The following is a 72089-nucleotide window of genomic DNA, read 5'->3' on the forward strand; positions in this document are numbered from 1 at the left end:
TATATTTTTTCATTTTTCTCTTTTTTTTTGTATCCCCTTATTTAATTACTTAATATATTACTTTCTTCAAAAATTGATGGGACACAGAAGTTGGTGAATTAAAAATTATTAAAATAGTTACGTAGCAAGTATAGTTCTTAACTCACCAAAAATCTGCCTATCAATTTAGAAATATGTCACAGAGAGTTTAAATTAAAAATTACTGGGAGTTGGAGTCCCAGGTCGTCTCCCAACGAGTTGCAGAAAAGTTTGCTATTTTATTAATCAGATGTTCCAAAAGGTTGAGTTAAGTAGATGGAAAATTAAATTGAGAAAATTTAAATAATATGAATAAAAGCCTTGACTGGGAGTTGATTAGTTGGAATCTCTATTATTGATGGGATAATTTCAAGATTAATTTATAATTAATGGTTATTCTGTTTAGTTATCCTTTACTAGGTAAAGGAAAGTCAAACAAGTTGGAATGCTAGATCTATTCATGAGTTGCAACGCACTTAGTTCAAAGGGATTGGTGTTAGTGACTGGATAGCAATCCAACAGTTAACCCAATTACAAATTCTCTTTCAATCCTTCCAACTCAAGAGTTCCTTTCAATCAACTCCCCATCAAGTGAAGAAACTACTCGCTCATTGTAAATAATAAATCCATAACATATGAAAGAGAATTAAAAGAAGACATGATTATTGGAATGGAAAATAAATTAAAATGGAAGAATTAATCCTTGTATTAAATAATCATGAAAGTATTCAAATGACAAAATTGAACAAAGCAAAGAACATGGAAGAATAAAACCAAGTTAAGAGAACGAACTAGAATGACGAAGTCTTGATGAGGAAATAACTCTTCTCAATGTTCCAATGTTAAGACCAATTAAAAATTAAAATTCTAAAACCTAGAGAGAAAAACCTAAAGGAGTAAAACTAGATCTAAAACTGAAAACTGTGTAGAATGAATGTTGTGTTTTGTTTCTGCATATTCTCTGGCTCTAGTCTGCTGTTCTGGGCCAAAAACTGGGTCGAAATAAGGTCCAAAATTGCCCCAAGCGAATTCTGCAGATTATGCAGATTGCACATGTCACGCGATCGCGTCATCCATGCGGACGCGTCATTCGCGCTTTTCCTTACCATGCGTTCGCGTTGTCCACGTTACCGCGTCGCTTGAGCTTTTCCAATCCGCGCGGCCGCGTGAGCCTTGCGGTCGCATCACTGCGATTTGCTCTCCTTTGCGCGGTCGCGTGAGCCATGCGACCGCGTCACTTCTTGTTGGTTATCTCCTCAAATTCTTGTGTTCCTTCCATTTTTGCTAGCTTCGTTTCCAATCTCCAACTCATTCCTACCCTATAAAGTCTGAAACACTCAACACACAGATCACGGCATCGAATAGAATAAAGGAGAATTAAAAATACATAATTAAAGTCTCTAGGAAGCAGTTTTCAAACATGTTATAAGTTCAGGAAGGAATTATAATTTCATGCTAATTTAATGAATAAGTGGGTAAGGATCATGATAAAACCACACAATTAAACACAATATAAACCATAAAATAGTGGTTTATCAACCTCCCCACACTTAAACATTAGCATGTCCTCATGCTTAATTGAAGGAGATAAGGAAATAAGTATAAACATGTAGAAACTCATGAAATGCAATGCAAGCCTATATATATATAAATAAATGCAACTATATGATTCTTGCCCACTTGATCAAAAGTAAATAAGCTCTTCAAAACAATTACAAATCAAATTCCACTAATTCTATCATTATACAATAAAACAGATAAAAGTGCAAGAAGATAACTCATGAAAGCAGGGAACATGAAAATTCAAGCATTGAACCCTTACTGATAATGTATGTACGCTCTAATCTCTAGTGTATAGGGTAATCACTCTATCCTTATCTAATCATGCTTTCTAACTTTTGTTCTTCTCCTAACCAATCAACAACAGTTAATATACCAATGCAAACATCATGAGGTCTTTTCAAGGTTGTAATGGGGCTAAGGTACAGGTAGGGTTATACATTTGGTCAAGTGAGCTAATAAATTGAATCTTTAATTAACCCAAGCTCCAACCCAACTTGTATATTTTTAATCTAATCTTAAAGTTCATACCTAGCTACCCAGAATTCCCTTTTTCAATCCATACTCATGTATCAACTTTGTATTTGATTCTATCATATGTGCAATGATCTTTGAATTTTGAATTTAACATTGGGGTAATTTTGTCCCCTTATTTATTATATATATATATATATATATATTTAAAATAAATATAGCTTATCAATGCACATAGATTTTTAATTCTTATAGTTTCACATGAGTAGGTATCCAAATTTCCATTAAATTCTCATGACACATTCCCTTAACAACTTTTGTTCCCACAATTTCCCATACTTAACTAGCACACACAATTCTATCTTAAGCTAACCAAAGATTCAATTTGGGATATACAATTGTTTTTCAGCTTAAGGTTAGTAATGTGGTAAAATATAGAACAAATAGGATTTAAAGGCTCAAAGTGGTTAACAAAGGTAATTGAAAAGGGTAGGCTTAATTTGGATAAGTGAGTTTAAAGAAATAATGGCCTCAATCATGTGCAAGCATGCAAATATAATAAATATTGGACATATAAGATAAAACAAAATATAGATTACAATCATAGAGAAGTAAACACACAAGAATGAAATAATTATGGTTAAATAATGTAACCATACATAAAGGCTCAAATCTTAAGGTTGTGTGTTCTTTAGCTCAAATGTCATGTTCCAAATACAACTCAAGCAAATTTATCATAAAAATTTTGAAAAATTAGTGAAATTTTGTTCCAAAGATAGAGTCTTAAAAGAAACTTATTGTCTTTTCAATCAAGTAGAACATGCATGCAACTATCCTAACCTATGCAATTTATTCTATTCTATAAAAGAAAGAAAATTTAACTAAAATATCCTAATTATTAGTGCTAGAGAAGAGAAATTACCTCCGGAAGTCAGGTACTGACCGACCTCCCCACACTTAAGGTTTTGCACCGTCCTCGGTACCGTCTGTCAGGAACAGGGGTGGGCTGGTAGCAGTATCTCCACAATCGGGACCATCATGGCTCCCTGTGCTAGTAAAAGAAGTGGATTCTGGGGTGTCTGAGTCTTTGCAATCTCCTCTAAGTAGCTCCCTGAGGTGTTTGAATCTTCGGTTGTTACGGCGCTCTCTCAACTTAGCTTTGTGTTCTTGCGGATCCAACCTCTTGATTATCTACTGGAGTAATTCATCAGTTGTAGGTGCTTGTGGTGTTGAAGAAGGATTATCTTTAACTGGAGTAGTAGGAAGGCTTGTAGTGGCTGTTGAGAGTCTGAGGTATTTTCCGTTAGGGACATACTGATCATCCCGTGGAAGCACGGCTTTGGTGTCCCCAGCTCTGTAGGAGACTCCGGCGGTTGAGACAAGATCTGAGACCAAGGCGGGAAAAGGTAAATTACCCGCAATTTGTATGTGTCCCAGAGCATTCCGGATATGTCGCGAGAGATTCAGAGGTTGGTCTGTAAGGATGCACCATAGTAGAACAGCCATGTCCGCAGTGAAGGAGGACTCACGAGTGCTCGGAAAGACGTAACGGGACATGATCTGTGCCCATACGTGAGCCTCCAAGGTAAGTGCTGAAGCCAAGATTCTTTTAGGGCGGGTACGGTGGTATCCGTAGATCCAACGGCTGCCAGGTAATGCGATAACTCCGAGAACAGAGTCCCAGTCAAATTGGTACCTCTGGCGCTTAAGTGCGGCTTCTTGGAAGGCATCCATTCCTTCTGAAATAGGGGGAAGACTCAGAGCTTGCTGAATGGCCATTTCTGTAATGGGGACTTGCTTCTGCCGGACATAAACAGACTGTAGGGTTGGCATGTAGAAGTTAGAGTAGAACTCAACTACCCAAGAAAGATTAACCTGCCTTGGCTGTCTCCGTAGGAAACACCATTGTCTTCGTTCAATTTGCGGCTCAACAAAGGTAGCAATATTGGACGGGAGGATAAGAAGGTATTCATTGTTATAGTTCCTTTCTGACAGGATAGGGAACATCTGCTCACAGTAGCGATTGGGAAATCGCGCAGTTTTCTTTGCTGGAAAGGCTTTCTCTTTGTCATCAACCTTTATTATCCTCTTAACTCTTTTTGTTGAGGGATTGACTGCGGTTGAAGATGGCTCTGCCACTGATGCTCTTTTAGTGCCTCTTCTTGCGGGGGGGTTTAGGAGTTGCTTTCTCCTTTCCTTTCTTGGTGGCCATCCTAAAAAGAGAGGAGAAAGTAAATTAAATTCAAATAGATATATAGCAAGGAAGAGAACGGAAGAGTGGTGATGGATGCACATTAGGATGTAGTTGACATTAACACATGCTCTCGAGTACATGTGAAAAGCCAACAATGAAAAATAGTCAGTGCATCGAAAGATAAGTGGATGCAAGGTGTTTATTGGCATGCCGGAAAAGGGCATGAGTAGCATAGACCAAGCATCAGTTGTAACAAGCCAAAATGTTTGTATTGACAATTAAATTCAATGAAAACAATAGTAAAGAGAATTTGTGAAAAGCAAGCATTGAATAGTAGAGTAAAGTAATGTAGAAAAGTGCATAATGCTATATGGGCTTTTTCACAAACACATGGCAGGCATGGTAAATAAGATATAGAAAGTATGAAGGTGAACATGCAAGCAATCCCTTAAAAATAATAATTGTCAAACAAATTGCAACAATCCACGAGCACATAATGAGGAATAATGACTCAAATAAATTTCTAACACCCTGTAAAAAGGAAAAGAAGAAGGAAAATATGAATAATGAAAAGAAAAAGAAAAGAAAAAGAAAATAACATATAAAATAATAATAATGATAGAAAAGAGAAAAAGGAAGAAGAAAATAGAACCTTGGTAATGGAGGTGAGAGAGAGAGAGAGAGAGTGATAGGTGAGATAGAAGGAAGAAGGGAGAAGAAAGAAATAAGGAGGGAAAAGAGAAATTAGGATTTGGAGGAGAGAAAGATAAGATATGTGGCAATTTTAGGTTGAGCTGTGCGGCACATGCGACACGGCCGCGTGGGGCATCCATTCGCGTGGATGCGCTTCAAGTACGGTGACGCAATCGCGTCGGTCACGCGGTCGCGTGACCCATGTTATGCTTCTGGCGCGAGTGCAGCCTCGCACCAGCACAAATCTCTGTTCAAATTAATTTATTTGCCAAAACTGGGGTGGCGCGATCGCGTGAGTGTGCGTCAGAAAATGGATGAGGCGGTCGCGTCGGCGATGCGGTCGCGTGATAAGGATTGTGCTTCCAGCACCAATCCAGCATCACTCTCGCACAATATTTCATTGTGCACCCTTTTACGTCGAAAACTCAGGGCACGCGGTCGCGTGGGAGGCCATGATTCCCATGCGACGCAAACGCGTCAGTGACGCGGTCGCGTGGGTTGATTTGTGCCATTGGCACGCCTCTAGCCACGCTCCAGCGTGACTTTCTGTTCATCTTTATTTTTCTTCACTCTCCTTACGACTCGGACGCGTCGCTGATGCGATCGCGTCGCGTAGCGGAATTTTTTTTTTTTGAAAATAAAAACATGTAAATACAGATGCACGAAAGTACTAAGAAAGAGAAGAGTTATTGAGAAGGAAAAACTAAAAATAAAGAAAAGAACGATCATACCATGGTGGGTTGTCTCCCACCTAGCACTTTACTTTAACGTCCGTAAGTTGGACGCTCCACTAGCTCAATCTTCTGCTATGTGGGGATCTTCCAAGAGGAAGATCTCAAGCTCCTTGTTTCTCTGCAGCTTCTCGCCATGGTATAGCTTCAGGTGTTGTCCATTAACTTTAATGAGTTTAGAGCTTGAGGGATGGCTTAGGTGACAAACTCCGTATGGTTCGGCCTTCTCTACTCTGTATGGACCTTCCCATCTTGATCTCAACTTACCTGGCATGAGCCTTAGTCGAGATTTGTAAAAGAGGACTAAATCCCCAGGTTGGAACTCTTTCTTCTTGATGTTTTGATCATGTACAGCCTTCATCTTTTCCTTGTATATTCTGGAGTTTTCATAAGCTTCTAGGCGAAGGCTCTCCAGTTCCTGCAGTTGCAACTTCCTTTCAGCTCCGGCTTTCTCAATTCCCATGTTGCACTCCTTAACTGCCCAAAAAGCTCTGTGTTCTACTTCAACTGGGAGATGACAAGCTTTTCCATAAACCAAGCGGAAAGGACTCATCCCAATGGGTGTCTTGTATGCTGTTTTATATGCCCAGAGTGCATCTTGTAGCCTGGTGCTCCAGTCTTTTCTATGAGGCTTTACTATCTTTTGCAAGATACGCTTAATTTCTCTGTTTGACACCTCGGCTTGCCCATTAGTTTGGGGATGGTAAGCTGTGCAACTTTATGAATTATCCCATGCTTCTTCATTAATCCTGTCAGTCTCCTGTTACAAAAATGGGTGCCTTGATCGCTCACGAATGCTCGTGGTGATCCGAAGCGACATATAATATGGTTTCTCATAAAGGAAACAACAGTGTTAGCATCATCAGTGCGGGTAGGAATTGCTTTTACCCATTTGGAAACATAATCCACAACTAACAATATATAAAAATATCCATTAGAATTTGAAAATGGACCCATGAAGTCAATGCCTCAAACACCAAAAATTTCACAGAAAAGCATAATTTGTTGAGGCATCTCATCTCTCCTGGATATATTGCCAAATTTCTGGCATGGGAGACAAGATTTACAAAACTTAGCAGCGTCTCTAAAATGAGTAGGCCACCAGAATCCACAGTCTAAGATCTTTCTAGCTGTCTTTGAGGGCCAAAATGTCCTCCACTCTCAGATGAGTGACAGGCCTCTAAAATGGACTGGAATTCTGATTGAGGCCAAGGTTTAGAGCTCGTCACAGTCATCCCATCTCGAATCCTACTCGGAATACCACAGACAAGGTTTAGACTTTCCGAATCTCAAGCATGCTGCCAATTGATTCCAGCTTATACCACGAAGACTCTGATCTCACAAATTTGAATGCTCTGTTGTCAGGAGAGGCAATCAAACTCGTGAATTAGGAACCAAAGAGATACACATTCAATCTAAGATAAAACGGAAGTGGTTGTTAGGCACGCGTTCATAGGTTGAGAATGGTGATGAGTGTCACGGATCATCACATTCTTCAGGTTTAAGTGCGAGTGAATATCTTAGAATAGAAACAAGCGTGATTGAATGGAAAACAGTAGTAATTGCATTAATCCATCGAGACACAGTAGAGCTCCTCACCCCCAACCATGGAGTTTAGAGACTCATGCCATCAAAGATACAATATAAAACGTGTAAAATGTCATCTGGTACAAAATAAATCTCTAAAAGTAGTTTTTATACTAAACTAATAACCTAGGTTTACAGAAAATGGGTAAACTAAGATCGATAGTGCAGAAATCCACTTCCGGGACCCACTTGGTGTGTGCTTGGGCTGAGCATTGAAGCTTTCATGTGTAGAGTCTTTTGTTGGAGTTAAACGCCAGGTTGCTTCCTGTTTCTGGCATTTAATTCCAGTTTTTATGCCAGTTCTGGCGTTTAACGCCAGAATAGGGTAGAAAGTTAGCGTTAAACGCCAGTTTGCGTAATCTCAACTAAGACAAAGTATGAACTATTATATATTGCTGGAAAGCTCAAGATGTCTAATTTTCAACGCCATTAAGAGCGCGCAAATTGGGATTCTGTAGCTCCAGAAAATTCATTTCGAGTGCAGGGAGGTCAGAATCTAACAGCATCTGCAGTCCTTTTTCAGCCTCTGAATCAGATTTTTGCTCAGGTCCCTCAATTCTAGCCAGAAAATACCTAAAATCACAGAAAAAACACACAAACTCATAGTAAAGTCCAGAAATGTGAATTTTGAATAAAAACTAATAAAAATATAATAAAAAGTGAATAAAATATACTAAAAACTACCTAAAAACAATGCCAAAAAGCGTATAAATTATCCGCTCATCACAACACCAAACTTAAATTGTTGCTTGTCCCCAAGCAACTGAAAACAAAATAGGATAAAAAGAAGAGAATATACTATAAATCCCACAATATCAATGAAGCTTAGTTCTAATTAGATGAGCGGGGCTTGTAGCTTTTTGCTTTTGAATAGTTTTGGCATCTGACTTTTTCCTTTGAAGTTCAGAATGATTGGCATCTGTAGGAACTCAGAATTTAAATAGTGTTATTGATTCTCTTAGTTTAGTATGTTGATTCTTGAACACAGCTACTTTATGAGTCTTGGCCGTGGCCCTAAGCACTTTGTTTTCCAGTATTACCTCCGGATACATAAATGCCACAGACACATAACTGGGTGAACCTTTTCAGATTGTGACTTAGCTTTGCTGAAGTCCCTAGTTAGAGGTGTCCAGAGTTCTTAAGCACACTCTTTTTGCTTTGGATCACAACTTTAACCACTCAGTCTCAAGCTTCTCACTTATACCTTCATGCCACAAGCACATGGTTAGGGACAGCTTGATTTAGCCGCTTAGGCCTGGATTTTATTTCCTTGGGCCCTCCTATCGATTAATTCTCAAAGCCTTGGATCCTTTTTACCCTTGCCTCTTGGTTTTAAGGGCTATTTGCTTTTTCTGCTTGCTTTTTTTTTTGCACGCTTTGTTATTCACTGCTTTTTCTTGCTTCAAGAATCAATTTTATGATTTTTCAGATTATCAATAACATTTATCATTTTCATCATTCTTTCAAGATCCGACAAATTTAACATTCATAAACTCCACTATAAAAAATATGCACTGTTCAAGCATTCATTTAGAAAATAAAAAGTATTGCCACCACATCAATATAATTAAACTAATTTCAAGATAAAAATTGAAATTCATGTACTTCTTGTTCTTTTGTAATTAGGAACATTTTTCATTTAAGAAAGGTGAAGGATTTATGGACATTCATAACTTTAAGGCATAGACACTAGACACTAATGATCATGTAGTAAAGACATAAAACATAGTCAAACATAAAGCTCAAAACCGAAAACAGAAAAACAAATAGACAAGGAGAATAAGGAACGGGTCCACCTTAGTGAGGGTGGCGTCTTCTTCCTCTTGAAGAACCAATGGTGCTCTTGAGCTCCTCTAGGTCTCTTCCTTGCTTTTTTTGCTCCTCTCTCATGGCTCTTTGATCTGTAGTCAAATGCTCTACCACTGAACTATGGACCCTTGAGATGAACTTCTCCATCTCTCATGACTCGGGGGTGGAAGCAACTGCCTTTCTTTTCCTCTTTCTAGAGGTTTCTCCGGCCTTAGGTGCCATAAATGGTTATGGAAAAACAAAAAGCAACGCTTTTTTCCACACCAAACTTAAATGGTTTGCTCGTCCTTGAGCAAAAGAAGAAAGAAGGGAGTAGAAGGAGAAGTGGAGGAGATGGAGGTATATAAATGGGTGGGTTTGGGAGGGGAATGGTTTAAATTTGAATGGTGAGGTAGGTAGGGATCCTGTGGGGTCCACAGATCCTGAGGGGTCAAGGACTTCTCATCCCTGCTCCATTTAGGCGTGCAAAATGCCCTTAGAGTATAATTCTAGTGTTAAACGCCAGTTTGCTGCCTGTTTCTGGCGTTTAATGCCAACTTTTCTTCCCTTTCTGGCATTTAACGCCAACTTGGTGCTCTGTTCTGGCGTTAAACTCCAGCTTGTTGCTTCTTTCTGGCATTAAACGCCAGAATTGTGCCAGACTGGGCGTTTAACGCCCATTCTGCTACTCTTACTGGCGTTTAAATGCCAGTAAGTCTGTCCTCCAGGGTGTGCTATTTTTGATGCTGTTTTTGATTCTGCTTTAATTCTGCAGCTCTTTTTATGATTCCACATGATCATCAACCTAAAGAAAACAAAAAATAACAATGGAAAATAATATGAAAAAGTAATTAACATAGATAAATAAGATTGGGTTGCCTCCAAATAAGCGCTTCTTTGCTGTCAATAGCTTGACATTACTGAGCTTTTAATCTAGTCTCAGCCTTGAGCTTTCTTGCTCAACATTGCCTTCAAGATAATGCTTGACTCTCTGTCCATTAACAATGAACCTCTTATTAGAATCAGTATCTTGAAGCTCCACATAGCCATATGGTGACACACTTGTAATCACATATGGTCCCCTCCACCGGGATTTTAATTTTCCAGGGAATAATCTGAGTCTAGAGTTAAATAGCAGAACCTTCTGTCCTGGTTCAAAGATTCTAGATGACAACTTTCTGTCATGCCACCTTTTTGCTTTCTCTTTGTAAATCTTAGCATTTTTGAAAGCATTGAGTCTGAATTCCTCTAGCTCATTCAGCTGGAGCAATCTTTTCTCTCCAGCTAATTTGGCATCAAGGTTTAGGAATCTGGTTACCCAGTAGGCCTTATGCTCCAGTTCTACAGGCAGATGACAGGCCTTACCATACACAAGCTGGTATAGAGAGGTCCCTATAGGAGTCTTAAATGCTGTTCTGTATGCCCACAGAACATCATCCAAGCTTCTTGCCCAATCCCTTCTACGGGTACTTACAGTCCATTCCAGGATTCTTTTTAATTCTCTATTAGAGACTTCAGCCTGCCCATTTGTCTGTGGATGATATGGAGTTGCTACCTTGTGGCTAATTTCATATCGGACCATAGCAGAGTAAAGCTGTTTATTGCATAAATGAGTGCCCCCATCACTGATTAGTACTCTAGGGACACCAAACCTGCTGAAGATATGTTTTTAGAGGAACTTCAGCACTGTCTTAGTATCATTAGTGGGTGTTGCAATGGCCTCTACCCATTTAGATACATAGTTGACTGCCACTAGAATATAAGTGTTTGAGTATGATGGTGTGAAAGGCCCCATGAAGTCAATACCCCATACGTCAAACAACTCAATCTCTAAGATCCCTTGCTGAGGCATGGCGTAACCATGAGGCAGATTACCAGTTCTCTGGAAACTGTCACAGTTACGTACAAACTCTCGAGAGTCTTTATAGAGAGTAGGCCAGTAGAAGCCTGGTGCACGAAATCACAATCAAACTTTTGCAATTCCGCACAACTAACCAGCAAGTGCACTGGGTCGTCCAAGTAATACCTTACGTGAGTAAGGGTCGATCCCACGGAGATTGCCGGCTTGAAGCAATCTATGGTTATCTTGTAACTCTTAGTCAGGATATCAATAATTCTCAGATTTAATTGTAAAAAGTAAAAGAACATGAAATAAATACTTGTTATGCAGTAACGGAGAACAGGTTGAGGTTTTGGAGATGCTCTGTCTTCTGAATTTCTACTTTCCTACGGTCTTCTTCTTCACACACGCAAGGCTCCTTCCATGGCAAGCTGTATGTTGGTGGATCACCATTGTCAATGGCTACCATCCATCCTCTCAGTGAAAATGGTCCAAATGCGCTGTCACCGCATGGCTAATCATATGTCGGTTCTCACTCATGTTGGAATAGGATCCATTGATCCTTTTGCGTCTGTCACTACGCCCAGCACTCGTGAGTTTGAAGCTCGTCACAGTCATCCCTTCCCAGATCCTACTTGGAATACCACAGACAAGGTTTAGACTTTCCGGATCTCAGGAATGGCCGCCAATAATTCTATCCTATACCACGAAGGTTCTAATCTTAGACTAGAAACCCAAGAGATATGCACTCAAGCTATTGCAGATAGAACAGAGGTGGTTGTCAGGCACGCGTTCATAGGTGAGAATAATGATGAGTGTCACGGATCATCACATTCATCAAGTTGAAGTGCGAGTGAATATCTTAGAACAGAAACAAGCGTAATAGAATGAAAAACAGTAGTAATTGCATTAATTCATTGAGACACAGCAGAGCTCCTCACCCCCAACCATGGAGTTTAGAGACTCATGCCGTAGAGAATACAATATGAAACGTGTAAAATGTCATGAGGTGTGTAAATACAATAGCAAAAGGTCCCATTTATAGAAAACTAGTAGCCTAGGGTTTACAGAAATGAGTAAATGATGCAGAATCCACTTTTGGGCCCACTTGGTGTGTGCTTGGGCTGAGCATTGAAGCTTTCACGTTTGGTGGCTTCTCTTGGAGTTAAACGCCAGCTTTTGTGCCAGTTTGGGCGTTTAACTCCAGCTTTTATGCCAGTTCTGGCGTTTTGACGCCAGAAATTTTATGCTGACTTGGAACGCCGGTTTGGTCCATCAAATCTCGAGCAAAGTATGGACAATTATATATCTCTGGGAAGCCCAGGATGTCTACATTCCAACGAAATTGAGAGCGCGCCAATTGGGCTGCTGTAGCTCCAGAAAATCCACTTCGAGTGCAGGGAGGTCAGATTAACAGCATTTGCAGTCCTTTTTAAGCCTCTGAATCAGATTTTTGCTCAGGTCCCTCAATTTCAGCCAGAAAATAGATGAAATCATAGAAAAACACAAAAACTCATAGTAAAGTCTAGAAATGTGATTTTTATTTAAAAACTAATAAAAATATAATAAAAACTAACTAAAACATACTAAAACTACCTAAAAACAATGCCAAAAAGCATATAAATTATCCGCTCATCACAACACCAAACTTAAATTGTTGCTTGTCCCCAAGCAACTAAAAATAAAGTAGGATAAAAAGAATAGAATATACAATGAATTCCAAAAACATCTATGAAGATCAATCTTAATTAGATGAGTGGGGCTATTAGCTTTTTGCTTCTGAACAGTTTTGGCATCTCACTTTATCCTTTGAAGTTCAGAATGATCGGCATCTATAGGAACTCAGAATTCAGATAGTGTTATTTATTCTCCTAGTTCAGCATGTTGATTCTTGAACACAGCTACTTTATGAGTCTTGTCCGTGACCCTAAGCACTTTGTTTTCCAGTATTACCACCGGATACATAAATGCCACAGACACATAACTGGGTGAACCTTTTCAGATTGTGACTCAGCTTTGCTAGAGTTCCCAATTAGAGGTGTCCAGAGCTCTTAAGCACACTCTTTTTGCTTTGGACCATGACTTTAACCGCTCAGTCTCAAGCTTCTCACTTGACACCTTCACGCCACAAGCACATGGTTAGGGACAGCTTGGTTTAGCCGCTTAGGCCATGATTTTAGTCCTGTAGGGCCTCCTATCCACTGATGCTCAAAGCCTTAGATCCTTTTTATTTTACCCTTGCCTTTTGGTTTAAAGGGCTATTGGCTTTTTCTACTTACTTTTTCTTTTTCTTTTTTCTTTTTTTTCATATTTTTTTCGCAAGCTTTGCATTCACTACTTTTTCTTGCTTCAAGAATCATTTTTATGATTTTTCAGATTATCAAATAACATTTCTCCTTTTCCATTATTCTTTCAAGAGCCAACAATTTTAACATTCATAAACAAAAAATTCAAAATATGCACTGTTCAAGCATTCATTCAGAAAGACAAAAAGCATTGCCACCACATCAAAATAATTAAACTGTTTTAAAATTTGAAATTTACGTACTTCTTTTTCTTTTTCAGAAAACATTTTTCATTTTAAGAAAGGTGATGGATTCATAGGACATTCATAGCTTTAAGTCATAGACACTAAGACACTAATGATCATGTGATAAAGACACAAACATAGATAGAACATAAAGCATAATTTTCAAAAAACAGAAAAATAGGAGCAAGGAGATTAAAGAACGGGTCCACCTTAGTGATGGCGGCTTGTTCTTCCTCTTGAAGATCATATGAAGTGCTTTAGCTCTTCTATGTCTCTTCCTTGCCTTTGTTGCTCCTCTCTCATGGCCTTTTGGTCCTCTCTAATTTCATGGAGGATAGTGGAATGCTCTTGTTGAGGTCCATGTGTGAGCTCTCTTGTTCGCTCCATCCTTTTCTTAGTGATGGGATTTTGAGATGAATCTCTCGATTTCCCATGACTCGGAGATGGAAGCCTTTGCCTTCCTTTTCCTCTTTCTAGAGGTTTCTCCAGCCTTAGGTGCCATAAATGGTTATGGAAACACAAAAAGCAATGATTTTTCCACACCAAACTTAGAAGGTTTGCTCGTCCTCGAGCAAAAGAAGAAAGGAGGGAGGAGAAGAAGAAGAAAATGGAGGAGATGGAGAGGTGTGAGTGGTTAAGAACTGATGGGGAAGAGTATTTGGGGAAGGGTGTTATTGGAATGTGTGAAGAAGAGAGAGATTGAGTTGAGGTATGTGGGGATCTTGTGGGGTCCACAGATCCTGAGGTGCCAAGGATTTCTCATCCCTGCACCATTTTGGCGTGTAAATGCCTCTTTGAGTGCCAATCCTGGCGTTAAACGCTAGGTTGCTGCCCATTTCTGGCGTTTAATGCCAGCTTTTCTTTCCTTTCTGGCGTTTAACGCCAGCTTGGTGCCCTTTTCTGGCATTAAACGCCAGTCTCGTGCCCATTTCTGGTGTTAAACGCCCAGAATGGTGCTAGACTGGGCGTTTAACACCCATTCTGCTACCCTTACTGGTGTTTAAATGCCAGTAAGCTCATTCTCCAGGGTGTGCTGTTTTTAATGCTGTTTTTGTGACTCCACATGATCATCAACCTAAAGAAGACATAAAATAACAATGGAAAATGGAAAATTAACATAGATTAATGAAAATTGTGTTGCCTCCCAATAAGCGCTTCTTTAATGTCAATAGCTTGACTTTTTACTGAGCTTTAGTCTAGTCTCAGTTTTGAGCATTCTTGCTCAACATCGCTTTCAAGATAATGTTTGATTCTCTGTCCATTAATAATGAACTTTTTGTCAGAGTCAATATCCTGAAGCTCTACATATCCATATGGTGACACGCTTGTAATCACATATGGTCCCCTCCACCGGGATTTTAATTTCCCAGGGAACAATCTAAGCCTAGAGTTAAATAGCAGAACTGAATTCCTCTAGCTCATTCAACTGGAGCAATTTTTTCTCTCCAGCTAATTTAGCATCAAGGTTTAGGAATCTGGTTGTCCAGTAGGCCTTGTGTTCTAGTTCCACGGGCAGGTGACAGGCTTTTCCATACACAAGCTGGTATGGAGAGGTCCCTATAGGGGTCTTGAATGCTGTTCTGTATGCCCACAGAGCATCATCCAAGCTTTTTTCCCAATCTTTTCTACGGGCAATTACACTCCATTCCATGATTCTTTTTAGTTCTCTATTAGAGACTTCAGCCTGCCCATTTGTCTGTGGGTGATATGGAGTTGCTACTTTGTGGCTAATTCCATATCGGACCATAGTAGAATATATCTGTTTACTGCAAAAATGAGTGCCCCCATCACTGATTAGTACTCTGGGGACGCTAAATCTGCTGAAGATATATTTTTGGAGGAACTTCAGCACGGTCTTAGTATCATTAGTGGGTGTGACAATTGGTTCTACCCATTTAGATATGTAGTCTACTGCCACCAGAATGTAAGTGTTTGAGTATGATGGTGGGAAAGGAACCATGAAGTCAATACCCCATACATCAAACAACTTAATCTCTAAGATCCCTTGTTGAGGCATGGCATAACCATGAGGCAAGTTGCCAGCTCTTTGGCAACTGTCACAGTTATGCACAAACTCTCAGGGATCTCTATGGAGAGTAGGCCAGTAGAACCCATATTGGAGGACCTTAGTGGCTGTTCGCTCACCTCCGAAATGTCCTCATACTGTGATCCATGGCAATGCCATAGGATCTTCTGTGCCTCTTCTCTAGGCACGCATCTGCGGATCATTCCGTCTGCACATCTCTTAAAGAGATATGGTTCATCCCAAAAGTAGTACTTTGCATCAGAAATTAGTTTTTTTTGTTTGTACCCTGCTGTACTCCTTGGGTATGAACCTCACAGCTTTATAATTTACAATGTCTGCAAACCATGGTGCTTCCTGAATGGCGAAGAGTTGCTCATCCAGAAAGGTTTCAGAGATCTCAGTAGGAGGAAGGGACGCCCCTACTACTGGTTCTATCTGGGATAGGTGATCAGCTACTTGGTTCTCTGTCCCTTTTCTGTCTCTTATTTCTATATCAAACTCTTGCAGAAGCAACACCCATCTTATGAGCATGGGTTTTGAATCCTGCTTTCTGAGTAGATATTTAAGAGTAGCATGGTCAGTATACACAATCACTTTTGAATCTACTAAATAGGATCTAAACTTGTCAATGGCATAAACCACTGCAAGCAACTCTTTTTTTGTGGTTGTGTAGTTTTTCTGTGCGTCATTTAGAACACGGATGGCATAGTAAATGACGTGCAGAAGTTTGTTATGCCTCTGTCCTAATACTGCACTAATGACATGGTCACTGGCATCACACATTAGTTCAAATGGTAATGTCCAGCCTGGTGCAGAAATCACTGGTTCTGTGACCAGCTTAGCTTTCAGAGTTTCAAACGCCTACAGACACTCTGTGTTAAACACAAATGGTGTGTCAGCACCTAGCAGATTGCTCAGAGGTTTTGCAATTTTTGAAAAATTCTTTATAAACCTCCTATAGAATCCTGCATGCCCCAGAAAGCTTTTAATTGCCTTAACATTGACAGGTGGTGGTAATTTTTCAATTACTTCCACTTTAGCTTGATCCACCTCTATTCAATTGTTTGAAATTTTATGCCCAAGGACAATTCCTTCAGTCACCATAAAGTGACATTTTTCCCAGTTTAAAACTAGGTTGGTCTTTTGGCATCTTTTTAGAACAAGTGCTAAATGGTCAAGACAGGAGCTGAATGAGTCTCCAAATACTAAAAAGTCATCCATGAAGACTTCTAGAAATTTTTCTACCATATCAGAGAAGATAGAGAGCATGCACCTCTGAAAGGTTGCGGGTGCATTGCATAGACCAAAGGGCATCCTTCTGTAGGCAAATACTCCAGAAGGACATGTGAATGCTATTTTCTCTTGGTCCTGAGGATCTACTGCAATTTGGTTGTAACCTGAATAGCTGGTGTGCGAAATCGTGATCTTTACTTCCTTGGTAACGGCGCTAAAAACTTCATACGCACGGTCATATTCTTAATTTTGTTTCACAACTTCGTACAATTAACCAGCAAGTGCACTGGGTCGTCCAAGTAATAAACCTTACGTGAGTAAGGGTCGATCCCATGGAGATTGTTGGTATGAAGCAAGCTATGGTCACCTTGTAAATCTCAGTCAGGCGGATTCAACTGATTTTATGAATTGATAAGTAAAAGATAAATAAAACATAAAATAGGATAGTGGTACTTATGTAATTCATTGGTGAGAATTTCAGATAAGCGTATAGAGATGCTTTCGTTCCTCTGAACCTCTGCTTTCCTGCTGTCTTCATCCAATCAATCCTACTCCTTTCCATGGTAAGCTTTGTGTAGGGCATCACCGTTGTCAATGGCTACTTCCCATCCTCTCTGTGAAAATGGTCTGATGCACTGTCACTGCATGGCTAATCATCTGGAGGTTCTCGATCATACTGGAATAGGATTCACCATCGTTTTGCGTCTGTCACTACGCCCAGCACTCGCGAGTTTGAAGCTCGTCACAGCCATCCCTTCCCAGATCCTACTCGGAATACCACAGACAAGGTTTAGACTTTCTGGATCTCAAGAATGGCTATCCATGGGTTCTAACTTATACCACAAAGATTCTGATTAAGAAATCCAAGAGATACTCATTCAATTGAAGGTAGAACGAAAGTGGTTGTCAGGCACACGTTCATAGGGAATGATGATGAGTGTCACGATCATCACATTCATGTTGAAGTGCGAATGAATATCTTAGAAGCGGAATAAGTTGAATTGAATATTAAAACAGTAGTACTTTGTATTAATTCGTGAGGAACAGCAGAGCTCCACACCTTAATCTATGGTGTGTAGAAACTCTACCATTTGAAAATACATAAGTGATGAGGTTCAGGCATGGCCGAATGGCCAGCCCCCAAACATGATCTAAAGATGAAACTAAAGATAATCCAAAGATTCGAAGATGTCAAATACAATAGTAAAAAGTGCTATTTATACTAGACTAGCTACTAGGATTTACAAAAGTAAGTAATTGATGCAGAAATCCACTTCCGGGGCCCACTTGGTGTGTGCTTGGGCTGAGCATGAAGCTTTCACGTGGAGAGGTCAATTTTGGAGTTGAACGCCAGTTTGTAACGTGTTTCTGGCGTTGAACTCCACTTTGCAACTTGTTTCTGGCGCTGAACGCCAGACTGCAACATGGAACTGGCGTTGTTTGCGTCATCTAAACTCGGGAAAAGTATGGACTATTATATATTTCTGGAAAGCCCTGGATGTCTACTTTCCAACACAATTAGAAGCGCGCCATTTGGAGTTCAGTAGCTCCAGAAAATCCACTTTGAGTGTAGGAAGGTCAGAATCCAACAGCATCTACAGTCCTTCTTCAACCTCTGAATCTGATTTTTGCTCAGGTCCCTCAATTTCAGCCAGAAAATATCTGAAATCACAGAAAAACACACAAACTCATATTAAAGTCCAGAAATGTGAATTTTAATTAAAAACTAACAAAAATACACTAAAAACTAACTAAATCATACTGAAAATTATGTAAAAACAATGCCAAAAAGCGTATAAATTATCCGCTCATCACAACACCAAACTTAAATTGTTGCTTGTCCCCAAGCAACTGAAAATCAAATAGGATAAAAAGAAGAGAATATACTATAAATTCCAAACTATCAATGAAACTTAGCTCCAATCAGATAAGAGGGACTTGTAGCTTTTTGCCTCTTGAATAGTTTTGGCATCTCACTTTATCCATTGAAGTTCAGAATGATTGGCATCTATAGGAACTCAGAGTTCAGATAGTGTTATTGATTCTCCTAGTTCAATATGTTGATTCTTGAACACAGCTACTTTATGAGTCTTGGCCGTGGCCCTAAGCACTTTGTTTTCCAGTATTACCACCGGATACATAAATGCCACAGACACATAACTGGGTGAACCTTTTCAGATTGTGACTCAGCTTTGCTAAAGTCCCCAATTAGAGGTGTCCAGGGTTCTTAAGCACACTCTGTTTTTGCTTTGGACCTTGACTTTAACCGCTCAGTCTCAAGTTTTCACTTGACACCTTCACGCCACAAGCACATGGTTAGGGACAGCTTGGTTTAGCCGCTTAGGCCAGGATTTTATTCCTTTAGGCCCTCCTATCCACTGATGCTCAAAGCCTTGGATCCTTTTTATTTATCCTTGCCTTTTGGTTTTAAAGGCTATTGACTTTTTGCTCTTGCCTTTTGGTTTAAAGAGCTTTTGGCTTTTTCTGCTTGCTTGTTCTTTTTCTCTTTTTTTTTTGCAAGCTTTGTATTCACTGCTTTTTCTTGCTTCAAGAATCATTTTTATGATTTTATCAAATAACATGTCTCCTTGTCATCATTCTTTCAAGATCCATCATATTTAACATTCTTAAACATCAAATTCAAAAGACATATGCACTGTTCAAGCATTCATTCTGAAAACAAAAAGTATTGTCACCACATCAAAATAATTAAACTAGTTTCAAGGATGAATTTGAAACCATGTACTTCTTGTTCTTTTGTTTTTAAAACATTTTTCATTTAAGAGAGGTGATGGATTCATATTCACTACTTTAAGGCATAGACACTTAGATACTAATGATCATGTAATAAGACACAAACATAAATAAACATTTAACTTAAATAAACAAAAAACAGAAAATTTAAGAACAAGGAATGAGTCCACCTTAGTGATGGTGGCATTTTCTTCTTGAGGAACCAATGATGTCCTTGAGCTCTTCTATGTCTCTTCCTTGTCTCTGTTGCTCCTCCCTCATTGCTTTTTGATCTTCTCTAATTTCATGGAGGATGATGGAGTGCTCTTGATGTTCCACCCTTAGTTGTCCCATGTTGGAACTTAATTCTCCTAGGGAAGTGTTGATTTGCTCCCAATAGTTTTGTGGAGGGAAGTGCATCCCTTGAGGCATTAGTGGTTATGGAAAAACAAAAAATCAATGCTTTTTTTTCCACACCAAACTTAAAATGTTTGCTCGTCTTCGAGCAAAAGAAGAAAGAAAGGATGAGAAGAAGAAGAGATGGAGGTAAGTGGTGAAGAGGTGATGGGGAAGAAAGATGAGGTGATTGGTGAAGGGTTCTTGGGAAAGGGTGATATAGGATTATGAGGAGGGAAGGTGAGTGGAGGTATGTGGGGATCCTGTGGGGTCCACAGATCCTGAGGTGATCCTGTAGGGTCCACAGATCCTGAGGTGTCAAGGATTTACATCCCTGCACCAATTAGGCATGTAAAACGCCTTTGCATGCAATTCTGGCATTTAAACGCTGAATTGATGCTTGTTCTGGGCGTTTAACGCCCAGATGCAGCATGTTTCTGGCGTTGAACGCTAGTTCTATGCTTGTTTCTGGCGTTCAGCGCCAGTTCTTCTCAGGGTGCATTCCTGGCGTTTGAACGCCAGGATGTTGCTTGTTTTTGGCATTCAACGCCAGATCCATGCTCTGTTCTGGCGTTGAACGCCAGCCAGATGCTCCTTACTGGCGTTTAAACGCCAGTAAGTCCTTCCTCCAAGGTGTGATTTTTCTTCTGCTGTTTTTGATTTTGTTTTTAATTTTTGTATTTATTTTGTGACTCCACATGATCATGAACCTAATAAAACATGAAAGAACAATAAAAATAAAAATAAAATTAGATAAATAAAAATTGGGTTACCTCCCAACAAGCGCTTCTTTAATGTCAATAGCTTGACAGTGGGCTTTCATGGAGCCACACAGGTGATCAGGTCAAGTTTATAGACTCCCAACAGCAAACTTAGAGTTTGGATATGGGAGTTCAACACCAAACTTAGAGTTTGGCTGAGGCCTCCCAATACCAAACTTAGAGTTTGACTGTGGGGGTTTTAGTTGACTCTGTACTGAGAGAAGCTTTCTATGCTTCCTCTCCATTGTTACAGAAGGAGATTCTTGAGTTTTAAACACAAGGTTGTCCTCATTCAGTTGAAGGATCAATTCTCCTCTGTCTACATCAATCACAGCTCTTGCTGCGGCTAGGAAGGGTCTTCCAAGGATGATGGATTCATCCTCATCCTTCCCAGTGTCTAGGATTATGAAATCAGCAGGGATGTAAAGGCCTTTTACCTTTACTGACACGTCCTCTACTAGTCCATAAGCCATTTTCATATTTTTTATCTGCCATCTCTAATGAGAAATTGGCAGCCTGTACCACAAGGATTCCTAGTTTCTCCATTACAGAGAGTGGCATGAGGTTTATCCCTGACACAAGGTCACATAGAGCCTTCTCAAAGGTCATGGTGCCTATGGTACAAGGTATTAAGAACTTTCCAGGATCTTGTTTCTTCTGAGGTAATGTCAGTTAATCCAGATCACTCAGTTCATTGATGAGCAAGGGAGGTTCATCTTCCCAAGTCTCATTACCAAATAATTTGGCATTTAGCTTCATGATTGCACCAAGGAACTTGGCAACTTGCTCTTCAGTAACATCCTCATTATCTTCAGAAGAAGAATACTCATCAGAGCTTATGAATGGCACAAGGAGGTTCAATGGAATCTCTATGGTCTCCAGATGAGCCTCAGAGTCCTTTGGTTCCTCAAAAGGAAACTCCTTGTTGATCACTGGACGTCCCAGGAGGTCTTCCTCACTGGGATTCACGTCCTCTTCCTCCCCTGTAGGTTCGGCCATGATTGTTATATCAATAGCCTTGCACTCTCTCTTTGGATTCTCTTCTGTATTGCTTGGGAGAGTACTAGGAGGGGTTTCAGTGATTCCTTTACTCAGCTAGCCCACTTGTGCTTCCAAATTTCTAATAGAAGACCTTGTTTCATTCATGAAACTCACAGTGGCCTTAGATAGATCAGAGACTAAATTTGCTAAGCTAGATGGATTCTGCTCAGAATTCTCTGTCTGTTGCTGAGTGGATGATGGAAAAGGTTTACTATTGTTAAACCTATTTCTTCCACCATTATTAAAGCCTTGTTAAGGCTTTTGTTGATCCTTCCATGAGAAATTTGGATGATTTCTCCATGAGGGGTTATAGGTGTTTCCATAAGGTTCACCCATGTAATTCACCTCTGCTATTGCAGGGTTCTCAGGATCATAAGCTTCTTCTTCAGAAGATGCCTCTTTAGTACTATTGGATGATTCTTTCAATCCATTCAGACTCTGAGAGATCATATTGACTTGCTAAGTCAATATTTTATTCTGAGCCAATATGGCATTCAGAGTATCAATTTCAAGAACTCCCTTCCTCATAGGCGTCCCATTATTCACAGGATTCCTTTCAGAAGTGTACATGAACTGGTTATTTGCAACCATGTCAATGAGTTCTTGAGCTTCTGTAGGCATTTTCTTTAGGTGAATGGATCCACCTGCAGAATGGTCTAGTGACATCTTTGATAGTTCAGACAGACCATGATAGAATATATCCAAAATGGTCCATTCTGAAAGCATGTCAGAAGGAAACTTTTTGGTCAGTTGCTTATATCTCTCCCAAGCTTCATAGAGGGATTCACCTTCTTTTAGTCTGAAGGTTTGAACATCCATTCTAAGCTTACTAAGCTTTTGAGGAGGAAAGTACTTGGCTAAGAAAGCCGTGACCAGCTTATCCCAAGAGTTTAGGCTATCTTTAGGTTGAGAGTCCAACCATACTCTAGCTCTGTCTCTTACAACAAACGGGAAAAGCATAAGCCTGTAGACCTCGGGATCAACCCCATTGGTCTTAACAGTATCACAGATTTGCAGGAATTCAGTCAAGAACTGAAAAGGATCTTCAGATGGAAGTCCATGAAACTTGCAGTTCTGTTGCATCAGAAAAACTAATGAGGTTTAAGCTCAAAGTTGTTTGCTCCAATGGCAGGAATTGAGATGCTTCTTCCATGTAAATTGGAATTAGGTGCAGTGAAGTCACCAAGCATCCTCCTTGCATTATTATTATTTTCGGCCATATTGTCTTCTTCTTTTTCGAAAATTTCTGTCAGATTTTCTCCAGAGAGTTGTGCTTTAGCTTCCCTTAGCTTCCTCTTCAGAGTCCTTTCAGGTTCAGGATCAGCTTCAACAAGAATGTTCTTATCCTTGTTCCTGCTCATATGAAAAAGAAGAAGAAAGCAAAAAATATGGAATCCTCTATGTCACAGTATAGAGATTCCTTTATGTGAGTAGAAGAAGAGAAGAATGTAATGTAAGGAAGAGAAGAGGAAAAACTCAAACACAGAGAGGAGGATGGGGTTCGAATTTTTAGGTGGAAGAGAAGTGTTAGTAGATGAATAAATAAATAGAAGGAGATGAGAGGTGAGAGAATTTCAAAAATTAATTAAAATAAAAATTAAATTTAAAGTTAAATTTTGAAAATTAAAGTTTGAAATTATATTAAAAATTAAAATTTAAAATAATTAGTTAATTAAAAAGGAATTTTGAAAAAATAAAGAGAGGAATTTTCGAAAATTAAAGGTGGAAAGTTAGTTGGGCAGTTTGGAAAAAGATAAGAATCAAACAAAAAGTTAAGTGGTTAAGAGATTTTGAAAATCAAATTTTGGCAAGATAAGATTGAAATTTGAAAAAGATGTGATTTAAACAAAAAGATAAGATTGATTGAAAAAGATTTGAAAGTCAAATTTTGAAAAGATAGGAAGTTAGAAATGAAGTTAGAAAAGATTTTAAATTTGATTTCGAAAAAGATATGATTGAAATTGAAAAAGATATTATTGAAAATTATTTTGAAAAAGGTTTGAAAAAGAAATTTAAAAATATTTGATTTTGAAAATTAAAGTTGATTACTTGACTAACAAGAAACAAAAAGATTTGATTTTAAAATTTAAAGATTGAACCTTTCTTATTAGGCAAGTAACAAACTTTACATTTTTGAATCAATCACATTAATTGTTAGTAATATTTTCGAAAATTATGAGATAGAATTAAGAAAAAGATTTCTGAAAAATATTTTTATAATTTTCGAAAATAAATAAGAAAAAATGAAAAAGATTTGATTTTTGAAAAAGATTTTGAAAAGGATAGGATTTTTAAATTGAAAATTTGATTTGACTCATAAGAAACAACTAAATTTTAAAAAGTTTTGAAAAAGTCAACTCAAATTTTCGAAAATTTATGAGTGAAAAAGAGAAAGATATTTTTTTTTATTTTTGAATTTTTTATGATGAAAGAGAAAAACACAAAATTGACTCAATGCATGAAAATTTTGGATCAAAACATGTGATGCATGCAAGAACACTATGAATGTCAAGATGAACACCAAGAACACTTTGAATGTCAAGATGAACACCAAACTTAAAAAATTTTTAATTTTTAGATACTAAGAATTCAAGAATGCATATGAAAAACAAGAAAAGACACAAAACAAGAAAATATGAAGATCAAACAAGAAGACTGGCCAAGAACAACTTGAAGATCATGAAGAATGCAATGCATGAAATTTTCGAAAATAATTTTTTAGAAAATTAAAAAGATGCAATTGACACCAAACTTAAAACTTGACTCAAGACTCAAACAAGAAACACAAAAAATATTTTTGATTTTATGATTTTGTAAATTTTTTTTTGTATTTTTCGAGAATTAATTGGGAAAAACGAAAAAGAAGAAAATATTTTTTTGATTTTTTTCGAAAATAAGAATAATAAAATCAAAAAGGTTAAAATTAAAATAAAGTTACCTAATCTGAGCAACAAGATGAACCGTCAGTTGTCCAAACTCGAACAATCCCCGGCAACAGCGCCAAAAACTTGGTGTGCGAAATCGTGATCTTTACTTCCTTGGTAACGGCGCTAAAAACTTCATACGCACGTTCATATTCTTAATTTTGTTTCACAACTTCGTACAACTAACCAGCAAGTGGACTGGGTCGTCCAAGTAATAAACCTTACGTGAGTAAGGGTCGATCCCACGGAGATTGTCGGTATGAAGCAAGCTATGGTCACCTTGTAAATCTCAGTCAGGCGGATTCAACTGATTTTATGAATTGATAAGTAAAAGATAAATAAAACATAAAATAGGATAGTGGTACTTATGTAATTCATTGGTGAGAATTTCAGATAAGCGTATAGAGATGCTTTCGTTCCTCTGAACCTTTGCTTTCCTACTGTCTTCATCCAATTAATCCTACTCCTTTCCATGGCAAGCTTTGTGTAGGGCATCACCGTTGTCAATGGCTACTTCCCATCCTCTCTGTGAAAATGGTCCGATGCGCTGTCACTGCATGGCTAATCATCTAGAGGTTCTCAATCATACTGGAATAGGATTCACCATCCTTTTGCGTCTGTCACTACGCCCAGCACTCGCGAGTTTGAAGCTCGTCACAGCCATCCCTTCCCAGATCCTACTCGGAATACCACAGACAAGGTTTAGACTTTCCGGATCTCAAGAATGGCCATCCATGGGTTCTAACTTATACCACAAAGATTCTGATTAAGAAATCCAAGAGATACTCATTCAATCGAAGGTAGAACGAAAGTGGTTGTCAGGAACACGTTCATAGGGAATGATGATGAGTGTCATGATCATCACATTCATGTTGAAGTGCGAATGAATATCTTAGAAGCGGAATAAGTTGAATTGAATAGAAAAACAGTAGTACTTTGTATTAATTCGTGAGGAACAGCAGAGCTCCACACTTTAATCTATGGTGTGTAGAAACTCTACCGTTTGAAAATACATAAGTGATGAGGTTCAGGCATGGCCGAATGGCCAGCCCCCAAACGTGATCTAAAGATGAAACTAAAGATAATCCAAAGATCCGAAGATGTCAAATACAATAGTAAGAAGTCCTATTTATACTAGACTAGCTACTAGGGTTTACAGAAGTAAGTAATTCATGCAGAAATCCACTTTCGGGGCCCACTTGGTGTGTGCTTGGGCTGATCATGAAGCTTTCACCTGGAGAGGTCAATTTTGGAGTTGAACGCCAGTTTGTAACGTGTTTCTGGCATTGAACTCCACTTTGCAACTTGTTTCTGGCGCTGAACGCTAGACTGCAACATGGAACTGGCGTTGTTTGTGTCCTCTAAACTCGGGAAAGGTATGGACTATTATATATTGCTGGAAAGCCCTGGATGTCTACTTTCTAACGCATTTAGAAGCGCGCCATTTGGAGTTCTGTAGCTCCAGAAAATCCACTTTGAGTGCAGGGAGGTTAGAATCCAACAGCATCTGCAGTCCTTCTTCAACCTCTGAATCTGATTTTTGCTCAGGTCTCTCAATTTCAGCCAGAAAATACCTGAAATCACAGAAAAACACACAAACTCATAGTAAAGTCCAAAAATGTGAATTTTAATTAAAACTAATAAAAATACACTAAAAACTAACTAAATCATACTGAAAATTATGTAAAAACAATGCCAAAAAGCGTATAAATTATCCGCTCATCAATAGCCATCCAAAAAGTAGTAGTATTTATGACCTGCTAGTCTCTATAGCATCTAGTCTATGAATGGTAAAGGAAAATGATCCTTTCTAGTGGCTGTATTGAGCCTTCTGTGGTCAATACACATACGCCACCCTGTAACTGTTCTTGTAGGAACCATTTCATTCTTTTCATTATGAACCACTGTCATGCCTCCCTTCTTGGGGACAACGTGGACAGGGCTCACCCAGGGGCTATCAGAAATAGGATAAATAGTCCCAGCCTCTAGTAACTTAGTGACCACTTTCTGCACCACCTTCTTCATGGCTGAATTTAGCCGCCTCTGTGGTTGAACCACTGGCTTAGCATCATCCTCCAATAGGATCTAGTGCATGCATCTTGCTGGGCTAATGCCCTTAAGATCACTTATGGACCACCCAAGAGCTGTCTTGTGTGTTTTCAGCACCTGAATTAGTGCTTTCTCTTCCTCTGGATTTAAAGCAGAGCTTATGATCACCGGAAAAGTGTCACCTTCTCCTAGAAATGCATATTTCAGGGATGGTAGTAGTGGTTTGAGCTCGGGTTTTGGAGGCTTATCCTCTTCCTGAAGAATTTTTAGAGGTTCTTTTATTTCCTCTGGTTCCTCCAGATCAGGCTGAACATCTTTAAAGATGTTCTCTAGCTCTGATTCGAGACTCTCAGTCATATTGATCTCTTCCACCAAGGACTCAATAATATCAACGCTCATGCAGTCATTTGATGTGTCTGGATGCTGAATAGCTTTGACAACATTTAACTTGAACTTATCCTCATTGACTCTCAGGGTCACTTCCCCTTTTTGGACATCAATGAGAGTTCGTCCAGTTGCTAGGAAAGGTCTTCCTAGAATGAGAGTTGCATTCTTGTGCTCCTCCATTTCCAGCACTACAAAGTCAGTGGGAAAGGCAAATAGCCCAACCTTGACAATCATGTCCTCAATTATGCTTGATGGGTATTTAATGGAGCCATCAACAAGTTGAAGGCATATCCGGGTTGGTTTGACCTCTTCAGTCAAGCCAAGCTTTCTGATAGTGGATGCAGGGATTAGATTGATACTTGCCCCAAGGTCACATAGAGCTGTCTTGGTACAAGTACCCTCTAATGTGCACGGTATCATAAAGCTTCCTGGATCTTTAAGCTTCTCTGGTAAGCTTTTCAAAATGACTGCACTGCATTCTTCAGTGAGAAAAACTTTTTTAGTTTCTCTCCAATCCTTCTTATGGCTTAAGATCTCTTTCATGAACTTAGCATAAGAGGGTATTTGCTCAAGTGCCTCTGCAAACGGGATCTTTATTTCAAGAGTCCTGAGATAGTCTGCAAAGCGGGCAAATTGTTTATCCTGTTCCACTTGGCGGAGTTTCTGAGGATAAGGCATCTTGGCTTTATATTCTTCAACCTTAGTTGCTGCAGGTTTATTCCCCACAGTGGTGGTTGGAGAAGCCTTCTTAGAGGGGTTATTATCAGCACTTGCAGGTGTCTGATCCCTTATTGGCGTTTGAACGCCAGGATTGGGTGCTGGATGGGCGTTCAACGCCAGCTTCCCACCCTTTTATGGCGTTTGAACGCCATAACTGGGCAAGGAATGGGCGTTCAACGCCAACTTTTCTCCCTTTTTTGGCGTTTGGATGCCAGAAGTGGGCATCCACTGGGCGTTTGACGCCAATCTTTCACCCTTTTTTGGCGTTTGAACGCCAGAATTATTCTTCTCTGGGCTCTTGCTGTCCTCAGAGGGATTTCGAGCAGTGGTTTGGTCATCCTCTGTCAGTTGTTCCTTTCTTGGCTTTCTACTACTTTGAGCTGATTTATTCAATGTCTTCCCGCTCCTTAGTTGAATGGCTTGGCATTCTTCTATTATCTGTTTAGATAGCTGCTGTCTTGTCTGATTCAATTGTGCTTTTATATTCTTATTAGCAGTTTTTAGTGTCTTGGAGCATCTCTTTAAATTCTGCTAATTGTTTTTTCATAAGGAGTAATTGCTGATTAAGTTCAACAATCTGTTCTTGAGGATTAGGATCAGTAGTTACTCCCATAGCCTCTTCTTTTATGGAGGACTCACTGCTTGAGTACGGATGTTAATTTCTAAGAACCGTATCTATGAGTTCTTGAGCCTCTTCAATCATCTTTCTCATGTGTATAGATCCACCAGCTGAGTAGTCTAGAGACATTTGAGCTCTTTCTGTAAGCTCATAGTAGAAGATGTCTAACTGTACCCACTCTGAAAACATTTCAGAGGGGCATTTCCTTAGCATCCCTCTGTACCTTTCCCAGGCATTATAAAGGGATTCATGATCCTCTTGTTTAAAGCCTTGGATGTCCAGCCTCAACTGTGTCATCCTTTTTGGAGGGTAAAATTGATTCAGAAATTTGTCTGATAACTGTCTCCATGTTTTTATGCTTATTGTGGGTTGGTTATTTAACCACCTCTTAGCTTGATCTTTTACAGCAAATGAAAACAGTAATAATCTGTAGAGATCCTAATCTACTTTTTTATCACGTACTGTGTCAGTAATTTGTAAGAACTGTGCCAGAAACTCAGTAGGTTCCTCCTGTGGAAGACCGGAATACTGGCAATTTTGCTGCACCATGATAATGAGCTGAGGATTTAGCTCAAAACTGCTTGCTTTGATGGGAGGTATACAGATGCTACTCCCATATGCAGCTGTAATGGGGTTAGCATATGACCCCAGAGTCCTTCTGGACTGTTCATTTCCACTTATGTCCATGATGGAGAAAAGGGAATTGATATGAATTGCAATTAAATTATATTTTAAATTTTTTTATTTTATTTAATTAAAAGTAACCGAAAAAAACAAAATAAATGGAAGATAAAATAAAACTTTCAAAAATTAGAAGAAAATGAAATAAAAGCAAATTGAAAACAAAATTAATTAAAAATATTTTGGAAAAAGAAAGTTTAGTTAATTTCGAAATATGAAAGAGAAAAGCAGTTAGGTGATTTTTTGAAAAAGATTTTGAAATTAGCAATAAAAAAGATATGATTGAAAATTATTTTGAAAAAGATATGATTGAAAAGATATGATTGTAATTTAAAAAAAAAAGATATGATTGAAGAAATTAAAAAGATTTGATTTTTGAAAAAGCTTTGAAAAGATCAATTTTTGAAATTAGAATTTTGACTTGACTAAAAAAAGATATGATTTTGAAAATCTTTGACTAATTTAATGCAAAATTTCGAAATTTATGAGTAAAATAAGGAAAAGATATTTTTTGATTTTTGAATTTTAATGAGGAAAGAGAAAAACAACAAAATGACACTAAACTTAGAAATTTTAGATCAAAACAAAGAGAAAAAACAAGAAAACTTTGAATATCAAGATGAACACCAAGAACACTTTGAAGATCAAGTTGAACACCAAGAACAAATTTTTGAAAAATTTTTAAGCAAATAAAACCACAAGGGACACCAAACTTAAAATTTTTAGAAAATCAAACACAAATTTTCGAAAATACAAAGGAAAACACAAAGAAGACACCAAACTTAGAATTTTTAAAGATAAAAAAAGAACTAAGAACATGCAAATTCAAAAAATTGAAAGAAAATAAAAGCATGCAATTGACACCAAACTTAAAATATGAAACTAAACTCAAATAAAAGACTCAAATTTAGTGACTCTAAACCAACAAAAATAAATTATTCCTAATCTAAGCAACAATATAAACCGTCAGTTGTCCAAACTCGAACAATCACCGGCAACGGCGTGATAAACCCATATTTCATGAGTTCTTTTGTGCTTAATTAGAGTGATTTATTCAACTCTTCACCTACTTATTCACATTAATTGTATAGTTTTACTTTCCCTTCCTTACTATGTCATATAATGAAAAACATGTTTCCTAAGCTTTAAAAATTAATTATTTTAATTACCTTTATTTCCATTCGATGCCGTGATTAGTGTGTTGAGTAGTTTCAGATTTTCTAAGGCTGAACGACTTAAAGGATGAAAAAGGAAACATGCTAGAGTGGAAGGAGGAAGCAAAACGGAGCTTTAAAAAAACTGGTGTTCACGCGATCGCATGGATGACGCGATCGCGTGTCAAGCACGAATCAGCAGCGACGCGGCCGCATGACTGACGCGACCGCGCGCCTTGAGTAGAGCGCACATGACGCGGTCGCATGACTGACGCGACCGCGTGGAAAGGAGAAGCTCCAAATGACGCGACCGCGTGACCCACGCGGACGCGTGACAGAGGCCACGCATCAGAAATTACAGAATACGCCTCCAGCGAATTCTGAAGCCCTTTTTGGCCCAGATCCAAGTACAGACAGCATAGACCAGAGGTTATAAAGTGTGGGAATGCTTCCATTCAAGGAGAGCTCGCATATTTTTCACCTTTCAATGAATTAGATTTAGTTGAGAGGGAGATCTCCTCCCTCTCGCCTTTAGGATTTAGGATTTCTTCTTGTTTTAAGAGTAACTCTGGATCCAGGTTTAATTTTATTTTAATATTACTTCTCTTTATTTATTCCAACATTTGAATTGATTATTATTATTTATGAATTATTCCATGTTACAGATTTCTATTTGAATTAATGATAATTGAGGTATTTTCAGTTTATGATTGTTCTCTTTGACTTAAGTTACCATTGCTTCCCATCTAAGGATATTTTTACTATTATTCCAGCAACTTTACTTTTTTCCCCTTTTGTTCTGGTTAAGAATTTAGTAACTCAACAGTTATTAAACTCAATACAATTGATAATCGTGATCTTGCTAATTGAGCTGAACTTAAATAATCCCAACCTTTTCTGAGGAAATAATTAGGATTCAAAGGTCAACTTAATTAGTCCCTTGACTTTCCCTTACCCTAGTAAAGGTCGACCAAGTGGAGTTTAGATTTAACTTTCATTATTGTTGAGAGAGATAATTAAGTTGGACCTCTAATTTCTCTACCTTGCTAAAAGTCGCTTTACAGTTATTATTTATTCTTGATTGCCATTTAATTCACTCGTCATTTAGATTACTTGCTTCTCACCTTCTAAACCCCGATTATAACCTTTATAGCCAATAATAAGAACATACTTCCTCGCAGTTCCTTGAGAAGACAACCCGAGGTTTGAATACTCGGTTAACAATTTTTAAAGGGGTTTGTTACTTGTGACACCCAACACGTTTGTACGAAGGGATTTTTGCTAGTTTAGAAACTATATCTACAACGCAACCATTTCTATGAATTTCTTTACTGGTAGAAATCACGACGTCAAAATGGCGCCATTGCCGGGGATCTGCTAACGTGTGCCTTATTATTGGTTATTGTAAATATTTTTCTTTTGCTTGTTTAATTATTGTTGTTTTCCCTTTTTATCTTTATTTGCTACTATGAACTCTCACCCCTCTCGCTTTGAGTTTGGTTCTAATATTGTTAAAGGAAATAGAAGTAACAGCAGGAATGTGCATCAAGGTCAGACCAATGAAGGATGGATGGAACCAAGAGGATCTAATCAACCCTTTTGGCAGCAACACCCTCCGAGATATCCTGGACAAAGACCATTCTACCATGCATACCCAGTTGAAAGACATGGTGGACAACCTTGTAACTACCAACAAGCCCCACCCGTGCATATGAATCATCCTTTCAACATAACCTCGAACCACCACACTCACAAGCTTCTCTTCACCATTCGCCATCATATGATCCTTCCTTACCCCAATACCAATCCAATCGTTCCCAATCATCACCACTTTCCTTTGTATCATGTCCAAGTCTGGCAAACCGCGAAGCAAAGGATCGCCTGCAAGAAACAATGATTAAATTTCAAACAACCATTCAACAACTGGAGCAAGCGCTAATTCAATGGGTCACTAGGCGCTCAAATATACAAGAATCAACCACAGCTCCATGTGGACAGCCTGATGAAGAGCGTAGCATGAAAGAAATACTAGAGACTCCAGTGGACAAGACAGAGAATGAATTCGTACTAGAACAAGTGGAAGAAGCTGTCATTGTTCAAGAAGAAGAGTTGGTTGAAGATCTAGGCGATGCTGAACTTCCTTGGGAATCCAGAATTGAGGAAAACTCCGTCCAAGATGCCACAGTTTATGCTAAGGAGGATACCGTACAATCTCCAAGGCAAGTCGTTTACGAAGAATCAGACGGAATAATCCAAGAAGCAAATTTCCTTGATGATGATAGTCACAAGTCTAGTGCTCCTAGTGATGAACTTGCGTCTGCAAGTGAATTCTCTGAGATCGAAGAATCTTCCCCAAGTGAATATGAAGATGATTCGGAGGTAGATTTCTCTCAACCTCCAATCTATGACTCGAGTGATGAGGAAGACATAGAAGACTTTGACCAGGATACAGATGCAATTGAAGATCTTTGCAAGGAAGTGGAAGAATTCACAGAAGAGCACAAGGAAACAGAACTTGCAAAACCACCAAAAACACCTATCCCAAGGCCGTTACCACCCAATACAAGCTTCAAGTGGGTACAATCCTTAACTTATAATTTTACTTATTCACTTGAATATGGTTTGCTTGAAACAGATGGCCAACTTAGAGCTCTCTGCGGCTTTAAGAGTAAGAGGGAAATGGCTCGTATTCAGAGCTGGTGCACCCGGTTCAATAAAGTTCCACGCTTCACCTCGAAGTACACGGATTGGTATCGTGCTCAATTGCATGGATCACGGAGGACGTTTGGTCACCACGGTGAGATTCTACTTTTTAACCCGCCTGAATGGAAACTTACAAATCAAAACGGAGGCGGATCAAAAAACACAGCTTGGGATCATGGATTACGTTCTGACATTCGTCATCCCGGGAGGCTGGATATCTGTTTAAAGCTGCGCAGGAGCTTTACATGCCTAGTTTGGGACCCCGGAGGCTATTGGCATTCCAAGCACTGGTGGAGATTTTTGGACGAATTTAAACCCAAGCCACCATAACAGGATACTCTTCCAATGTCCAACTTAAGGACTTTAACTAAAAGTGCTAGGTGGGAGACAACCCACCATGGTATGGTCGCTTCTTTTTCAATTTATTTCTTGTTAATTGCTTTCATTTTCCCTTTTTCTTTTTAATTTATTAAACCTAGAATCATGCATAAGCATCCATGATAGTCATTGTATTCTGCATTTTTCATGCATAAAAAAAAAGTGGTTGCACGACGCGACCGCATGCCCCATGCGATCGCGTCATATCGCGAAAGACACCACCCATACGACCGCGTGACCCATGCGGCCGCGTGATATATATATCGGTGTAAGGATCCAACGAACAGAAAGTTGGGCTGGAATCGTGCGGCCCTTGTGCGTTTCGCACAAATTGGCCCACGCAATCGCATGCCCCATGCGATCGCGTCACATGTACAATATCAATCCCACGCGACCGCGTGAGCGACGCGATCGCGTCGCATGGATTGCACATCACCCCAAAAGGAGACAGAGAGTTGCGCTGAAACGGCGCTGGAGTCGTGCGTTTAGCACAAATTCCAGCGACGCGATCGCGCGACCCATGCGATCGCGTCAACCTTCTTTCCCCCCTCACATGCGATCGCGCACTCCATGCGATCGCGTCACTCCCATTCTCGTCCCAGCCACACGATCGCGTGCCCCACGCGGTTGCGTGGATTCGAAAATATAACCCCCCCAGCCCGCGAACCCTATCAGTCGCGCAGCCCTCCCCTTTCACCCCCAACCCTCTTCTCCTTGTCTCTTCTTCTCCTTCCCAGCCCACCACCGCCACAGAGACCCCAGCTGCCATCCCTACCAGTGATGACACTCCTTCACACCAGGCTTGATTGAGCATCGAGGACGATGTTTCATTTTAAGTGTGGGGAGGTCGCCATCCCTGGCGTTTATTTTGGTGAACCACTACATACTTTTTCTTTTATTTTGGACATTTTTCTGTATTTTTCTTTTATTGTTATTTTCTGAGTACTTATACATTGCTACTTGTGTATTTTACTCTATTTTCTGTATTTTGCATCTTTAGTTCATATCTTAGTCATTTAGTTCATTTTAGTTATTTAGTTTAGTTTGAAATTCTGATTTATTAGTGGATTAATTAGTATAGTTTACCCTTTTTAGCATAAGATAGTATAGTTTAAATAGAAAAATATAAAAAGGAAGTAAACTAGGAACTTTAACAGAATCAAAATAACCCACACCTTGTATATATAGCATTACATGTTAGTTGACAACATTTCATCAAGGAGGAACATTAAAACTTTAAAAGCTACCCTAAATAATTTTTTCAAGAGAATAATGGGAATTTTTAACTAAACCTGCATACAATATATGAATGATATATGATGCTTGAGTTAGAGAACACACAGCCTGTGAGTCTTGAGCTTAAATTGTATGGTTGCATTCAAACCATAATTTCATTTCTGTATGTCACATTTCTTTTTATTCTGATGTTCTTTACTTTGCTTTAATTTATATGTCCAATTATAGAATATAGAATAAGATACATACCAAGAGAATGATTGAGGCCATCATTTGATTTTAGCTCACTTACCCCAAATTAGCCTACCTTTTACATCACCCTTGTTAGCCTCCTTGAGCCTTTTAAAACCTCTTTATTCTATTTAGCCAAATTACTAGCCTTAAGCAGAAAAACAAAATAAAATCCCAAGTGAATCCTTGGTTAACTTAAGATAGACAAATTATGAATAGAGTAAAATGTGGGAAGCCTTTTGGGAACATGGGTAATAGAAACAAAAGGTAGAAAAGTAAAAGGGAATAAAATAAAATTTGGGAAGCATGCTCATGAGAAAATCTAAATGATTCAATTATCATGTGCATTAAAAAAAAAAATTTTCAGCATCCAAATAAAAGGGGATACAAAAAAAAAAAAAAGAAATTCCCCAATGAAAACAATGCACATGAAATAAAAATAAAAAGTAAAACATGAGCATGTAACAATAAGTGAGAAATTATGGGAAAATAGGTAAAGAAGTTTTATCTTGCTAAATATGTATGTTAGGTGAGATCTTAGTCTAATTAAGGATTCACTTATTAGCTCACTTGACCCTATACATAAATCCTTACCTTTACCTTGACCACATTACAACCTTAATTAAGACCTCATGACTTTTTGGTATGACTATATTCTATAATTGTTGATTGGTTAGATGAAAAACAAAGCTGTAAGAAATTAAGAATAAAAAGAAAAATAGAGTGAATAAACCCAATAAACACTGAGTGACTAGAGAGTAAACACAAAATCCAGTGAGGGTTCAATAACTCATCAACATATATCTGTGCTTAAAATTTACCAATTGTTTTGCAAGTTTGTACAATGCTTTCTTTCCCATCTCAATTGCTAAAGTACTTTATTATTTAAGGGTTGGCTATATATATACACACAACTCCTTGAGAATGTGAATTAACTTAGCTACATGTAAGCTTTATATATGAGTGGATGAATTAGAATTGCATGACTCATTAGGTAGATGCATTTAGCATAGGCTGTATTTCATAACATTCCATCACTTTAACCTTAATTATTTACCTTGGATTTAGCATAAGGACATGCTAGTGTTTAAGTGTGGGGAGGTTGATAAACCCATATCTCATGAGTTCTTTTGTGCTTAATTAGAGTGATTTATTCAACTCTTCACCTACTTATTCACATTAATTGCATAGTTTTACTTTCCCTTCCTTATTATGTCATATAATGAAAAACATGTTTCCTAAGCTTTAAAAATTAATTATTTTAATTACCTTTATTTCCATTCGATGCTGTGATTAGTGTGTTGAGTAGTTTCAGATTTTCTAAGGCTGAACGACTTAAAGGATGAAAAAGGAAACATGCTAGAGTGGAAGGAGGAAGCAAAACGGAGCTTTAAAGAAACTAGTGTTCATGCGATCACATGGATGACGCGATCGCGTGTCAAGCACGAATCAGTAGCGACGCGGCCGCATGACTGACGCGACCGCGCGCCTTGAGTAGAGCGCACATGACGCGGTCGCATGACTGACACGACCGCGTGGAAAGGAAAAGCTCCAAATGACGCGACCGCATGACCCACGCGGACGCGTGACAGAGGCCATGCATCAGAAATTACAGAATACGCCCCCAGCGAATTCTGAAGCCCTTTTTGGCCTAGATCCAAGTACAGACAGCATAGACCAAAGGTTATAAAGTGTGGGAATGCTTCCATTCAAGGAGAGCTCGCATATTTTTCACCTTTCAATGAATTAGATTTAGTTGAGAGGGAGATCTCCTCCCTCTCGCCTTTAGGATTTAGGATTTCTTCTTGTTTTAAGAGTAACTCTAGATCCAGGTTTAATTTTATTTTAATATTACTTCTCTTTATTTATTCCAACATTTGAATTGATTATTATTATTTATGAATTATTCCATGTTACAGATTTCTATTTGAATTAATGATAATTGAGGTATTTTCAGTTTATGATTGTTCTCTTTGACTTAAGTTTCCATTGCTTCCCATCTAAGGATATTTTTACTATTATTCCAGCAACTTTACTTTTTTCCCCTTTTGGTTCTGGTTAAGAATTTAGTAACTCAACAGTTATTAAACTCAATACAATTGATAATCGTGATCTTGCTAATTGAGCTGAACTTAAATAATCCCAACCTTTTCTGAGGAAATAATTAGGATTCAAAGGTCAACTTAATTAGTCCCTTGACTTTCCCTTACCCTGGTAAAGGTCGACCAAGTGGAGTTTAGATTCAACTTTCGTTATTGTTAAGAGAGATAACTAAGTTGGACCTCTAATTTCTCTACCTTGCTAAAAGTCGCTTTACAGTTATTATTTATTCTTGATTGCCATTTAATTCACTCGTCATTCAGATTACTTGCTTCTCACCTTCTAAACCCCGATTATAACCTTTATAGCCAATAATAAGAACATACTTCCTCGCAGTTCCTTGAGAAGACGACCCGAGGTTTGAATACTCGGTTAACAATTTTTAAAGGGGTTTGTTACTTGTGACACCCAACACGTTTGTACGAAGGGATTTTTGCCGGTTTAGAAACTATATCTACAACGCAACCGTTTCTATGAATTTCTTTACTGGTAGAAATCACGACGTCACGGCGCCAAGAACTTGGTGCACGAAATCACAATCACAGTTTTGCAATTCCGCACAACTAACCAGCAAGTGCACTGGGTCGTCCAAGTAATACCTTACGTGAGTAAGGGTCGATCCCACGGAGATTGTCGGCTTGAAGCAAGCTATGGTTATCTTGTAACTCTTAGTCAGGATATCAATAATTCTCAGATTTAATTGTAAAAAGTAAAAGAACATGAAATAAATACTTGTTATGCAGTAATGGAGAACAGGTTGAGGTTTTGGAGATGCTTTGTCTTCTGAATCTCTGCTTTCCTACGGTCTTCTTCTTCACACACGCAAGGCTCCCAAGGCTTCTTCTTCACACACGAAAGGTGAAGGATTTATGGGACATTCATAACTTTAAGGCATAGACACTAGACACTAATGATCATGTAGTAAAGAGACAAAACATAGTCAAACATAAAGTTCAAAACCAAAAACGGAAAAACAAATAGACAAGGAGATTACGGAACGGGTCCACCTTAGTGAGGGTGGCGTCTTCTTCCTCTTGAAGAACCAATGGTGCTCTTGAGCTCCTCTAGGTCTCTTCCTTGCCTTTGTGGCTCCTCCCTCATGGCTCTTTGATCTGTGGTCAAATGCTCTACCACTGAACTATGGACCCTTGAGATGAACCTCTCCATCTCTCATGACTCGTGGGTGGAAGCAACTGCCTTCCTTTTCCTCTTTCTAGAGGTTTCTCCGGCCTTAGGTGCCATAAATGGTTATGAAAAAACAAAAAGCAATGCTTTTTTCCACACCAAACTTAAATGGTTTGCTCGTCCTCGAGCAAAAGAAAAAAGAAGGGAGTAGAAGGAGAAGTGGAGGAGATGGAGGTATGTGAATGGGTGGGTTTGGGAGGGGAATGGTTTGAATTTCAATGGTGAGGTAGGTGCGGATCCTGTGGGTCCACAGATCCTGAGGGGTCAAGGACTTCTCATCCCTGCTCCATTTAGGCGTGCAAAATGCCCTTAGAGTGCAATTCTGGCGTTAAACGCCAGTTTGTAGCCTGTTTCTGGCGTTTAACGCCAACTTTTCTTCCTTTTCTGGCATTTAACGCCAACTTGGTGCTTTGTTCTGGTGTTAAATGCCATCTTGTTGCTTCTTTCTGGCGTTAAATGCCAGAATTGTGCCAGACTGGGCGTTTAACGCCCATTCTGCTACTCTTACTGGCGTTTAAATGCCAGTAAGTTTGTCCTCCAGGGTGTGCTATTTTTGATGCTGTTTTTTATTCTGCTTTAATTCTGCTTTAATTCTGCAGCGGTTTTTATGATTCCACATGATCATCAACCTAAAGAAAACATAAAATAACAATGGAAAATGAGATGAAAAAGTAATTAACATAGATAAATAAGATTGGGTTGCCTCCCAATAAGCGATTCTTTACTGTCAATAGCTTGACATTACTGAGCTTTTAATCTAGTCTCAGCCTTGAGCATTCTTGCTCAACATTGCCTTCAAGATAATGCTTGACTCTCTGTCCATTAACAATGAACCTCTTATTAGAATCAGTATCTTGAAGCTCCACATAGCCATATGGTGACACACTTGTAATTACATATGGTCTCCTCCACCGGGATTTTAATTTTCCAGGGAATAATCTGAGTCTAGAGTTAAATGGCAGAACCTTCTGTCCTGGTTCAAAGACTCTAGATGACAAATTTCTGTCATGCCACCTTTTTGCTTTCTCTTTGTAAATCTTAGCATTTTCGAAAGTATTGAGTCTGAATTCCTCTAGCTCATTCAGCTGGAGCAATCTTTTTTCTCCAGCAAATTTGGCATCAAGGTTTAAGAATCTGGTTGCCCAGTAGGCCTTATGCTCCAGTTCCACGGGCAGATGACAGGCCTTACCATGCACAAGCTGGTATGGATAGGTCCCTATAGGAGTCTTAAATGCTGTTCTGTATGTCCACAGAGCATCATCCAAGCTTCTTGCCCAATCCCTTCTACGGGTACTTATAGTCCGTTCCAGGATTCTTTTTAGATCTCTATTAGAGACTTCAGCCTGCCCATTTGTCTGTGGATGATATAGATTTGCTACCTTGTGGCTAATTCCATATCGGACCATAGCAGAGTAAAGCTGTTTATTGCAGAAATGAGTGCCCCCATCACTGATTAGTACTCTAGGGACACCAAACCTGCTGAAGATATGTTTTTGGAGAAACTTCAGCACTGTCTTAGTATCATTAGTGGGTGTTGCAATGGCCTCTACCCATTTAGATACATAGTTGACTGCCACCAGAATATAAGTGTTTGAGTATGATGGTGGGAAAGGCCCCATAAAGTCAATACCCCATACGTCAAACAACTCAATCTCTAAGATCCCTTGCTGTGGCATAGCGTAACCATGAGGCAAATTACCAGCTCTCTGGCAACTGTCACAGTTACGTACAAACTCTCGAGAGTCTTTATAGATAGTAGGCCAGTAGAAGCCTGGTACACGAAATCACAATCACACTTTTGCAATTCCGCACAACTAACCAGCAAGTGCACTGGGTCGTCCAAGTAATACCTTACGTGAGTATGGGTCGATCCCACGGAGATTGTCGGCTTGAAGCAAGCTACGGTTATCTTGTAACTCTTAGTCTGGATATCAATAATTCTCAGATTTAATTGTAAAAAGTAAAAGAACATGAAATAAATACTTGTTATGCAGTAATGGAGAACAGGTTGAGGTTTTGGAGATGCTCTATCTTCTGAATCTCTGCTTTCCTACGGTCTTCTTCTTCACACATGCAAGGCTCCTTCCATGGCAAGCTGTATGTTGGTGGATCACCATTGTCAATGGCTACCATCCATCCTCTCAGTGAAAATGGTCCAAATGCGCTGTCACTACACAGCTAATCATTTGTCGGTTCTCACTCATGTTGGAATAGGATCCATTGATCCTTTTGCGTCTGTCACTACGCCCAGCACTCATGAGTTTGAAGCTCATCACAGTCATCCCTTTCCAGATCCTGCTCGGAATACCATAGACAAGGTTTAGACTTTTCAGATCTCAGGAATGGCCGCCAATAATTCTAGCCTATACCACGAAGTTTCTAATCTTAGATTAGAAACCCAAGAGATATGCACTCAAGCTATTGCAGATAGAACGGAAGTGGTTGTCAGGCACACGTTCATAGGTGAGAATAATGATGAGTGTCACGGATCATCACATTCATCAAGTTAAGTTGAAGTGCGAGTGAATATCTTAGAATAGAAACAAGCGTGATAGAATGGAAAACAGTAGTAATTACATTAATTCATCGAGACACAGCAGAGCTCCTCACCCCCAACCATGGAGTTTAGAGACTCATGCCATAGAGAATACAATATGAAACGTGTAAAATGTCATGAGGTGTGTAAATACAATAGCAAAAGGTCCTATTTATAGAAAACTAGTAGCCTAGGATTTACAGAAATGAGTAAATGATGCAGAATCCACTTTCGGGCCCATTTGGTGTGTGTTTGGGCTGAGCATTGAAGCTTTCACGTGTAGAGGCTTCTCTTGGAGTTAAACGCCAGCTTTTGTGCCAGTTTGGGCGTTGAACTCCAGCTTTTATGCCAGTTCTGGCATTTTGACGCCAGAAATTTTATGCTGACTTAGAACGCCGGTGTGGGCCATCAAATCTCGAGCAAAGTATGGAGAATTATATATTGCTGGAAAGCCAAGGATATCTACTTTCCAAAGCAATTGAGAGCGCACCAATTGGGCATCTGTAGCTCCAGAAAATCCACTTCGATTGTAGGGAGGTCAGAATCCAATAGCATCTGCAGTCCTTTTTCAGCCTCTGAATCAGATTTTTGCTCAGGTCCCTCAATTTCAGCCAAAAAATAGCTGAAATCATAGAAAAACACACAAACTCATAGTAAAGTCCAGAAATGTGATTTTTATTTAAAAACTAATAAAAATATAATAAAAACTAACTAAAACATACTAAAAACTACCTAAAAACAATGCCAAAAAGCGTATAAATTATCCGCTCATCAAAGCCACATTGGAGGACCTTTGTGGCTATTCTCTCACCTCCGAAATATCCTTGATAAACCATTATTTTATGATTTATATTGTGTTTAATTGAGTGGTTTTATCAAGTCTTTCACCTACTTATTCATATGATTTGCATGTATTCACAATTCCTTCCTAAAATTATTCTATGATTAAAAACTTGCTTCCTAAAGATCTTTTAATTGAATATTTTTATTCTCCTTTATACCATTCGATGCCGTGATCTGTGTGTTAAGTGTTTCAGGCTTCATAGGGCAGGAATGGCGTAGAGAATAGAGAGGAAGCTTGCAAAGATGGAAGGAACACAAGAAATTGAGGAGATGACCAGCGAGAAGTGACACGGGCGCATGGCTCACGCGACCACGCGAAATGGAGGAAATTGCAGTGACACGCTCCTGTTCCTGACGCGAACGCGTGGATTGAAAACTACACGAGTGACGCGAATGCATGGACGACGCACACGCATGGCACGGAAAATGTTGAGTGACACGAACGCATGGACGACATGGTCGCGTGACGTGCGCGATCTGCAGAATTTACAAAAGTCACTGGCGTGAATTCTGGGCCGCATTCTAACCCAGTTTTTGGCCCAGAAATGCATATTAGAGCCAGAGAACATGCAGAGACAACACAACTCTCATTCCAGATAATTTTTAGTTTTTAGTTGGGAGATCTAGAGAGAGAATTCCACCTCTTTTCTCTAGGTTTTTTTCTTTATACTCATAATTTAGGATTTGAAGATTTTGGCTTTGGTGATTGAGAAGAGTCTACCTCCGGAATTGGTCATTCTAGTTTGTTTACCTACTTTTTACTTATTCTTTCATATCCTTAATTTCTCTAGAGTACAATTGGATTATTTTTAGAGTTATTTAATACAAAGACTATTTTTATTTATTTTTATTAATCTTTTTTATTATTGTTTATCATGTCTCTTTTTATTTCCCCTCTTTATTTTGTGAAGTCTACATTTATGATAATGGAGTAGTTCATCAACTTGATTGGGAGTTGATTAAAAGGAGAACCTTGAGTTGGAATACTCAAGAGTTCAATTGTAATTGGTTCATTGTTGGTTGGCTTGTTAGTCACTAACTCTAATCCTTCCCAAGGGAGAGGATTAGGACTTGTGAATAGAAGTTGACTTTTAACTTGACTTTCCTTCATTCGTTGAGGGTTAACTAAGTAGAAATAACTACTAATTATTAATTGATCTTGAGAAAATTCCAACAAGGATAGAACTTCCGATTAATCTTCTCCCGGTCAAGATTTTTATTTAAATTACATAAATTCTCTGATTTAATTTCCTGTTTATCAAACTCAAAACCATTTTGGAAAACCTCTGATTAATAAAATAGCACATCTTTCCGCGACTCGTTGGGAGACGACCTGGGACTCATACTCCCGATATTCTAATTCTAATTTTGTGACAACTCTTTTCTAAATTGACAAGTGGATTTTTGCTAGTTAAGAGTTTTACTTGCAATGCCATTTTTCTTAATAATTCTTAATCTGCCAATTTTCACCACATCAATTTTTGGCGTCATTGCCGGGAAGTTGCAATAGAGTGCTAAGTTATTGATTGGAATTTATTTATTTGCATTTTATTTTATCTTTCTACTATGAGCTGCATATTTCTTTCATTGAATGACGCGTTCACTTCCTGATCCAAGCTTGCCAGTATTTGATCCTGAGATTGAAAGAACTATTTCACGTATAAGGCAAGCTCGGCGTCGGTTAGTCCTCTCCGAGGACGAATCTGAAACGTCACTTAAGGAAGAAACAAGCTCCCTTTCTACTAATTCAGTTGATTTATGTGCAGGTGACATGGCAGCACTTAGGAGAGTTACTATCCAGGAAGCTGGAGCCCCTGATTTTATACTGCAACCGTATCAAGCGCATCACCCAGTGGTGGCTGTGGATTTTGAAATAAAGACTGCACTACTCAACTTGATGCCCAAGTTTCATGGCTTACCTGCTCAATAGCCTGTTCTACTGTCAGGCGTGATGGTGCGGATGAAACTTCTATTTTGTTAAAAGCCTTCCCATTTTCTCTTGAGGGAAAGGCGAGAGAGTGGTACTACACTCAACCCGGAGCAACTGTTTCTAACTGGGATACGCTTAGAATAGAGTTTTTGGAAAAATTCTTTCCAGCTGAAGTTACTGATAAATTGAGGAAAGACATTTCCACGATTGTTCAGGACGAATCCGAGACTCTCTACGAATACTGGGAGCGCTTCAACGATCTTCTGGAAGTATGTCCCCACCATATGATTGACAAGATAGTGTTGCTCGGCTACGTCACATAGGGCATGAAGCCTCAAGATAAGACCACATTAGAAAGTACTAGCAATGGGTCTGTGAAAAAGTACAAGACCACTGATGAGGCATGGGAATTAATCAGCGACTTAGCTGAATCTACTCGAAATCACAGGCAGAAACAAAGCCGGTCAAAAGCTGTTGCAGAGGTATCTTCTAGCAAAGAGACTACTGCTCTAACTCAGAGTATATGTGAAATGACCAACTTATTGAAGCAGATGCAGTTGTGTCAACAGCAAGCTCAGCCCTCTCCACCACAACAAAGCCAACAGTTGGTTCCACAAAGAGTATGCAGGATCTGTGCTGATTATAGTCATTATACTGATGAATGTCCGCAGCTCCAGCAGGAAGACAATACTGTGGCAGCCACTCATAACTTCTATGACCGCCCTAATCAAGGATACAATCAAGGTGGCAGCTACAACCATGGATGGCAGGACAATTCCAACCAAGGTGGTAGAGATAATTCTAACCAGGGTTGGAGGGATAATCATAACAGAGGAGGCAGAGATACTAATGGAAACCAGAGGTGGAATAACAATAACAACATCAGACAGCAGAATCAGAATCAGGCCTACAGAGCACCTCATCTAAGGTAGCCTCAAGCATTTCAGCAGACCCCTCAGATCACTTATCCCTCTTCATCTTCTAATGATGAGTTACTACAATATATTGATCGGAGACAGCAGGCCATGGAAAACAACCTTACTTTTACTCTAAATGATCTGAACTCTACCTTGCAAGCTCTTGTCTCACAGATTGGATCACTAAATAACTCTAACAACCAGCCTTTGAGCTCCAGTGGAATCCCCTCTCAACCATTACCCAACCCCAAGGGTGGCATCAATGCCATTACCTTGAGGTCTGGAACCACACTACAAGGGAGGAATCCTGAGGAGCCAAAGCCGCTTGAACACGCCCCAGCTGAGGACATGGGTGAGGTAGAGGATGTTGAAGAAGAAGATGAAACACAAGGCATGGCTGAAGCTGAAGCAACACAACCAGGGAATACAGAATCCCAGCAAGATGAAGCTGTAAGAGACGCCACTCCTATCCCATTTCCACACCTTGCTAGGAAAGCCAGAAAGCAGATGGAACTTGATCCCAAAATGGTAGAAATCTTCAAAAAGGTTGAGGTAACTGTTCCCCTTTTTGATGTTATTCAGCAAGTACCTAAATACGCAAAGTTTCTAAAAGAATTGTGCATACATAAAGATAAAATTAATGAATTAGAAACTATTCCTTTAGGTAGTTCTATATCTGCTTTAATGGGAAATATACCTGAAAAATGTAGTGATCCAGGCCCATGTATGGTTAATTGTACCATTGGAGGTGTGATATTTTTTGACTGTATGTGTGATCTAGGAGCATGCGTGAGTATTATGCCCTTGTCTATATATGATGCTTTAAGGCTCCCTCCCTTAAAAAGGTCGGCAGCTCGTTTTGTGTTAGCAGATAAAAGCATTATTACAGTGGTTGGGATTGCTGAAGATGTGTTAGTGAGCATTAAGGGGCTCACGTTTCCCATTTACTTCTATATCTTGGAGATGCCCCAAAATGACTCAGGAAAGCCTTCATCAATCCTGCTTGGAAGACCGTTTTTGAAAACTTCGAAGTTCAAGCTGGATGCCTTTTTGGGAACCTATTCTTTTGAGGTAGATGGCAGAACAGTGAGCTTCAACCTGGATGAAGCTATGAAGCATCCCCCGGAAGATCACTCCATATTCCAATGCGACATCATTGATGATATTATAGCTGCAACTCACCAGGAAGAATTGGAAGAGAGTCACCTGGAGCAAGATCCAAGTGTGGGGACACCCTTTGAACATACTGAAGATTCATTACCATTTTCACCAGCCCCAGATGATCCAGAGCCAAGCCAGGAGCAAAAAATGGAATTAAAGCCCCTTCCTCCACACCTCAAGTATGCTTACCTTGAGGACAAGCAGAAGTTCCCAGTTATCATTGCGAGGGAGCTCACTTCCCAACAAGAAGAACAACTGCTTAGTGTATTGAGAATGCATAAGAAAGCAATTGGATGGAGCTTGACGAATATAGTAGGAATCAGCCCTCAAGTTTGTGAACACAGAATATTCTTAGAAGAAGGAACAAAGCCTGTCTGACAACCTCAGCGAAGATTGAATCCAACCATCTTAGAAGTTGTCAAAAAGGAAGTAACCAGACTACTTGAAGCAGATATCATTACCCCATTTCAGATAGCGAATGGGTCAGCCCAGTGCAAGTGGTGCCCAAGAAGTCTGGAGTAACAACAATAAGGAATGAGCAGTGAGAACTTCTGACAACCAGAGTATAGAACTCATGGAGAGTTTGCATTGACTACAGGCGTCTCAACCAAGCCACTCGCAAGGATCATTACCCCTTGCCATTCATTGATCAGATTCTTGATCGCCTGTCAGGTAAATCTCATTACTGTTTTTTAGACGGTTATACAGGTTACTTTCAAATAAATATAGCTCCTGAAGATCAGGAAAAGACTACTTTTACATGTCCTTTTGGGACTTATGCTTATAAGAGAATGCCCTTTGGCTTATGCAATGCACCAGCCACTTTCCAAAGGTGCATGATGAGTCTTTTCTCTGATCTCATTGAGACCTGTATGGAAGTTTTTATGGATGACTTTAGCGTATATGGTGATTCATTTAGCCTCTGCTTGGATAGTTTATCTAGAGTATTGGACAGGTGTGTTAGTTCAAACCTTGTTTTAAATTTTGAAAAGTGTCATTTTATGGTGAAACAAGGAATTATTCTAGGACATGTTGTTTCTGATACTGGTATCTCTGTAGACCCAGCAAAGGTGGATGTTATTTCTAGTTTACCTTACCCCTCCTCTGTAAGGGAAGTCCGTTCATTCCTTGGCCATGCAGGTTTTTACAGGAGATTCACTAAGGACTTCAGTAAGGTAGCACTACCCTTATCCAAACTCCTGCAGAAAGACATTGAGTTCAAGTTCTGTGAGGATTGCAAACAGGCATTTGATTAGCTGAAGACCGTCCTGACTTAAGCTTCGATTGTGAGGGGACCAGACTGGAGTCAACCATTTGAAATCATGTGTGATGCTTCCAATCATACAGTAGGAGCAGCGCTGGCTCAGCATGAAGGTAACGATCCTTTTGTAATTGATTATGCATCTAAGACTTTAGATGCTGCTCAATCTAATTACACTACTACTGAAAAAGAGCTTCTAGCTATTATTTTTGCTCTGGATAAATTTCGAGCCTATTTACTTGGTACTAAGGTAGTAGTGTACTCAGACCATGCAGCTCTAAAGTATTTATTGGCTAAACAGGAGTCTAAACCAAGGCTAATACGTTGGATGCTACTGCTGCAAGAATTTGATTTGGAAATTAAAGATAGGAGTGGTAACCAAAATTTAGTGGCAGACCACTTGAGTCGCCTTGAGCACATTACAGATGACTCTATTCCTATCAATGATACTTTCCCATTTGATAGCTTACAGGCAGTATCTGATGTAGTTCCTTGGTATGCACCTGTAGCTAATTATCTCGTTAGCCACACTTTTCCTCCAAACTTTACTAAACATCAGCGAGACAAGCTGAAAAGCGAATCTAAATATTATATATGGGATGATCCATATCTCTGGAGGTATGGTCCTGACCAGGTAATTAGACGGTGTGTACCTCAATCAGAATTCCAATCCATTTTAGAGGCCTACCACTCATCTGAGAGTGGAGGACATTTTGGCCTTCAACGAACAGTTAAAAAAGTTTTAGACTGTGGATTCTGGTGGCCTACTCTTTTTAAAGATGCTGCTGACCTTTGTAAATCTTGTTTTCCTTGCCAAAGATTTGGTAATATATCCAAGAGGGATGAAATGCCTCAACAAATTATGCTTTTCTGTGAACTTTTTTATATTTGGGACATTGACTTCATGGGTCTATTCCCAAATTCTAATGGTCACCTTTATATACTGTTAGCTGTAGATTATGTTTCTAAATGGGTGGAAGCAATTCCAACCCATACTGATGATGCTAACACTGTTATTTTCTTTGTTAGAAACCATATTATTTGTCGCTTTGGATCACCACGAGCAATTATGAGCGATCAAGGCACTCACTTTTGTAACAGGAGACTAACAGGATTACTGAAGAGGCATGGGATAATTCATAAAGTATCAACAACCTATCACCCCCAGACTAATGGGTAAGCTGAGGTGATTATCAGAGAGATAAAGCGTATACTGCAAAAGATAGTCAAGCCTCATAGAAAGGACTGGAGCACCAGGCTCCAAGATGCGCTTTGGGAATATCGGACAGCATACAAGACACCAATTGGGATGAGTCCTTTCCGCTTAGTTTATAGAAAGGCCTGTCATCTCCCAGTTGAGTTAGAACATAAAGCTTTCTGGGCAGTAAAGGAATGCAACATGGACTATGAGAAAGTCGGAGCTGAACAGAAGTTGCAACTGCAAGAATTAGAGAACCTTCGCCTAGAAGCTTATGAAAACTCTAGGCTGTATAAAGAGAAGGTGAAAGTTGTGCATGATAAGAACATCAAGAGAAGAGAGTTCCAACCTAGGGACTTAGTCCTCCTTTACAACTCCAGAATGCGGCTCATGCCAGGCAAGCTGAGATCCAGATGGGACGGTCCCTATCGAGTAGACACTACAAGAAAAAAGGCCTATAGCCACGCTTTTTTCTTGCCACGCTTCAAAAGCGTGGCCAAAAGTGGTCAATGGCCACGCTTTTATGAGGGTGGCGATAGATTAGAGTTTTAGCCACTTTTTTTATTGCCACGCTTCAAAAGCGTGGCGAAAAGTATCAACGGCCACGCTTTTGTAAGGGTGGCAATTGATTAGAGAAACGACCACTCTTTTTTTTTGCCACGCTTCAAAAGCGTGGCCATAGAGAGAAACAAGGACGTTTTGAAAGCGTGGCGACAGGGTTTCATTACGGCCACGCTTACAAAGCGTGGCCATATCCTAGTACTCTTTTGCCACGCTTTAAAAGCGTGGCCAAAAGGTTCTTTTCTGCCACGCTTCAAAAGCGTGGCCGTAGAGCAAAACAGTGACATTTTAAAAACGTGGCAAGAGGGGCTCCAACCCATTGACCCTAACCCGGGCCCCAACCCGGCTCCCAACCCGGCCCCAACCCGGTCCCCAACCCAAAGACACTAACTTTAATCACTCGAAACCCTAAGCCTGGAAGAGCGCCTCCCATTACCCTCGCACTTCGCCCTTCACCCTTCGCCCTTCGCCCCTAGCCTTCGTCACTCGAAACCACTTCTTCTTCATCTTGTTAATCTTCATCTTCGAGCTCTTTCTTGTGCCCATAGCCTTCGTCACTCGAAACTGTAAGATTCAGAATTTTCATAAAATCTTATTGTGAACTAATTTCAATTTATTTATGTATTAAAGATTTTAATTTCAGAAATTATTTTATTAAAGCTAATTAAATCAATTTTTGATAATTAAATTAGAAATTTTATCTAATTTTACAACTATTGGGTAATTTGCATATTTAGGAATCGTAAAATAATAAGAATTTATATGATTTGATTTAAATAATTGTGATTCTAGAAATTAATACTTTAATTTTCATGAATAAAGAAAATTAATTATATTATCTATAGTTATAGAATTAGAATTATTTATTTGAGAATAATTTATAAATTGATAATTAAATAATATTTTTAATAAATATTAGTGTTGGATTAAAACAGGTTTTCAATTATCTTATTACTCTTAATTTTATAGAATTATTATATTACTTATATGAATTTTATCTTAACTCTAAATTCCCAAATAAAACCCTAATTTTAATCAAATTAAACTATAACCCCTCCTAATCTAACCTAACCACCGCCACTCATCTAACCTAACCACCCCCACTCCCACTCCCACTCCCTAACCCAAACTCAGTTCCATCCTTCAGAAAAAAAAGAGAAAGACAGAAAGAAAGAAAGAAACGAAGGCAAAAAAAAGGGAAACGGGGAAGGGGAAAACCAGGGAGGAAGAGAGCGCCAGAGAGGAGCCATCGCCGCGCTGCTTAGGATCGTGTCCCACTCGCTACCGCGCCGCGCTCAGTGTCGTCCTTGCCATCGTAGCCGTGTCGTCGTCACGCACAAGAGGAGGAGAAGGGGAGCGACGGGGAGAAAAGGAAGGGATGACACTGTGATTGGGCTCGCCACCGTTGCGTCGCAGAAGCTTCCAGTCCCGTTGCCGCCGTTCGCGCTGTCACCTCCAACCCGCGGCGTTACTGTTCATGAAGAGTGAAAGAGAGAGAGAGAGAGAGAGAGAGAGAGAGAGAGAGAGAGAGAGAGAGAGAGCTCGGGAGCAGAGGAGAGAAAGGGGAGACCTGTGCTCAGCCACCGCCGTGCCTCTGCCACTGAGAAGCTCCGCTGCCGCCACTGAGATTCACCATCGGTAAGGGTTTTTGAGTTTGGTTTACCTTCGTTTAAGATTCCAAAAACCTTATTGTCCCTGCGTGTTGGTTTTAGTCACCGTCGAAGAAGCTTCAGCCGCCGCCGTCGATTGTCACTGGGGAACAACCGCCGTGCCTCTGGTCGCCGAAATCACGGACTGGAGAGAAGGGGGCTGCCTCTCCTATTGCTGCTGTTTCGTTCTTTTATCGTAAGTGGTCTTTGTTTCCAATTCCATTGAATTCATTTCTGTTTTCGATTCCATTGAGTTTAAATTCTCTATTTTGTTGTAACCATGGTCACTGTTGCTGGAATTACTGATGCCGCTCTCGGTGCTGATTGGATTAACCACCATAGCTATTCTGCATCACCTTCACTTTCCATTATTTCAGTGCTGATGTGAGTTTTTATGAATTTATTTTATACTTTTCCATCATCGAAGAGGTAGATATCCCAATTTTATCTTCTGTGATTAAATGAATGTTAATTTGTTTTGTAATACAGCACTACTTTGAAATGCAAGATGGGGTTATTCACGTATATCCAAATAAAGACTGTAAGTAATTAGTAATACACCAAGTTTCTTGTAGTGTCTGATTTGAACTGCAGAATATAGGGAGCAGTTTCATTTAACAAGTTTCAGTTTTTTGTTCATTGCATCTGACATATTTTTAAGTGTCCCTGTCCTGTTTCACTGACTATTGTTTTCTCTTAGATCTATACTGCAGCTGTATCAGCAAAAAACTGGAAATGGTATGTCCGTATTTATTGTTTTCTTTCCCCATTTGGTTTTTTGGTGTTGGGCAAGAGGGATTGCAGGTTTTGGTCTCCAGTTACTGCTTTCTCATTAACTGATATTTTTACAGATGTACCTATAAAAACTTAACGATGAAAATTAATAAGTAGCACTTTTCTCAATCAAAGAAAGGAAAGGGGCTGGGGGTGGGTTTAGTTATAAAACCCTGTTTGTCTAACTATTTTTCTTAGGATTTTGGCAGAGGATCTCAGCTGACTCCTGTTTTACATCTTGGAGCTGGAGCATGTGCTGGAATAATTGCCATGTCCGCAACTTATCCAATGGATATGGTTCGAGGCAAGATAACTGTACAGGTACATCTTTACCTTCATTTTTCTGTTTACCAATTGCTTGGTTTGCAAATCACATAGAGAGAAGATATAACATTAGTTTTCTTCGTGTTCTTTGTGCTCTACTGCTCTTAATATTTATAGTATGCTTTTTGTTGTATTTGCAGACAGAGAAGTCTCCTTACCAGTACAGAGGGATGTTCCATGCTTTGACAACTGTGCTTAGGGAAGAAGGCCCACGTGCTTTATATAAGGGTTGGCTTCCTTCAGTCATTGGAGTTGTGAATAATCTTTTCATTTTTACTTATTTACAAAGTTGATGATTATAGTCATGATCATAATGGCAAATATGACAAATCTTAAAATTGTGCTTGGGCAATTCATGCAACTGATATAATTAACTCCCTAAAGTTCTCCACCCCCTCCTCTCATGCTATAGTGGCTGTAGTGCTGTTATTAGAATTAATGCTTTCTTATTTTTAATTGTTTTTCCTGTTTTTCAGGTTCCATTGTAGGTCTAAACTTTGCTATTTATGAGTCTTTGAAAGATTGGTTAGTTAAATCCAATCCATTTGGTCTAGTGCAAGATTCTGAGTTGAGTGTGACAACTCGCCTGGCATGTGGTGCTGCACCTGGAACTGTTGGGCAAACTGTTGCTTATCCCCTTTGAAGCACCTTTAGATTGAAGGTGTGAGTATCATTTTAGAGAAGCCAATCCATGCATGTTGTTAGAATTTTAATTATTATTTTTTTAGGTGTTACATATCATAGCCCATATTGTTAACGTGGTTTCTCAGCCTGGGAAATCGTGGAATAATTATTGATTACTAGACCATATAATATTACTCTACTTAACAACATTATCTCTTTTAATGTGATCATAAATGTTCCGAGGAAATAGAGTGTTCATGCAGATGTCTTGATTAATTTCCAACACCTAGACTACATGTGTCAGCTTTCTGTTTCACTTGGGTTTTAGGTTTTTTCAGCACTTAGATTTGTTTTACAAACCAACTGCTGCTTTCATCTGCAATATCAAATTCCCTCTTCAGGTGGCTAGCTTTCCATTTGATGATCATAATTGCCCACCACTTCAACTGGTTATCTCTTTCTATCATAGTGCATACTCGTGGTTGAAGTTAGATATTGAGAATGTTGTGGTTGTCCACTGTAAGGCTGGAACGAACAAGGTTGATGATTTCTAGTCTTCTATTATTCTTGAAGGTGAGTAGTATCTAAACGTTTTCTTCTAAATTTAATGAACCTGCTTTATATTTACTCCATCTTTCTTTTTATGCTGCTTAGTTTTATTTATATTTGGTAAGTTAAATGTGCTGCAGTTCTTTCCAATTGCTGAGGAGTCAATGGATTACTATAATCAGAAATGATGTGTTGATGGAAAAAGACTTGTTCTGCCCAGTCAGATTGTAAGTTCGGCTTTGCTATGTCCTAATTCAGCCGAAAATTGGGGATTCTGGAGTATTACACTCTTGCTTCTTCTTGTCTTATGTCTTACTTTATCTTTTGTAACTTAAACATGTTTTTTGTTCCCTTGTTGATTTTGCTATTTCAGGGAAGCTGTGAAACATTTTGGTCCTGGTCCTAGTGTTCCTCACAGCCATACCAAGCCTTATGTACGATCTAAGGGAAGGAAGTTTGAGAGGGCTAGAGGAAGAAAGAACAACAAAGGACTTAGTGTTTAAGTTGTATTGTTTCTGTATTTTTCTACCATTTTTAGTTTTGGAATTTGAACTCGAAATTTATTTTTTTGAATATTAGTTTATTAATGTATAAAATAATTAAAGCAAAAATTATGTCACTAATAAAAATTGTCTTGCAATAAAAATTGCATACTATATTTATAGGTTTGGTAACAAAAAAGGATTGAAAATTTATATTGTGTAGTAATTAAGATCAAGTAAGAAAAAGAATTTTTTTTTAATTTAACAAGCCTTTCGCCACGCTTTTAAAGCGTGGCCGTATATCTCCCTATCGCCACGCTTCAAAAGCGTGGCCTATCTGTACTTATCGCCACGCTTCAAAAGCGTGGCCTATCTGTACCTATCGCCACGCTTTAAAAGCGTGGCAAACAAAAAACGTGGCAATAGGCTACAAAAAGCGTGGCGATAGAGCAACCGCCACCCTTTGATAGGTCACCCTTTCAAAAGCGTGGCAGTAGCTCAAAAAGCGTGGCGAAAAGCTATCGCCACGCTTTTTTCAACTTTTCGCCACGCTTTAAAAGCGTGGCAATAGACGTGTTTTCTTGTAGTGAGAGAGGGCGGAGCCATATGGAGTCTTTCACTTGAGCCATCCTTCAAGCCCTAAACTTATAAAGGTCAATGGACATCGCTTGAAGTTATTTCATGGCGAAAAGATGGCGAAAAACCAGGAGCTAGAGATCTTCCTCTTGGAGGATCCACCCACAGCAAAAGACTGAGCTAGTGGAGCGTCCAACTTAAGGACGTTAAAACAAAGTGCTGGGTGGGAGACAACCCACTATGGTATGATCGTTCCTCCCCCTCTCCTTTATTTCCTTTTTAATAACTTTTCTCAGTACTAGTGCCTATAGTTGCATATGCATTTGCATATCGCATAAAAAAAATGGCACGCGACGCGACAGCATCGCTGACGCGTCCGCGTTATATGTGCCTCAAGGAAGAAAAGAGATTTTACAGAGAGTCATGCGAGAGCGTGGCTGGAAGCGTTCCTGCGGCACAATTTGACCCACGCAACCGCGTCATGTGAGAAAAATGCATCCCACGCGAACGGGTGCCCTGAAAATCGACGTAAGAAAGGGTGTATAGCAGAATGTTACGCTGGACCCGGGCTGGAATGGTGCTAGACACACAGACCTTACCACGCGAACGCGCGCCCCACGCGTCCGCGTCTTTTTCCAATCTTGGCCATTCACGCGATTGCGTCCACCACGCGAATGCGTCACCCTGAAATTTGGCAACAATGAGTTTCGAACAGAGAGTTGTGCGAGCGCGAGGCTGCTCTCGCGCCACTAGCACAGATCATTTCACGCATCCGCGTCGGCTCATCTAAGTGCCATTCATGAGAACGCATACCCCACACGTCCGCGTCGCTTGTGCCGCACAACTTATCCAAATCTGCCAAAATATCTTATCTTTTTCTTCCCCAAATCCTACTTTTCCTTTTCCCTTCTTTCTTTCCCCCCTTTCTTCCTTCTTCCTTCTTTCTCACTTTCTTCTTTCTCTCTTTCACCACCATTATCAAGGTTTTTCTTTTCTTATTCCCTCCTTACTTTTCTATTCTTCTTCTTATTTTTATGTTTTCTTCTTTTTTTTCTTTTTCTTTTAATTGGTATTAGAAATTTATTTGGGTCATTGTTTCTTATGATTTGCTTGTGGATTGTTAAGGATTTGTTTGACAATTATATATTAATTTTATAGGATTGCTTGCATGTTCAATTTAATACTTTCAATAGCTTATCTACCATGCATGCTATGTGTTTGTGAAAACGCCCGTATGGCATTGTGCATTATTTTTAGATTTCTTTTAATCTACTACTCTAAATGCTTGCTTTTCACAAAACCCTTTTTATATTTTATTAATTAAATATAATTGTTATTACAAAGATATTGTTAGTTTGACAGACTTGGTAATCTAACTTGGACCTTGAATGCTTGATCTATGCTACTCATGCCTTTGCCAGCATGCCAATAAATACCTTGCATTTAACTGTCTTCATATGCACTTGCTATATTTCCATTGACGATTTTTCACATGTAGTCATGACCATGTGTTAACATCATTCGTTTTAATGTGCATTGATTACCACCTTTCCCGTTCTCTTCCTTGCTCTAACCCTTGAATTCTTAACATCCTTATTCTTTCCCTTTCAGGATAGCCACCAAGAAAGGAAAAGAGAAAGCTACTCCCAAACCACCAGCAAGGAGAGGAACAAAAAGAGCATTAGTGGCAGAGCCATCTTCAACTGCAGTTAAGCCCTCAACAAAACGAATTAAGAGGATTATAAAGGTTGATGAAAAAGAGAAAGCCTTCCCAGCAAAGGACACTGCTGATGAGATATTTTGGAGGAAAAATAAATTTCTCCCAAAACACACAAATCTAACCGGCAAGTGCACCGGGTCGCATCAAGTAATAAAAACTCACGGGAGTGAGGTCGATCCCACAGGGATTGAAGGATTGAGCAATTTTAGTTTAGTGGTCGATTTAGTCAAGCGAATCAAGATTTGGTTGATGGTTTTGTGACTTGCAGAATTAAATTGCATTGAAGTAAAGAGAACAAGAAATAAATTGCTGAAACTTAAAGAACAAGAAATTAAATGGCAGAAGCTTAAAGTACAAGAAATATAAATTGCGGAATCTTAAAGTGCAAGGAATGTAAATTGCTTGAAATGTAAAGGGGATTGGGACGTGGATTTGCAGAAATTAAACAAGGAAAAGTAAAGTTGCATCAAACAGAAGAGTAAAAGGTGTTTGGGCTTGAACCGGATATGAAGCAGAAAAGTAAATGAACATAGAAAGCAGTAAACAGAGAAATGAAATGTGAAATCAGATCTCAGGACCCAGAAACTAGAAAACCAAGTCTAGATCTCAATGCCTTCCTAGATCCAATAAGAACAATTGAAAGGAAATTGTAAATTGCAAGGAAAGTAGATGAGAAGCAAGTGATGGAAACAGAAATTCAAATTCAGTAAACAAACAGAGAGATCCAAGGTTGAGATTGAAACAGAATTTCTTCAATTCTTCAACCCAAAATCCAAGACAATTGTAATTGAAATTGAAAGCAATAAAACTGAGAGAAAGAGAAGTGAATTCTCCTTCCCCAAGACAAAGAAATTAAAGTCACTCAATAACAAAAACTCTCTGAAAACTCTTATGAAAATTCCAAAAGGAAAGCTCTTCCGGAAAAGCTCCCTCAATAACTTGAATTCTATCCTATTTATACACTTTCTTCCAATGATCTTCAAGCCTTGAGTTGGGCCTTTGCTCTTGGTGGAATTGGGTTGAAAGAGGCCTTGGTTGATTGCTCTTGGAGTTTGAAGAAGAACCAAAGTGAACCAATTGAACCGGGTTGGAGTTTTGCAAAAGTTGGAGTAAAAGTTTGAGCCAAAGTTAGGGGTGGTGCCAAAGTTAGGGGTCTAACTTTTGCTCCAACGTTGGCCTCCCTTATGCACATTTATGGCGCCAACTTTGTCCTCTTGTCATGTTGCCAATTTTATGCCCAATATAGACTATCATATATGGTTGGAAAGCTCTGAATGTCAGCTTTCTAACCCACTTGGAATCACTTCAATTGGACATCTACAACTCAAGTTATGATCATTTGAAGAGGGCATGGTCGCTGGCTTTGGTGTGCAGCGTTTGAGGTAACGTTTGCCTCAAACGTTGGCGAAAACGCCAGTTCTGGAGGCTCAAACGTATTGTCCACCCCATACTATTATACATTGTTGGAAAGCCCTGGATGTCTACTTTCTAATGCCGTTGGGAGCACATTATTTGGAGCTCTACAGCTCGAGTTATACTACGTTGAAGGTGCAGAGATCAGTTGGCCTCACTGCAGGTTGCCACCATGTTCGTTTATGCACATTGCGGGGCAGTTTTCTCCCTCAATTTTAGTGTCCACCATGCAGTGCCATATATGCTTGGAAAGCTCTTGATTCCTACTTTCCAATGCTTCTTGAATCACCTCATTTGGAGCTCTGTAGCTCAAGTTATTCTTGTTGGAAGTATACCCCTTGTATGCCTTGTGGTGTATGGCGCCAACGTTAGCCTCCAAGTTAGGGGTCTAACGTTGGCGCAAACTTTTGCTCCTCTCCCTTGTATTTTCATGTGCCAACGTTAGCCTCCAAGTTAGGGGTCTAACGTTGGCGCAAACGTTAGGTGGCCAGGGAGGAGTTTCTCATGCCAACGTTAGCCTCAAAGTTAGGGGGCTAACGTTGGCGCAAACTTTTGGTGCCTAGGGGAGAAATTCATGTGCCAACGTTAGCCTCAAAGTTAGGGGGCTAACGTTGGCGCAAACTTTTGAAGCCCAGGGGAGAATTTTCAAGTTCCAACGTTAGCCTCCAAGTTAGGGGGCTAACGTTGGGGCTAACTTTTCAACCAAAAGTTTGTGCAAAAGTTTGATGCTAACTTTAGGTCCAGCTTTTTGCTTCCTGGTTTAATTTCACTTATTCCATTGTCCTCTCTTCACTCCTAGCCATTCCTTCTTGCTTCAACCTTTCTCCAAGCTTTCTTCACCTATCATTAATCAACCAAACTCATCAAAGCTATGCTCAAAATCATGAGATATTCATTCTTTCATAATATGCAACAAATATAGCATAAAACCTCATGAAATGGCATGAATTCATATATGGTTGGTTCAATCAAGGGAAACATGAAAATCTACTCAATTAGCTTGCTTGTAGCTCAAGAAAGTGCATAATTCTAATGAAAACAAGAGAAAAAGACTAGCTAAAATAGGCTAGGATGACTTGTCATCAACTGCGCAATTTCCCAACCGCTACTGTGAGTAGATTTTCCCCATGCTGGCAGCAAGGAATTACAACAACGAATACCTGCTTATCCTCATGACCCGTATTGCTGAATTTTTTGAGCCGCAAATCGAACAAAGACACTGGGGATTCCTACAAAGACAGCCACGACAGGTTAATCTCTCATGGGCAGTCGAGTTCTACTTTAATTTCCACTTGCCAACCCTGCTGTCTGTCTATGTCCGTCAGAAGCAAATCCCCATTACAAAAGAGGCCATTCAACGAGCTTTGGATCTCCCCTCTGCTCCAGAAGGACTAGACGCCTTTTAAGAGGCCGCACTCAAGCACCAGACATACCAATTTGACTGGGACGCTGTTCTCAGAGTTATCGCACAACATGGCAGCAGATGGATTTATGGATACCATCGTTCCCGACCTAAGGGAATATCGGCTTCCGCACTTACTTTGGAGGCTCGCGTATGGGCACAGATTATGTCCCACTACGTCTTTCTGAGCACTCATGAGTCCTCCTTCACTGCAGACATGGCCGTTCTACTATGGTGCATCCTCACAGATCATCCTCTAAACCTACCAAGACACATTCGGAATGCCATGGAACATGTACAAATTGCGGGCAACCTACCTTTTCCCGCCTTGGTCTCAGATCTTGTTGCAGCAGCCGGAGTCTCCTATAGAGCTGGGGACACCAATGCCATGCTTCCACGGGATGATCAGTACGTCCTTAACGGGAAATATCTCAAGCCAACAACAGCCACTACCAGCCAGTCCGCAGAACAAGCTACAGACATTCCCCCTTCCATACCACAAGCACCTTCAACAAGTAAGTTGCTCCATCAAATACTGGAGAGGTTAGACCAGCAAGAACAGAAGGCGAAGCTACGAGAGCGCCGCAACCAGCGCCGATTCAAATACCTCAAAGAGCTACTCACAGGCAACCACAGACCTAACAAGGACCTAGACACCCCGGACTCCACTTCATTTACCAGCACAGAGAGCCATAACGGTCCCGACTGTGGAGATACTACTACCAGCCTCTCTTTGTTCCTGACAGATGGCACCGAGGACGGTGCAAAGCCTTAAGTGTGGGGAGGTCGGTCAGTGCCTGACTTTCGGAGGTAATTTCTCTTACTTAACACCAATAAAATAGTTAGTTTTTCAATTTTTTTTAGAATAGGATAGATTGCATAGTAATAGGTTAATTGCATGCATGTTCTACTTGATTGAAAAGATAATAAGTTCCTTTTAAGACCCTATGTTTGAAAAATTTCACTAATTTAAATCAAAACTTTTATGTTAAATTTGTTTGAAGTTGTAATTGGAACATGGTTTTGAGCTAAAGAATATACAACCTGTGAGACTTTGAGCCTAAATACATGGATACATTATTTAACCATAATTATTTTATTCTTGTGTGCTTATTTCTCTATGATTGTCATTTGAATTTTGTTCTATCCTATATGTCCAATGTTAATATGTTATATGCATGTGGTGCACGAAATTGTGATGTCCAGGCTCGAACAATCTCTGGCAACGTGAGCAACTTGGTGCGCGTAATCGTGATTACACACTCATAATTTGTCACAACTTCGATACAACTAACCAGCAAGTGCACTGGGTCGTCCAAGTAATACCTTACGTGAGTAAGGGTCGAATCCCACGGAGATTGTTGGTATGAAGCAAGCTATGGTCACCTTGAAAATCTCAGTTAGGCAGATATAAATGGATAATGATATTTTCGAATACTAAATAATAGAATAGGGGTAGAGATACTTATGTAAATCATTGGTAGGAATTTCAGATAAGAGAATGGAGATGCTTTTCGTTCCTCTGAACCTCTACTTTCCTGCTATCTTCATCCAATCAGTCTCACTCCTTTCCATGGCTGGCTTTATGCAAGGGCATCACCGTTGTCAGTGGCTACATCCCCTCCTCTCAGTGAATAATATGCTCACGCACCCTGTCACGGCACGGCTATTCATCTGTCGGTTCTCGATCATGCTGGAATAGGATTCACCCTCCTTTTGCGTCTGTCACTAACGCCCAGCACTCGCGAGTTTGAAGCTCGTCACAGTCATTCAATCATTGAATCCTACTCGGAATACCACAGACAAGGTTTAGACTTTCCGGATTCTCTTGAATGCCGCCATCATTCTAGCTTACGCCACGAAGATTCTGGTTAAGAGATCTAAGAGATATTCATTCTAGCTTATTTCATGTAGAACGGAAGTGTTTGTCAGGCACGCGTTCATAGGGGAGATGGTGATGAGCGTCACACATAATCATCACCTTCAACACGTTCTTGGGTGCGAATGGATATCTTAGAAGCGAAATAAGATGAATTGAATAGAAAATAGTAGTACTTGCATTAATCTTTGAGGAACAGCAGAGCTCCACACCTTAATCTATGGAGTGTAGAAACTCTACCGTTGAAAATACATAAGTGAAGGTCCAGGCATGGCCGAGATGGCCAGCCCCCTATTGTGATCTAAGATAGCATACAACTGATCAAAAGATGCCTAATACAATAGTAAAAGGTCCTATTTATAATAAACTAGTCACTAGGGTTTACATGAGTAAGTAATTGATGCATAAATCCACTTCCGGGGCCCACTTGGTGTGTGTTTGGGCTGAGCCTGAGTGTTGCACGTGCAGAGGCCATTTGTGGAGTTGAACACCAGTTTCTGTGCCAGTTTGGGCGTTCAACTCTGGTTTTGGATCCTTTTCTGGCGCTGGACGCCAGATTTGGGCAGAAGGCTGGCGTTGAACGCCAGTTTACGTCGTCTATTCTTGGCCAAAGTATGGACTATTATATATTGCTGGAAAGCCCTGGATGTCTACTTTCCAACGCAATTGGAAGCGCGCCATTTTGAGTTCTTTAGCTCCAGAAAATTCACTTTGAGTGCAGGGAGGTCAGAATCCAACAGCATCAGCAGTCCTTTTTCAACCTCTGAATCTGATTTCTGCTCAAGTCCCTCAATTTCAGCCAGAAAATACCTGAAATCACAGAAAAACACGCAAACTCATAGTAAAGTCCAGAAATATGAATTTAACATAAAAACTAATGAAAACATCCCTAAAAGTAACTAGATCCTACTAAAAACATACTAAAAACAATGTCAAAAAGCGTATAAATTATCCGCTCATCAGCATGCATATGATTGAGGCCATTGTTTGTCTAGCTCACTTATCCCAAATAAGCCTACCCTTTAAATTACCTTTGTTAGCCACTTTGGGCCGTTTTAATCCCACTTGTTCTACATTTTATCACATTACTAGCCTTAAGCAGCAAAACAATTAAATATCCTAATTGAATCTTTGGTTAGCTTAAGATAGAAATTGTGTGTTAATTGAGTATGGAAAGATTGTGGGAACAAAGGTTAATAAAGGAATGTGTCATGATAAGATAATGGGACTTTGGATACCTGCTCATGTGAAACTATAAAAGAAAATTGAAAATCTATGTGCATTGATAAGTTATGTTTATTTTTATGTTAAAAAAAATTTAAAAAAAAATTAAAAAAAAAGAAGAGAAAGATTTTTTTTTAGTAAATAATGGGACAAAATTACCCCAATGATAAGTTCAAATTCAACAATCAATGCACATGTGATAAAATTAAAATAAAGGTTGATACATTAGTGTGGAATGCGAAAAGGAAATTCTAGGTAGCTAGGTATGAAATTTGAGGCTATATAGAAAATACATATATGATTAGGTGAAAGCTTGGGTTAATTAAAGATGCAATTTATAAGCTCACTTAGCCATATATACCTTTACCCTTACCTTAGCCCCATTACAACCTTGAAAAGACCTCATGATGTTTGCATTGGTACATTAAATGTTGTTGAATTATTAGGTGAAGAACAAAAATTAGAAAGCATGATTAGAGAAGGATAGAGTGATTACCCTATACACTAGAGAGATTAGAGTGCACACACATCATCAGTGAGGGTTCAATACTTGATTCTATGTTCCCTGCTTTCACGAGCTGTCTCCTTACAAATTTACTTACTTTTACTGTATGATTTGAACTAGTGGAATCTGCTCCATGTTTGGTCTTAGAGAACTTATTTATTTTTAATCAGATAGACAAAATCATATAGTTGCATTCATGTATATAGGTTGCATTGCATTGCATGAGTCTTACATGCCCCTATTCATTCATATTTATCTCCTTCAACTAAGCATGAGGACATGCTAATGTTTAAGTGTGGGGAGGTTGATAAACCATTATTTTATTATTTATATTGTGTTTAATTGAGTGGTTTTATCAAGTCTTTCACCCACTTATTCATATGATTTGCATGTATTCACAATTCCTTCCTAAAATTGTTCTATGATTAAAAACTTGCTTCCTAAAGATCTTTTAATTGAATATTTTTATTCTCTTTTATACCATTCGATGTCGTGATCTGTGTGTTAAGTGTTTCAGGCTTCATAGGGCAGGAATGGCTTAGAGAATGGAGAGGAAGCTTGCAAAGATGGAAGGAACACAATAAATTGAGGAGATGACCAGCGAGAAGTGACACGGGCGCATGGCTCATGCGACCGCGCGAAATGGAGGAAATTGCAGTGACGCGCTCGCGTTCCTGACGCAAACGCGTGGATTGGAAACTACACGAGTGACGCAAATGCATGGACGACGCGCACGCGTGGCACGGAAAACGCTGAGTGACGCGAACACATGAACGACATAGTCGCGTGACGTACGCGATCTGCAGAATTTACAGAAGTCGCTGGCGTGAATTCTGGGCCGCGTTCTAACCTAGTTTTCGGCCCCGAAATGCATATTAGAGCCAGAGAACATGCAGAGACAACACAACTCTCATTCCAGATAATTTTTAGTTTTTAGTTGGGAGATCTAGAGAGAGAATTCTACCTCTTTCTCTAGGTTTTTTCTTTATACTCATAATTTAGGATTTAAAGATTTTGGCTTTGGTGATTGAGAAGAGTCTACCTCCGGAATTGGTCATTCTAGTTTGTTTACCAACTTTTTACTTATTCTTTCATATGCTTAATTTGTCCAGAGTACAATTGGATTATTTTTAGAGTTATTTAATACAAAGACTATTTTTATTTATTTTTATTAATCTTTTTTATTATTGTTTATCATGTCTCTTTTTATTTCCCCTCTTTATTTTGTGAAGTCTACATTTATGATAATGGAGTAGTTCATCAACTTGATTGGGAGTTGATTAAAAGGAGAACCTTGAGTTGGAATACTCAAGAGTTCAATTGTAATTGGTTCGTTTTTGGTTGGCTTGTTAGTCACTAACTCTAATCCTTCCCAAGGGAGAGGATTAGGACTTGTGAATAGAAGTTGACTTTTAACTTGACTTTCCTTCATTCGTTGAGGGTTAACTAAGTAGAAATAACTACTAATTATTAATTGATCTTGAGAAAATTCCAACAAGGATAGAACTTCCGATTAATCTTCTCCCGGTCAAGCTTTTTATTTAAATTACATAAATTCTCTGATTTAATTTCCTGTTTATCAAACTCAAAACCATTTTGGAAAACCTCTGATTAATAAAATAGCACATATTTCCGCAACTCGTTGGGAGACGACCTGGGACTTATACTCCCAGTATTCTAATTCTAATTTTGTGACAACTCTTTTATAAATTGACAAGTGGATTTTTGCTGGTTAAGAGCTGTACTTGCAACACCATTTTTCTTAATAATTCTTAATCTGCCAATTTTTGTCACGTCAATTTTTGGCGCCGTTGCCGGGGAGTTGCAATAGAGTGCTAAGTTATTGAAGTCCAAGCAAAGGGGGAGCAATTAGTTAGTCAACATGAGCCTTTAGTTAGTTTTCTAGAGAGAGAAGCTCCCTCTTCTCTCTAGAATTAGGTTAGGATTAGGTTAAAATGTCATAGATCTATGTTTAATTCCTTGCTTTCATCTTGTTCTTTCATAATTTCTCATGTCTATGTCTTGATCTCTTCAGTTGTAATGTTAATTTATCATTTTGTCTTCTTTTGTGATGATGAACTCATGTTAAATTTGGTTTACAATTAATGAAATTTGATGTTGATGTTTCTTTCATGTTGATCTTGCTTGCTATTGCTAAGTCCTTGCTTATGATAGTCATGGCTCTCCTTAATTTTGGAATTTTATGATGTTTAGTTTTATTGCACATTAGGTGTTTGACATAATGCTTCCTATAGCTTTTGAGTAGTTCTCTTGACCCTTGGCCTAGGCTAAGGGGATTGAGTGATCTTGAGTCCTTGGGCCTTGTTGAATTGGTAAATTTAGAACCCCTGGGGATCAATTTGATAACCATTGGCTCAAGCCTACTACTAAGTTAATTAGTAGCTAGGTTGGGACTTATGGATTGATGTTGATCAAGCCATTTGACGTACTCAAAGCCTAGGAGTAGACATTACGTGCCTAAAGCTTTAGTGAGTAGACCTAATGAGCTCGGTTCCGCATGATTATCAATATTTGAATTGTTGAAAAGGATAGTGACCTCAACTACCTAAGTCTTAGCCAATAGTCCCTTATCTTGCTTCTTTAATTGCTTAATTGATTTACTTTTCTTGCCATTTATTTTATTGCCCCTTTTATCAACCAACCCCCTTTTACCCCTTGCATTCTCATAACTAATAATTGACCACTTCATTGTTATCCTCGTGAGACGACCCGGAGTTTAAATACTTCGGTTAATTTTTATTGGGGTTTGTACATGTGACAACTCAAATTTTTGATGTGGGAATTGTTTGTTGGTTTGGAGCTATGCTTACAACGAAGTAATTCTTTCTATAAGAAGAAAATCTAGACCATCGAGCAAAGGTCATCTATCAAAATGGCACCGTTGTCGGGGATATCAATGGTGCTATTTTATTGGCTATTGTATATATTGTGAATAGTTTGATTTGTGGTTTGTTTGTTGGCTTTTGCTAGTTGTAGGACTTTGTTTTTTTTGTTTCTTATTAGTTTTATTTTTGTTTTCTCTTATCACCATGAATTCTCATCATTTTGGCTATGAGTATGTTTCAAACTATGTTGTAAGAAATGGAAGCTTCAATGAGGATGTGCATCAAGGATTTAGAAATCAAAGATGGGAGGAACCCCAAGCTCAAGGATAACCTTCTTGGCAATAACCCCCTCCGAACTCTTATGGGTATAATCCCGATCCTAATGCATACCAATCCAATGTGTGTGATGACCCATATTGTGATTGTCAACCACAACCACCACATGCATATGAACTCCCTCCGCAACATAATTTTGAACCACCTTACTCACAAGCCTACTACCACCATTTACCCCCATATGACCCCAACTCATACCCACCATACCGACCACCATATGAACTACATCTAGAACCACCACCTTTCCAATACCAATACACCCAAGAACCACAAAGTCCACACACACCATTGCAAGAATTTCACCAATATGAACAACCTTCTAATTACAATAACCTTCCCTCAAACAATGAACCCTCTCTTTCACCACTGCCTCCCGATGAAGCCCCCATATTGGAATTGAGAGATCTTGAATCTCATATCTTAAGGCGACAAGAGAAGGATGAAAAGAAGTTTGCTGAGTTAAGATTAAAAATGGCTATCATGGTAGAAGCCATTAATAACATGGTCTCATCCCGCCTACGCCTATGCGATCAAGTCACTCCCATTGTTGAATGTGGAGAAGCAACCAAAGAGCTTAGTAAGGGAGTGAACTTGAAGCTCCATGGTAAAGAGGAGGAGGTAGAAATTAATGAACAAAAGGAAGTAGTGGTTGGATGTTTAGGATATGTTGAGCACGTAAAGGAACCTCAAGTTGACGAGCCATCTTCCACGAAGTTTGGAAGAGATGTTAAAAAGGAGAGTGATGTTGAGGAAGTGGATGGAGAGTCGAAGAAAATTGATCAAGAAGTGGATTCCATCATTAGTGATTTTTCGTCCACATTGATCAATCCCCTTGATGATCCTGTTGAGCCTTCTTCCAGTGAATTAGAAAGCAATGTTGAGGATGACATGCAACCTCCAAGGCATATTGTGAATGAAGAATTGGAAGAAGTGTTCCAAGCAACAATCCCTCCTATTTACGATGATTCAGAATCAACATATGATCCTTTTGAGCTTGATGAGTTCTTCCCCACTATGATTGGAATTGATGACGAGGTAGACTTCACTAAACCTCCTATCTATGATGAGAGTGATGGGGAAGAGATAGAAGAAATTGGTGAAGAAGAGTGTGAACTTGAAGAAGCTTGGCAAGAGGTAAACCTCGAAGAACCTTGCCAAGTGGTGGAAGCCTTTGGAAGAGGGTGGACAGGAGTAGAGCGTGCTTTATCAAGATCCTTGGGAACTCTTCCATCTAGGTTGTCATCCAATCTTTCATTTGAGTGGGTAAAACATCTAACTCTTAGCTTTATTATCCCACTTGAGTATGGTTTGCTTGAGACGGATGGCCAACTTAGGGCACTTTGTGGAATTAAGAGAAAAAGGAGGATGTTTAGTGGTTGGTGATAAACCACTATTTTATGGTTTATATTGTGTTTAATTGTGTGGTTTTATCATGATCTTTACCCACTTATTCATTAAATAAGCATGCATTTATAATTCCTTCCTAAAGTTATTGCATGACTGAAAACCTGCTTCCTAGAGACTTTTAATTATATATTTTATTTCTCCTTTATTCCATTCGATGCCGTGATCTGTGTGTTAAGTGTTTCAGGCTTTATAGGGCATGAATGAGTTGGAGATTGGAGAGGAAGCTTGCAAAAATGGAAGGAACACAAGAAATTGAGGAGATGACCATCGAGAAGTGACGCGGCCGCATGGATGACGCGACTGCGCGGCATGGAATAGCACGAGTGACGCGGCCGCATGGACGATGCGACCGCGTGGAAAAGCAGAAAGCCGAATGACGCGGCCGCATGGATGACGCGACCGCGTGACATGCGCGATCTGCATAATCTGCAAAATCGCTGGGGGTGATTTCGGGCCTTATTTTGAGCCAGTTTTCGGCCCAGAAAAGCAGACTAGAGCCAGAGAACATGCAGAAACCAACAACAACATTCATTCCGCATAGTTTTAGTTTTTAGATCTAGTTTTTTCTCTCCTCTAGGTTTTCTCTCTACACATTTATAGTTTTTAGGATTTGTTATGTTCATTGTTTTGCATTAGGATATTGAGAAGAGTTATTGCCTCATCAAGACTTCGACATTCTAGTTCGTTCTCTTTACTTGTTTCTTACTCTTCCATGTTCCTTAATTTACTTAATTTTACTATCGGATTATTTTAGCATTTATTAATACAAGAATTACTTTTATTTTTAATTAATCTTTTGATCATTATTTATCATGTCTTTCTTTAATTCCCTTTCTTATGTTATGAATTCTTCATTTACAATGAGCGAGTAGTTCCCTAACTTGATGGGGAGATGATTGAAAGAAACCCTTGAGTTGGGATGCTCAAGAGAAAGATTGTAATTGGGTTTATTGTTGGATTGCTCTCTAGTCACTAACACCAATCCTCCCAAGAGCGGATTGGAACTTGTGGATAGAACAGCATTCCAACTTGTTTGACTTTCCCTTACTTAGTAAGGGACAACTAAACAGAATAACCCCCAATTATCAATTAATCTTGAGAGTACTGCAACAAGAATAGGGCTTCCAGCTAATCAACTCCCAGTCAAGGCTTTTATTTAACTTTATATAAATTCTCTAATTTAATTTTCTGCCATTCAACTCAAACCTTTTTGAAAATAACTGATTAATAAAATAGCACACTTTTCTGCAACTCGTTCGGAGACGACCTGGGATTCATACTCCCAGTATTTTGATTTTAATTTCTGTGACACCCTTCTAAATTGATAAGCGAATTTCTGGTTGGTTGAGAACTATACTTGCAACGCATATTTTATAATCATTCTTAACTCGCCAATTTCCGCTCGCATCAATTTTTGGCACCGTTGACGGGGAGTTGCAATAGAGTGCTAAAGTTATTAATTAGAATTTATTTATTTGCATTTTATTTTATTTTGCTACTATGAGCTGCTTGTTTCTTTCGTTAGATGACACGTTCGCTTCCTGATCCAAGCTTCCTTGTATTCGATCCTGAGATTGAAAGAACTATTTCACGAATAAGGCAAGCTCGGCGTCGGTTAGTCCTCTCTGAGGGCGGATCTGAAACGTCATTTGAGAAAGAAACCAGCCCCCGTTCTACTGATTTGGTTGTTTCACGCGCAGGTAACATGGTAGCAGCCAGGAGAGTTACTATCCAGGAGGCTGGAGCCCCTGATTTTACAATGCAACCATTTCAAGCGCATCAGCCAGCGGTAGCTACAGATTTTGAAATAAAGACTGCATTGCTCAATTTGATGCCCAAGTTTCATGGCTTACCTGCTCAAGAGCCTATCAAGCACCTGAGAGATTTTCAGGCAGCCTGTTCTACTGTCAAGCGTGAGGGTGCAGATGAAACTTCAATTTTGCTGAAAGCTTTCCCGTTTTCTCTTGAGCGAAAGGCGAGAGTGGTACTACACTCAACCAGCAGTAATTGTATCCAACTGGGATACACTGAGAAGAGAATTCTTGGAAAAGTTCTTTCCAGCTAAAGTTACTGATAAACTGAGGAAAGATATTTCCATGATTGTTCAGGATGAATCCGAGACGCTTTATGAATATTGGGAGCGCTTCAATAATCTTTTGGAAGCTTGCCCCCACCATATGATTGACAAGATAGTGTTACTCGGTTATGTCACACAAGGAATGAGGCCCCAAGATAAGACCACATTGGAAAGTGCTAGCAATGGGTCTATGAAAAAGTACAAGACCACTGATGAGGCATGGCAATTGATCAGCGACTTAGCTGAATCTACTAGGAATCACAGGCAGTAACAAGGCCGTGCAAAAGCCGTGGCAGAAGTATCCTCTAGTAGAGAGACTGCCGCTTTAACTCAGAGTATCTGTGAAATGACCAACTTGCTGAAGCAAATGCAATTGAATCAACAACAAGTTCAGCAAGCTCAACCTTCTCCAGCACAGCAAAACCAACAGTTAGTCCCACAGAGAGTTTGCAGAATCTGTGCTAATTACTGTCATTATATTGATGAATGTCCACAGCTCCAGCAGGAAGACAACACCGTGGCAGCCACACATAATTTCTATGACCTCCCCAACCAAGGGTACAATCAAGGTGGCAACTACAGCCATGGATGGCAAGACAATTCTAACCAGAATTGAAGGGACAGCAACAACAGAGGAGGCAGAGATAATCAGGAAAATCAGAGGTGGAATAACAACAACAACAGGCAGCAGAATCAGAATCAGCCTTACAGAGCACCTCACTTAAGGCAATCCCAAGGACCACAGAATACCCAACAGCAGACCTCTCAAGTTACCTATTGGTGTGCGAAATCGTGATCATTCCTTCCTTGGTAACGGCGCTAAAAACTCAATACGCACGTTCATGTTTTTAATTCTGTTTCACAACTTCGTACAACTAACCAGCAAGTGCACTGGATCGTCCAAGTAATAAACTTTACGTGAGTAAGGGTCGATCCCACGGAGATTGTCGGCTTGAAGCAAGCTATGGTCACCTTGTAAATCTCAGTCAGGCGGATTCAAATGTATTAAGAGATTATAGTGTACTAAAAGATAATTAAAATAGGATAGAGATACTTATGTAATTCATTGGTGAGAATTTCAGAGAAGAGTATAGAGATGCTTTCATTCCTCTGAACCTCTGCTTTCTTGCTATCTTCATCCAATCAGTCCTACTCCTTTCCATGGCAAGCTGTATGATAGGCATCACCGTTGTCAATGGCCAGAAAATACCTGAAATCACAGAAAAACACACAAACTTGTAGTAAAGTCCAGAAATATGAATTTAGCATAAAAACTAATAAAAACATCCCTAAAAGTAACTAGATCCTACTAAAAATATACTAAAAATAATGCCAAAAAGCGTATAAATTATCCGCTCATCACAACACCAAACTTAAATTGTTGCTTGTCCCCAAGCAACTGAAAATCAAATAGGATAAAAAGAAGAGAATATACTATAAATTCCAAACTATCAATGAAACTTAGCTCCAATCAGATGAGCGGGACTTGTAGCTTTTTGCCTCTTGAATAGTTTTGGCATCTCACTTTATCCATTGAAGTTCAGAATGATTGGCATCTATAGGAACTTAGAGTTCAGATAGTGTTATTGATTCTCCTAGTTCAGTATATTGATTCTTGAACACATCTACTTTATGAGTCTTGGCTGTGGCCCTATGAACTTTGTTTTCCAGTATTACCACCGGATACATAAATGCCACAGACACATAACTGGGTGAAACTTTTCAGATTGTGACTCAGCTTTGCTAAAGTCCCCAATTAGAGGTGTCCAGGGTTCTTAAGCACACTCTGTTTTTGCTTTGGACCTTGACTTTAACCGCTCAGTCTCAAGTTTTCACTTGACACCTTCACGCCACAATCACATGGTTAGGGACAGCTTGGTTTAGCCGCTTAGGCCAGGATTTTATTCCTTTAGGCCCTCCTATCCACTGATGCTCAAAGCCTTGGATCCTTTTTATTACCCTTGCCTTTTGGTTTTAAGAGATTTTGGCTTTTTGCTCTTGCTTTTTGGTTTTAAGAGCTTTTGGCTTTTTCTGCTTGCTTTTTCTTTTTCTTTTCTTTTTTTTTTCGCCATTTTTCTTTTCTTTTTTTTTTTCTGCAAGCTTTTGTATTCACTGCTTTTTCTTGCTTCAAGAATCATTTTTATGATTTTTCAGATTATCAAATAACATGTCTCCTTTTTCCTTATTCTTCAAGAGCCAACATATTTAACATTCATAAACATCAACTTCAAAAGACATATGCACTGTTCAAGCATTCATTCAGAAAACAAAAAGTATTGTCACCACATCAAAATAATTAAACTAGTTTCAAGGATGAATTTGAAACCATGTACTTCTTGTTTTTTTGTAATTAAAACATTTTTCATTCAAGAGAGGTGATGGATTCATATTCACTACTTTAAGGCATAGACACTTAAACACTAATGATCATGTAATGAAGACATAAACATAAAGCATAGTAAATGAAAAACAGAAAAATAAATAGACAAGGAGATTAAGGAATGAGTCCACCTTAGTGAGGGTGGCGTCTTCCTCTTCTTGAAGAACCAATGGTGCTTTTGAGCTCCTCTATGTCTCTTCCTTGTCTTTGTTGCTCCTCCCTCATTGCTCTTTGATCTTCTCTAATTTCATGGAGGATGATGGAGTGCTCTTGATGTTCCACCCTTAGTTGTCCCATGTTGGAACTTAATTCTCCTAGGGAAGTATTGATTTGTTCCCAATAATTCTGTGGAGGAAGGTGCATCCCCTGAGGCATCTCAGGGATTTCATGATGAGGGAATTCCTCATGCTCTTGTTGAGGTCCATGAGTGTGCTCTCTTGATGTGCAGCCAAATGCTCTATTACTGAGCTGTGGACCCTTGAGATGAATCTCTCCATCTCCTATGACTCAGAGGTGGAAGCCATTACCTTCCCTTTCCTCTTTCTTGAGGTTTCTCTGGCCTTAGGTGCCATTAATGGTTATGAAAAAAAAAGCTATGCTTTTACCACACCAAACTTAAAATATTTGCTTGTCCCCGAGCAAAAGAAGAGAAGAGAGAGGAGAAGAAGAAAATAGATGAGATGGAGAGGTGTGAGTGGTTCGGCCAAGGGGGGTTGTAGGTGGTTATGATGTGTGAAAAGGAAGGAGTGATGGTTTGAATTTGAGTGGGTGGGTGTAGGTGGGTGTATGATGGTTTTGGAGGGGAATTGGAGGTGATTGGTGAAGGGTTCTTGGGAAAGGGTGATATAGGATTATGAGGAGGGCAGGTGAGTGGAGGTATGTGGGGATCCTGTAGGGTCCACAGATCCTGAGGTGTCAAGGATTTACATCCCTGCACCAATTAGGCGTGTAAAACGCCCTATATATGCAATCTTGGCATTTAACGCCAGACTGTAGCATGTTTTTGGCGTTAAACGCCACTTCCATGCTTGTTTTGGGCGTTCAACGCCAGTCTATAGCATGTTTCTGGTGTTGAATGCCAGTATGGTGCATGTTTCTGGCGTTAAACGCCAGTCTGATGCTTGTTTCTGGCATTTAATGCCAGCTTTCCTCTGGGTGCAATCCTGGCGTTTAAACGCCAGACTGCTGCTTGTTTCTGGCGTTTAATGCCAGTTTCATGCTTTGTTCTGGCGTTAAACGCCAGCCAGATGCTCCTTACTGGCGTTTAAGCACCAGTAAGCCCTTCCTCTAGGGTGTGCTATTTTCAATGCTGTTTTTCATTCTGTTTTCGATTTTTCAGTAGTTTTTGTGACTCCACATGATCATCATCCTAATAAAACATGAAATAACAAAGAGAAAATAAAATAAAAATGATTAAATAACATTGGGTTGCCTCCTAACAAGCGCTTCTTTAATGTCAATAGCTTGACAGTGAGCTCTCATGGAGCCTCACAGATAATCAGAGCAAGGTTGGGACCTCCCAACACCAAACTTAGAGTTTGAA

This window comes from Arachis ipaensis, chromosome B5, assembly GCF_059453495.1.
Source record: "Arachis ipaensis isolate K30076 ecotype BB chromosome B5, ASM5945349v1, whole genome shotgun sequence".
NCBI classification, from domain to species: domain Eukaryota; kingdom Viridiplantae; phylum Streptophyta; class Magnoliopsida; order Fabales; family Fabaceae; genus Arachis; species Arachis ipaensis.